At 44.2% G+C, this 72,089-nt stretch overlaps 2 protein-coding genes across 8 annotated transcripts; one reads left to right on the forward strand and one right to left on the reverse strand.

The window, feature by feature from the left end:
* Window positions 1-17,732: 17,732 nt before the first annotated feature.
* LOC125546324 (ninja-family protein MODD-like) lies at window positions 17,733-25,089 on the reverse strand. Its single transcript, XM_048710565.1, has 3 exons — window positions 24,791-25,089; window positions 24,485-24,688; window positions 17,733-18,337 (listed from the first exon to the last, which is right to left on the reverse strand). Exons 2-3 carry the CDS (start codon window positions 24,588-24,590, stop codon window positions 17,931-17,933), a joined length of 513 nt encoding a protein of 170 aa, XP_048566522.1. The 5' UTR covers window positions 24,591-24,688; window positions 24,791-25,089; the 3' UTR covers window positions 17,733-17,930.
* A 33,744-nt stretch (window positions 25,090-58,833) lies between these two features.
* LOC125546326 (disease resistance protein RGA5-like) lies at window positions 58,834-63,136 on the forward strand. 7 transcript variants are annotated; one of them, XM_048710570.1, is made up of 6 exons: window positions 58,834-59,354; window positions 60,547-60,650; window positions 60,754-61,868; window positions 62,039-62,168; window positions 62,288-62,353; window positions 62,488-63,136. In XM_048710570.1, coding segments are annotated over exons 2-3 (933 nt in total). In that variant the 5' UTR covers window positions 58,834-59,354; window positions 60,547-60,648; the 3' UTR covers window positions 61,685-61,868; window positions 62,039-62,168; window positions 62,288-62,353; window positions 62,488-63,136. The 7 variants fall into 7 exon arrangements, with proteins under 7 accessions (XP_048566527.1, XP_048566529.1, XP_048566523.1 ...); XM_048710572.1 differs by having other exon boundaries at window positions 60,547-60,613; XM_048710566.1 differs by having other exon boundaries at window positions 59,941-61,868.
* The last annotated feature ends 8,953 nt before the right edge of the window (window positions 63,137-72,089 follow it).

Here is a 72,089-nt window from a genome sequence, read left to right on the forward strand (position 1 = left end):
CCAGTCTGGGGCCTCGCCATCCTCCACCGGCCTTTGGTGCACTCAGCACGGTGTGGTTAACGTGGTTAACAACCGAGAGTCATCGGAAGATGACTGTACGTGAGAGGCTGATAGTGGGGGTGCACCATGCTACCTCTTGAGCTTGCATTAGTTTTCCCCGAAGAGGAGAGGATGATGCGGCAAAGTAGCGTAAGTATTTCCCTCAGTTTTTGAGAACCAAGGTATCAATCTAGTAGGAGGCCACGCTCAAGTCCCTCGTACCTGCACAAAACGATAGCTACTCGCAACCAACGCGATTAGGGGTTGTCAATCCCTTCACGATCATTTACGAGAGTGAGATCTGATAGAGATAATATTTTTGGTATTTTGGTATAAAGATGCAAAGTAAAAAGTAAAAGGCAAAGTAAAAAGCAAAGCAGTATTAAAGTGATGGAGATTGATATGATGAGAATAGACCCGGGGGGCATAGGTTTCACTAGTGGCTTCTCTCAAGAGCATAAGTATTCTACGGTGGGTGAACAAATTACTGTTGAGCAATTGACAGAATTGAGCATAGTTACGAGAATATCTAGGCATGATCATGTATATAGGCATCACGTCCGTGACAAGTAGATCGAAACGATTCTGCATCTACTACTATTACTCCACTCATCGACCGCTATCCAGCATGCATCTAGAGTATTAAGTTAAAAACAGAGTAACGCTTTAAGCAAGATGACATGATGTAGAGAGATAAATTCATGCAATATGAAATAAACCCCATCTTGTTATCCTCGATGGCAACGATACAATACGTGCCTTGCTGCCCCTTCTGTCACTGGAAAGGACACCGCAAGATCGAACCCAAAGCTAAGCACTTCTCCCATGGCAAGAACTACCAATCTAGTTGGCCAAACCAAACGGATAATTCTAAGAGACTTGCAAAGATAACCAATCATACATAAAAGAATTCAGAAAAGATTCAAATATTATTCATAGATAGACTTGATCATAAACCCACAATTCATCGGTCTCAACAAACACACCGCAAAAAGAAGAAGATTACATCGAATAGATCTCCAAAGGAGAGGGGGAGAACATTGTATTGAGATCCAAAAAGAGAGAAGAAGCCATCTAGCTAATAACTATGGACCCGAAGGTCTGAGGTAAACTACTCACACCTCATCGGAGAGGCTATGATGATGTAGAAGCCCTCCGTGATGACGACCCTCTCCGGCGGAGCTCCGGAACAGGCCCCAAGATGGGATCTCGTGGATACAGAAAGTTGCGGCGGTGGAATTAGGTTTTTGGCTCCATATCTATTCATTTGGGGGTATGTGGGTATATATAGGAGGAAGAAGTACGTCGGTGGAGCTTCGGTGGGCCCACGAGGGTGGGGGCGCGCCTGGGGGTGTAGGGCGCGCCCCCCTACCTCGTGCCCACCTCGAAGCTTCCTTGGCGTAGGGTCCAAGTCTCCTGGGTCATATTCGGGAAGAAAATCACGTTCCAGAAAGGATTATTCTGTTTGGACTCCGTTTGATATTCCGTTTGTTCGAAACACTGAAATAGGCAAAAAACAGCAATTCTGGGCTGGGCCTCCGGTTAATAGGTTAGTCCCAAAAATAATATAAAAGTGGAAAATAAAGCCCAATATAGTCCAAAACAATAGATAATATAGCATGGAGCAATCAAAAATTATAGATACGTTGGAGACGTATCAGGCATCCCCAAGCTTAATTCCTGCTCGTCCTCGAGTAGGTAAATGATAAAAAGAGAATTTTTGATGCGGAGTGCTACTTGGCATAATTTCAATGCAAAATTTCTTAATTGTGGTATGAATATTCAGATTCGAAAGATTCAAGACAAAAGTTCATATTGACATAAAGAATAATAATACTTCAAGCATACTAATAAAGCAATTATGTCTTCTCAAAATAACGTGGCCAAAGAAAGTTATCCCTACAAAATCATATAGTCTGGCTATGCTCTATCTTCACCACACAAAGTATTTAAATCATGCACAACCCCGATGACAAGCCAAGCAATTGTTTCATACTCTAACTTTTTCAGAACTTTTTCAATCTTCACGCAATACATGAGCGTGAGCCATGGATATAGCACTTATAGGTGGAATAGAATGGTGGTTGTGGAGAAGACCAAAAAGAGGGGAAGATAGTCTCACATCAACCAGGCGTATCAACGGGCTATGGAGATGCCCATCAATAGATATCAATGTGAGTGAGTAGGGATTGCCATGCAACGGATGCACTAGAGCTATAAGTATATGAAAGCTCATCAAAAGAAACTAAGTGGGTGTCGGTGTCAAAACCGGCGGATCTCGGGTAGGGGGTCCCGAACTGTGCGTCTAGGCCAGATGGTAACAGGAGGCAGGGGACACGAAGTTTTACCCAGGTTCAGGCCCTCTCGATGGAGGTAAAACCCTATGTCCTGCTTGATTAATATTGATGATATGGGTAGTACAAGAGTAGATCTACCACGAGATCGAAGAGGCTAAACCCTAGAAGCTAGCCTATGGTATAATTGCTGTTGTGTATGTTCCTACGGACTAAAACCCTCCGGTTTATATAGACACCGGAGAGGGTTAGGGTTACACAAAGTTGGTTACAATGGTAGGAGATCTGCATATCCGTATCGCCAAGCTTGCCTTCCACGCCAAGGAAAGTCCCTTCCGGACACGGGACGAAGTCTTCAATCTTGTATCTTCATAGTCCAGGAGTCCGGCTGAAGGTATAGTCCAGCCATCCGGACACCCCCTAATCCAGGACTCCCTCAGTAGCCCCTGAACCAGGCTTCAATGATGACGAGTCCGGCGCGCAGATTGTCTCCGGCATTGCAAGGCGGGTTCCTCCTCCAAGTACTTCATAGAAGATTTTGAACACAAAGATAGTGTCCGGCTCTGCAAAATAAGTTTCCACATATTGCCATAGAGAGAATAATATTTACACAAATCTAATCTGCTGACGTATTCCGTAGTGTGACACACCACGGCCAAGCCTTTATCCGAGTCATTTTATTATCCCACCTCAGCGCGTCATGCGAGGCGGTTTCCTTGGCACGTCTTGTTAAAGCAGAGATCGTGTCCCCTTATTCCGGGATTCTCATCAATACGGGCGTGGGTAACCCAACCACTTTTAGGACTCCTAGATTATAGGCAAGTCCAAACAGACACGGAGAGGACGCTTGATATTCGCCCTCTTTATAAAGGGGACAAGGCTTTTATTTTTCCCTCCCGTGCTCAATCGAATCCTTCCCCCACCTCAGGCTCAAACGCCCGAAGTTCAGGTCAGGTGCTCCGAACCTTCAGTCATGTCCGGATCTAGCCTTCAAGGCCGATGGGTGCCTTCCTCCGTCACGGAAGAAGACATCAAAATGTTGAGGGAGGCCAGATATCTGATCGCCGAGATTTTGCATCGGCTGCCTCCCCGAGGGCAGGCCGTCCCCACCCCTGAACCCAACGAGAACGTCGTGTTCATCTCCCACTTCCTCCGAGGTCTAGGCCTTGCTCTGGATCCTTTCGTCAGGGGTTTGATGTTTTATTACGGGCTAGACTTCCATGATCTAGCTCCGGACTCCTTTGTTCATATCACGCCATTTATTGTCATGTGCGAGGCCTTCCTCCGGGTTACCCCTCACTTTAGCCTATGGCTCAAGACCTTTGAAGTAAAGCCGAAGATGATCGAGGGGCAACATGCAGCATGTGGAGGTGCCTCAATACGCAAGATGACGGGAGCTCCGTGGCCCAAAGGTTCCATCCCAGAGGTGTCTAATTGTGGCAACAGGAGTGGTTCTACATCACGGCTCCTAGAAGTTCCAAGTGGGCAGCCGCCCCTATTTTCTGCTCGGGCCCTCCACCACAACTGGTGTCATGGATCAGCAGAGGTCTGAGCTGGGGTCCAGCCAAGGACGTGCCTATACTGCAAAGCCGCATTCGAGATCTCTTCAATGGAGATTTCAGTTTGGTTGCGTTAATACAAGTTATGCTGGTTCGTCAAGTCCAACCTTGCAAACGCCGGCCTCTTCGCCTGTGGGAGTTCAATCCCGAGGGACCGCGTGTCATTCAAAATTTTCTCGGCCTGACGCACGAGGAGATGTACAAGTTATTCTTCGGGCCTCAGGTGGAGTGTCCGAAAATCACCGAGGACGTGGGCCTGAGTAGTAACCGCGCCGCCGAACAGGTAAGGCATCTTCAGGCCGAACATACTATCTCTCCTTTGTTACGAAGTTATTTATGAGAGTTCGCTTTTTGACCAGGACTGGCTAACAAAGGCGAAGTTGATTCGGTGCTCGGCCCCCTCCCCGAGGGTTTGGAAAATCCGGTATTGGAAAAGATGCTCCAGACCGCACCTTGCCCAGAGCCCTTGAAGGAAGATACCGTGGAGGATAATACGGGCGGACGCGGGCCCCCAACGCTGCCCATTCTAACCGAGGGAGTGAGCATCTCCATGAAGGAAGACAACAAGAAGAGGAAAAGGACTGCGCCCGGGGATTCGAAAGCCGAAGCTTCCAAACGGGAGAAGAAGTCTCCCATAGAGGGTCCTACCTTGGGGGGCGCTGTTGCCGCACAAAGTCTGCGGGGGGATCAATTCTCCCGCGAGTCGTAAGTGACCCAAAATACTTTAATAGTACAGATATGCCATCTTTTTCTTCTGAGAGAATAACCACCGCATATATTTTTGCAGTTCGGGCCTTAGCCCCTCTCAAATGAGCTCGTCTTCGGGGGATCTTCTTCCAGAGATGATGGAGAGCGAAACGCCTCCTCCAGACTCCTCCGCTCCAGAAGCGGGCGACCCTGAAGTGTCGTCGCGGAGGGCCTCTCCGAGTCCGGTGAGGCCAGAAGATAATCCCATTGACCCCCGAAGCTCCCAGTGTCCGGCTCCCGAAGAGAGCAGACAAAAGAGTCTGGCACCGTCTAGTGTGCGATCGGATTTTCTGAGGGAGTTGGTGGGGCGAGCATCCATCTCAGATGAACACCGTGTGCTGATGAATACGGTGATGGAGAAAATCTCGTCCGCCGAAAGTGGATTGCATGAAGCTTTTATGAGTCTACTGACAGGCTTTGAGGTATGTAAAAGAATGTATGATAGTCCTGCACATGCTAGGTGTGCCCTGTGTAGATAGTAGCCCCTGAGACTCTGGTTGTCGTCGGAAACGACGACGAACAGAGGATCATATTCCCAGGTAATAACCATACTGCCTCTATGTGCAGGTGATGGAAGCTCCGGTGGCTAGCCGGACTAGCGAGTTTGCCCATTTAGAACGGCAGTTGGATGCGGCAGACGCCGACATCGAGCTTGTTAACAAAAGGCTTGACGAGGCACAGGGTAAGTGTTATTATCTGATAAACGCCACATAGGAAGGGCAGCATGATGCCAGTATCTTTGATATGTTGTGACTGCAGATGGAGCTGCCACTGTTGAGGCCTTGCGGGCAGAACTTGCCCGAGCCAAGGAACAAGCGAGGTTGGGTAATGCGGCTGATTTGAAGGCGGCCGAAGAGTTGCAAGCCGAGAAGGCCGCGCATGGCGAGAGCCGAGACAAGATGGCCAAGATGGCCATAGAATTAAAAGCCGCCGCTGACCGTTGCCGGGTTCTTGAAAAGGAAAACCAAGCGAAGGCATCGGACCTTGAGAAGGCTGCTGCGACGAGAAAAGACCTCCGCTCTGCTATGAGGGCAAAGAAGGAGGAGCTACGGGAAGCCGGGGATATTGTGGCTGGGAAATCCTTTATGTTGCGGAGGAAGTTCGGGGATCGACGGTATGCCCCTCTGGATCAGCTGTGGAGTTCGGAGGATGTGTATATGGATTTGGCGGCGAGCGCTGCCGATGCGGCCAAGTACTTCCAGGGTCAGACGGACCGTGAAGTAAACCAGCTGTTTTGGAGACAATTCCATTCTCCCGAGCGTCCGCTTTCATTGACTGACCAATTAGCTGAATGGGCCAAACTAAATAGGTTGTCCGGACTCTCCATGAGGTCTGTTGTGGATCAGCTATGGCCGGAAAGGTCAAAACCGAACAGCTATTTCAGCTTGGTGCAGCAGTTCCTTGACGTGGTGCCGCGCATTAATGCGATGAATTGGTCAGCGTGCGTAGAGGGCGCATGGATGGCCTTTGCCCGTGTTAAAGCATACTGGGCGGAGATGGATGCTACCACTGTTGCAGCGCGGGATTTGGCCATAGGTCGAAGGGCTGCTGAGCACTACTTTGAAGAAGTTCTTGAGGGTGCTCGTGTGATAGAGACCCAGTGCTCAAAAAATATTATGTTTGAGTGATATGTAATTTCACTGTAAGTGAAATGCTTTTATAAATTTTCATAAGGCTATTTTTATACTTTTTCCTGAAAGTAATATGATGCCTCCTGGGCGGCCGTTTATGTATACATGTGTATAACCTGAAAGATTGCAGTCGTCGGCTTCAACCCCCATGCATATAATGCAGAGGTGCTCGCAAAAACACGCGTTCACACTTAACCCAACGTCTTGGTCCTATTAAGGAGGTGATAGCGGAGCGAGCGAGGCAACCGGACTATAATGCTTTAGCACTTTCACTTAGCCATAGGAGTTTGACAGTGGGGCTACTAGATAGCCCCTGGCGGCTCCGCACTCTCCCGATCTCGGGGTGCGTGCATGTCTGGCCGGAAAACGACCCTTCGTTAAGGCGGAGTAATTCTAACATTCCCACAGGTCATCGAGTGGTTGACCAGTCTCACGCTATATCATGACAGTCAGTTTTCGGCTTTCTCTACTGAGGTGCTCGTCCGGATGAACCAGGGCACAATCGCAGTTGTTCTCCTGGTGCTACCTTAGCCGGTAAAGTGGAACGTAAGGCACCAAAACACAGGAGCCGGGCAAACCCAACATTTGACCAAAGACAATGATTCGGAGCTGATGCATATAGGGCCAAACTCGCGACGCCGAACACTCCCTAAGGTATTCGGTCTTTGTGGTATAAACCGGGCTAAATAATGGCCTTTGTAAGAAGCCCCTTGTGTCCAGGTACGTGCATTGTTCTGGAGTGGCCACATGCGAAGACGTCAGCATCCTTCTCAACGGTGGATATGTATCAACAAGAGACAGTAAAAAAAGGTTTACGCAGGGTCTTAATCTAAAAAGAATCCTTGGAGCGGGTCCCTGCTGCATGTCTGCGCCTGTGTCTCCGTTGTCCCGTATCCTGGACGGGTGTAGCACGATGATCGTCTATAAAAGAGAGGAATTTAGGTGAAAAAGTTGTCGTGCAAAAAGATAGTTTGTTAAAGAAACCATGTATAATTCAAGATCAGAAGAAATTGCCACTTGTCTGCGCGTGTTGAGCTCCTTGTATTGACAAATAGGGGTGTTACCATTTATTCGGTATAAGTAGCGGCGCCGGAGTCGATTAGTTGTGTCTGAGGTCTTGACGAGCTATTAGATGCTTTCGCTGGTCCGGGCGCCTTTAGTGTGCGGCTGCCAAGGCAGCCTCACTTTCTTCGGCGCGCAAAGATCGCTTGATATTTCCGTGCACTATAATGATGCCACGTGGACCGGGCATCTTGAGTGTGAGGGAGGCGTAGTGTGGTATTGCATTAAAGCGAGCGAAAGCTTCGCGTCTGAGCAGTGCTTGATAGCCACTTTGAAACAGAGCGATGTGGAAAGTTATATGCTCGCGACGGAAGTTATCGGGGGAGCCGAATATAACTTGTAGTAGGAGGGAGCCCGTACAATGAGCCCCTGGGCCTGGCGTTACTCCTTTAAAGGTAGTATTGCTATGGAGAATTTGTGTTGGGTCTAACCCCATCCCGCGGATTGTATCTTGATATATTAGGTTTAGGCTACTGCCGCCGTCCATCAAGACTCGTGTGAAGTGATATCCGCCAATTACTGGGTCTAATACCAGGGCAGCCCATCCTGCGTGTCGGATACTTGCTGAGTAATCGCGATGGTTGAAAGTGTTCGGTTGAGACAACCAGTGGCAGGACTTCGCGGTGACAGGCACTTGGGTATATTTTCCTGGGAGTGCCGCGCTGTTTTTTCCCTTGATCACGTGTAACACGTTTACTGTTTTGACTTCTTGTGGAAATTTCTTTTGTTCCCCCGTGTCTTGCTTGGGGGGCTTGTCCTCGTCTTCACTAGGTGTATCCTCCCCATTGTGTACGGCATTGAGCTTGCCGGACTGCTTGAAGACCCAACATTCTCTGTGGGTATGATTAGCAAGTTTACCAGGGGTACTATGGATCTGACATACTTGGTCCAGAATTTTGTTGAGGCAGGACAATTCATCCCTGGTGCCTTTAGGGGGCGGCTTTTGACCTGGCTGAGAGCTTTTGAATCCGGCATTTACTGTTGTGCCCTTCGTGCTGTCTGCTTTATTCCGGCGTTTGTTATTGCTGTTGCGCCGTGATTTCCCGTTTCCATCTCTAACTTCAGATGTACTGGGGTCACTGGTGCTGCATCTGGCTAGCCAGCTGTCCTCACCCGCGCAAAAGCGGGTCATGAGGTTTGTTAATGCGCCCATCGTTCTCGGCTTATTTTGGCCGAGGTGTCTGGCGAGCCATTCGTCACGGATGCTATGCTTGAAAGCTGCCAAGGCTTCGGTGTCCGGACAGTCGACAATCTAGTTCTTTTTAGTAAGAAACCTGTTCCAAAGCTTTCGGGCTAACTCTCCGGGCTGTTGAGTTATATGACTCAAATCGTCTGCATTCGGAGGTCGGACATAAGTCCCTTGAAAATTTGCCCGAAAGGCGTCTTCGAGATCTTCCCAACTTCCAATGGAGCTTTCGGGGAGGCCTTTGAGCCAGTGACGAGCTGGCCCTTTGAGCTTGAGGGGTAAGTACTTGATGGCGTGGAGATCATCTCCTCGAGCCATATGGATATGAAGGATGTAGTCCTCAATCCAGACCCCAGGGTCTGTTGTTCCGTCGTATGCCTCTATGTTTACGGGCTTGAATCCCTCTGGAAATTCATGGTCCAGCACCTCATCGGTGAAACATAGGGGGTGTGCGGCACCCTTGTAGCTGGGTGTACCGTGTTGTTCGGATGTTTGTTGTGTTGCATTGTATGCTGGGGCGCGCTTGCGTGGTCCATAGATGGATCTTGTTGCACCGTCCTTTGGGTGCGAGCCCTCGCATGGGTCGCGTATTGTATTGTGAGCGGCGTTGTATGCCAAAAATTCCATCGATTATATTTGGAGGTTTTGAATTTCCCCTTCCTACTGTCAAAAAGAAATATGATATACTTATTATAGGGGATGTGCATATCCCCGTTGAGGTAACTTAGTGTTATTCAAAATTTCTCCGGTTTCATGATTATCGGAATGAGTTTGTTAACGAGACTTGATCAACCTTGTTAGTGGATTCTTTTTGATGAGCATGAGATGGATGAAACTATAAGCACAACCTTCTGTACCCTCTCAATACTTTCTGTTATTTAGTAGAAATAAAGTAAAAATAGTATTTTTCTGTCTGTTTCCTGACTTATCCGTGCAATATAAAAATATCCCAAAAATATAAGTCCTCAGAATGACATGCCAATTTAATATGATTTTTTCGGGAATATTTGAGGATTTCTAGTGCAAAAATTATCGCGGGGGAGCTGCCACCTGGCCACGAGGGTGGAGGGCGCGCCCTACCCCCTAGGCGCCCCCTGCCTCGTGGGCCCACGGTGGCCCTCCTCCACTTATCCCAACACCCATCTTCTTCCTCTGCCTCACACAAACCCGAAAAACCAACTCTAGCACGAGTTCCAGCCACTTTTGCTGTGATTTTCGATCTCCTTGCTCAAAGCACCTCTCGCAAAACTGCTTGGGGAGATTGTTCTTTGGTATGTGACTCCTCCATTGGTCCAATTAGTTTTTGTTCTAGTGCTCTATTCTTTGCAAATTTGTGCTGCATAGGTGACCATGTTCTTGAGCTTGAATGTCAAATTTATATGGTTCCAAGTAGTTCTAATGCTTGATATAGGCTCTAGGCACTTGTAGGAGTAGTTGCTATCAATTTTATTGGAGTTGGTTCACTTTTGTTTGACGTTACTAAAAATTTCAGATTATTTCAGAAAAAATGGAGACTTTTGACGGGTTCATCAAGCCAAAGCTCAAAGGAGAAACAAAATGAAGAAGTTCAGAGGCCCAAATATAATTTGCCTCGTACCGCGGAAATCCGGCCGTGTGAATGGCCTTCTGATAATTTCTTGAGAGAGGCCGGGATTTATGAGGATTTCTATTCATTGATTGAGAATGCTGGCCTCACCGACTTCGTCCGCGACCAACGTCCACAATATCTCTTACTCACAACTACTTTTGTGCAAAACTTCTACTTTTTCCCTAAGGAATCACCTCCTTCAGTAGAGTTTCATTTATATGACGTGGTGAAGAAAATGCCATTGTCTGAATTTTGCGCAGTCTGCAACATACCCCCTGAGGGTATCTTAGAGGAACCACCCCGTAAAGAGTTGGGACCATTTATTAACCTTATTTTTGTGGGAGAAACCAGGAAGGTTTCTGATGCGAGAATAACTAGCATACATTTTCCTGTGTTACGCTATTTTGCTTTATTTGCTAGTCGATGCTTGATTGGTCGTGGGAACTGTGGGAACCATAGTGTTCCTGATATTATTATTCTATTCCATGGTTTATACCGCGACAACACTGTTAGTATGGGCGGAATTGTTGCTAGACGGTTAAGTCTGAACCGTACTAAGGGTCCCATCTTTGGAGGCATTTATGCTTCACGCCTCGCTGCATACTTTAACATAGCTATTAGGCATTATGAGAAAGAAGAAAAATTGTTGCCTAGTGCTTATTTAGATTATAAGAGCATGATAGCCCATGATTTTCTTGTTAAGGGCAGGGATGGAGAGCTCAAATATAAGTTATACTTTGATAAACATCATCCTGAAACTATTATGTTGCCTGCTCCTTCTTTGTTTAATTTTGTAGGACCCTATCTCATTACGTGGGCTGTCGTTCAAGCTTACAAAAACCCTGCACCAGCCCCGGAACCGGAACCACAAGATGAGCCTCCACGACAATCTGTTTATTCTTGGGATCCAGAGATGACTGTCAGCCAGTGGCAGTCAGAGTCTTCTTCATCACAGTATGATCCCAACTATTCCTCGTCGCAGTACGACCCCAGCTACACCTACGGGTATGCGCCAGGCTATCCCTGGCAATAGACCAACTTAGGGCAAAAGCCTAAGCTTGGGGGAGTACGTATTTCTCACCGACATTACATTTATGTTCACACACATTCATTGCTAGATGTCGGTGCTCATACTCTTTCACTGTAATATCCATGCTAGTTTATTTTCTTTTTCCTGCTTTCTTCTTGTGTGTTTGTTAAACCTTAAGAAAAACAAAAAAATTAGTAGTAGTTTAATTTTCTACTGTAGTAGTAGTAAGTAAAAGGAAAACCCAAAAATATTTCCCGTTCTTCTTTTGCTTGTTGGGAGCTTTCCCGTGTAAATAGTTTTTAATTCTTTTATTTTCTTTGGGGGTCAGTAGGAGAAGACCATGATTAAATTGTTGAAGTGACTCTTATATGCATTATTGTTGATTTAACCCAGAGCCCATATTGCCTTGTCTTCTCTTGTTTCTTGAATGCTCGCGGATTTCAGCTTAGTCCAATGCACGTACACTCTTATTATTATTCACACCATTCGGTCGTGCAAGTGAAAGACAATTATGATGATATATGATGGACTGACTGAGATGAGAAAAGCTGGTATGAACTCGACCTCTTTTGTTTTTGTAAATATGATGAGTTCATCGTTCTTGATTCAGCTTGTTATGAATAAACATGTTTGCAATGACAATTAGAGATCATAGTTGCTTGTGCCATGCTTGATTAGCTATGAGTTATAATGATTTACCTTGTGTGCCAACATGCTATTTAGATGATTATGATGTGGTATGATGGGGTGGTATCCTCCTTTGAATGATTTAAGCGACTTGACTTGGCACATGTTCATGCATGTAGTTGAAACAAAATCAACATAGCCTTCATGATATTCATGTTCATGGTGGATTATATCCCAATCATGCTTGCATCCAATGTTTATTAATTTTAATGCATGTACATGGCTGTTGTCGCTCTCTAGTGGTCGCTTCCCAGTCTTTTGCTAGCCTTCACTTGTACTAAGCGGGAATACTTCTTGTGCATCCAATCCCTTAAACCCAAAGTTATTCCAGATGAGTCCACCATACCTTCCTATATGCGGTATCTATCTGCTGTTCCAAGTAAATTTGTATGTGCCAAACTCTAAACCTTCAAATAAATATTCTGTTTTGTATGCTCGAATAGCTCATGTATCAACCAAGGCTGCCCTTATCTTCCATGTTAGGCGGGTTATTCTCAAGAGGAGTGGACTCTGCTCCTCACTCACGAGAAAATGGCTGGTCACCGGATGCCCAGTCCCATGCTTTATGCAAACTAAATCAAAATTAATTGCAAAAAAAACTTCCCCTGGGACCTGATGTATGTTGGAGGCACTCGTTGTTTCAAGAAAGCCATGGATTGATGCTTGTTGGTGGAGGGGGAGTATAAACTTTACCATTCTGTTTGGGAACCGCCTATAATGTGTGTGACATGGAAGATATCGCCATCTCTTAGTTGCTACGTTGACAATGAAAGTATACCGCTTAAAATACAATTTATCTCTATTTCAAAACTGAGCTCTGGCACCTCTGCAAATCCATGCTTCCCTCTGCGAAGGGCCTATCTATTTACTTTTATGTTGAGTCATCACCCTCTTATTAAAAAGCACTAGCTGGAGAGCACAACTGTCATTTGCATTCATCATTGTTAATTTATATTGGGTATGACTATGATTGGATCTCTTTTACCATGAATTACAATGTCTAATCAGTCCTTGATCTTTAAAGGTGCTCTGCATTTATGTTTTGCGGTCTCAGAAAGGGCTAGCGAGATACCATCTTGTTATATCATATTATGATTGTTTTGAGAAAGTGTTGTCATCCGAGGTTTATTATTATGGCTTGCTAGTTGATTATGCTATTGATATGAGTAATTATGAGACCTGGGAATTATTGCAAATGTGGTTAGTTATGATCTTTGCCGAAAACTTGAATGCTGGCTTTACATATTTACAACAACAAGAGCAAACAGAGTTTGTAAAAGTTTTTCTTTCTTTCTTTCAGGTTGTCAACTGAATTTCTTGAGGACAAGCAAGGGTTTAAACTTGGGGGAGTTGATACGTCTCCGTCATATCTACTTTTCCAAACACTTTTGCCCTTGTTTTGGACTCTAACTTGTATGATTTGAATGGAACTAACCCGGACTGACACTATTTTCAGCAAAATTGCCATGATGTTGTTTTATGTGCAGAAAACAAAAGTTCTCGGAATGACCTGAAACTCCAGGGGATGTCTTATAAAAAATAATAAAAAAATCCTCGCCAAAGATGAAGACCACGGGGCCCACACCCTGTCCACGAGGGTGGGGGTGCCCCCCCCCTAGGGCGCGCCCCCTACCTCGTGGGCCCCCTGGAGACCTTCCGCCGCCAACTCCAACTCTATATATTGGCTTTCGGGGAGAAAAAAATAGGAGAGAAGAAATCATCGCGTTTTACTATACGGAGCCGCCGCCAAGCCCTAAAACCTCTCGGGAGGGCTTATCTATAGTCCGTTTGGGGCTCCGGGGAGGGGGATTCGTCGTCGTCGTCATCATCAACCATCCTCCATCACCAATTTCATGATGCTCACCGCCGTGCGTGAGTAATTCCATCGTAGGCTTTCTGGACGGTGATGGGTTGGATGAGATTTATCATGTAATTGAGTTAGTTTTGTTAGGGTTTGATCCCTAGTATCCACTATGTTCTGAGATTGATGTTGCTATGACTTTGCTATGCTTAATGCTTGTCACTAGGGCCCAAGTGCCATGATTTCAGATCTGAACCTATTATGTTTTCATGAATATATGTGAGTTCTTGATCCTATCTTGCAAGTCTATAGTCACCTACTATGTGTTATGATCCGGCAACCCCGAAGTGACAATAATCGGGACCACTTCCGGTGATGACCATAGTTTGAGGAGTTCATGTATTCACTATGTGCTAATGCTTTGTTCCGGTTCTCTATTAAAAGGAGGCCTTAATATCCCTTAGTTTCCATAAGGACCCCGCTGCCATGGGAGGGTAGGACAAAAGATGTCATACAAGTTCTTTTCCATAAGCACGTATGACTATATACGGAATACATGCCTACATTATATTGATGAATTGGAGCTAGTTCTGTGTCACCCTATGTTATGACTGTTACATGATGAACCGCATCCGGCATAATTATCCATCACTGATCTGGTGCCTACGAGCTTTCCATATACTGGTTTATGCTTATTTACTTTCCCGTTGCTACTGTTACAATCACTACAAAACACCAAAAATATTACTTTGCTTTCTTTACTCTTTTGTTACCGTTACCACCACTATCATATAACTGTGCTACTAAACACTTTGTTGCAGATACTAAGTTTCTAGGTGTGGTTGAATTGACAACTCAGCTACTAATAATTGAGAATATTCTTTGGCTCCCCTTGTGTCGAATCAATAAATTTGGGTTAAATACTCTACCCTCGAAAACTGTTGCGATCCCCTATACTTGTGGGTTATCATCGAAGCGTACGTAGCATTGTCATTCTGGTCGCGAACATGTATGTACATACTAGTCGATGTAGAGGCGCGCACGTGTCGTAGTAGAGGCACGCACGTAGCATGTACATATACGTACAACGGCCAGAGTGCAAGAAAGTAAATACGGCCACATACGTACATACGGGCGGGGTCTCGAACGCCTACTCGCGCGTACGTACGGCCAGGGCTTGTATACATGGCTGGATCGGAACGGAGAAACATCGTCGTCGTCGTGTTCATGGGGAGCCAACCGGTTGGGTCGGAACGGAATGCATCGTCGTTTTCATCGGGGGGGGGGGGGGGGGGGGGGGGCTTGGACGGAACAGCCGATGGAAACGAGGCCTGGCATACCGTAGAACGGAGGAAACGGCCTTGTGTTCAACCGGCCACGGTCGAAACGGGATCTTGTTTATCGGGAGGGGTCTGGCGTACCGCAAAACGGAGGAAACGGACCGCCTGTGGTCGAAACGGGGGTCCTGTTGATATGGAGGGGTGTGGCGTACCGCAAAACGGTGGAAACGGACTTGTGTTGGAGCGCTACGGTCGAAACGGGGGTCCTGTTCATCGGGAGGGGTGTGGCGTACCGCAAAACGGGACTCCACGTGATACTGTTCATCTCCACCGTCAACCCTCTCCAGCCTCCACGGGCTACTGTTCATCCACCGTCGACCTCCTCCAGCCTCCACCTCAACTGTTCATCCACGAGCTCCTGTTCATCCAGCCTCCACCGCGCGCTACTCCACCGGCTACTGTTCAACCAGCCCTCTCCACGCGCTCCTGTTCAACCACCCCTCCACGGGCTACTGTTCATCCAGCCCTCCACCGTCTACTCTTCATCCAGCACTCCACGGGGTGGTCCTGTTCATCCTGCCCTCCACGGGGTCCTGTTCATCCAGCCCCAACCAGCTCGATCGATCGGGGTCATGTTCATCCAGAGGCAACACCACGGGGTCCTGTTCGTCCACCCCCACCGGGAACTGTTCATCCACCCCCCCCCCTCAGCAACGCTCACTGTTCATCCAGAGGCAGCATCGATCGGCTTCAGTTAGCAGCAGTAGCGAAGGAATCGCTCGATCGGGTTCAGTTCACAGCCATCGATCGATCGCTCGGGTTTAGTAACGCGTAGCCTGCAGTGCAATCGCTCGGGTTCAGTTAGAGCCCAACGCCTCGCTCGGGTTCAGTTAGAGCCCAACGCCTCGCACCCACGCGCATGCGTGTACGAGAGAAATGCGCATCGCTCGGCCCTGACTACCCACCGTAACCGGGAACACCCCAATATTTTCCTCGCCCTCGCTTCTACCACGGTTTTTCCCGTCATGGACGACCCAAAGAATGTCATGCAGCTGCGTCTCAGGCCCGCCCAGGACGAAAAGCCCATTTTCTTTCATGATTTTTTTTCATAGACGTAGGACCCCACCACATCTATAATGATACCGGGTTTTGTCACAATTATCGTCATAGAAGTGTCATAAGCATGACAGATTTTTTTTTGGTTCGGCCCAAAATGTCACAGATGTGTCTTTTTTTTGTAGTGCTACATAATATACCATGTGATTCCTATGATCTAGAATTGTAGAACCTTCCCATGTCTGATTAAGTAACTTGTGTACATGTTGTGATAAGATTAGTAATCTCCTTTTTTAATAAAAGTGCTAAACAGAAACAACCTTCGTTATCTTCACAAAGACATATTATACATATATTTCAAATGGATATTTTGAATAAAAATAAAAATACATAGGAAATAAGAGGGTGAAGAAAGTATTCGGTAAATACGAGAACTCACTCATGGAATAGGGATTGGCCTGATCACATCCAGGGTGAACCTTCACAGACAAACCTAAGCGCTTTGCAGATTCTCGCACTTCGTTTGAATCTTCTCCGCAATTTCAAGACCGCCTAACCTGCTACAATATTTGTACTGAAGGTCAAGAAGCTCCCTATAACCCTCACTCCACGCCATCTTTCGATGGACATTTTGTGAGGGCGACATCTCCATTCTGGAGCTACTTCCACTTAAGCTTGCCTACCTCAATAAATTTTGGATTCACATCATTGACATTAATACCGTAGATTTGGGTAAATCTTGAGTGACACCCGATACTATGATTATCTGTTTTTAGGTAAGCACAAGTTAGCATTGTATGATTCAGCTAAACAGGTTAGCATTGTATAATTCAGCTGAACAGGTTGGGATGTCTAGGTGTTGCAGGGTACTCAAATTCAACAGTTTGTAATGGAACAGAAGACAATGGAATCACCAAAATCTAGACTAGAAATTCAAACTACACGGGTCCTCTCCACTCTATATTTTTATTGACTACCATAATGTCATGAGACATGTCACATAAATGATAAAAAAATTAACAAGCAAGATGCACCTTGAAAGTATGACAATTTCTTACTCATCCTAGCTCATAACCTAAGGTACGAGTATCACCACACTCTCTTACCCATTCATTGCCAATTAAGAGCAATGTTCAAATTATTCAACAACCACATACGACGCATGCTACTTCTTGAGCTTGCGTTGGTTTTTCCCTTGACATTAAGAGGCTAACATGTGCCTTCTAAGTTAGGTTTTGGATTCTAAAAAAAAAAAATTCTGGGGGGAGGGGGGAGGGAGATTCTCCGTTACCACGGTTACCGAGAAATACCGAATAGATTTCAGACTAAATTTATAATTGAATTTGGAATTCAATTTTTTTAAACTTGATATAGATAAGACTTGAACAACAATTTACAGAAAAGTGCTACTAGCTCAGTGGTACGTCTAGCGCCTGCTATGTGATATGTGGTCACGAGTTACATATTATGGAAAGTAAAAAAAGGTGCAGTGAATGGGACACAAACTAGGTACCTCTCAAGGCGAGCAATAGATGGTTACCACCATGCCAAAATTATGGATATTTATATATGCGAGATGCTATGTCCATTTTAATTCAAAAATTCAGGTTTTTTGCTCGACATACTTCTTTCTCGTGGGCGGCGAGAAACGCGGATACCGCCCGGTATACAAATTTGTGTTTGTGTGTCATGCAGGATTACTTACATGATAAGTTGCTGACTGGAAGATAAAACAGTACAGGAAAACTGTACAGGAAACAAGCAATGACCAGAACAACAAGTAATGTTCATTTGGTATTATGTTGTTATTTAATTGTCTGCATGACCAAATCTCCCACCATGTCTACAGTTCTGGATAATAAGTATTGTAATGTAAAGTCTGAAACACAGATACAATCTCACAATGAGATTTCTAGTTCCAAGCTAAGCTTAACGTTGAGGCCACACGCGGAACACTTGGGCGATGCTAGTCAAAGCCAAGGCGGGGGCATGACGAAGATGCTCCTCAACGGGTTGGCGACCTGACCGCCTCTAGCATGCTCCACAAACTCCGCCGGAGTCAGGAAGCTACCATGGCACATACACAAAATCGTCACCTCATCAACTTTACTGTACTCGTACAGCAAGCCTACAATCCTCCTGCCATTAGGGAGCCCGCTGGTAGACACCAATGGAATCTCCCGCACCTTCGACATCCCTGAATCATCTTGCTGCCCTCCCCCAGAACCAAGGGTTGCCGCTCTTACCGCTGGTGCTGGAGAAGAAGCGGTTTCCATGACGGTGTTGTTAGCACCCTCGGCCTGGTGCACACCATTTGTACCCTGAGACGAGGACACAACAGCTGATGACAGGCTCCGCCCTTGAGCGCTAGGAGTTCCTGTAAGATCAAACACCAACAATACAATATGGATCAATAGAAGCAAATATGATAGAATAAGAACCAACCGCCTCTGAACAAAGGCATCTATAGAACAGTCCAACTATATCAGTAGTTGCTTTACAACAAGGATTAGTTAGCAATTTGAATTATCGATGTCTCTATAGTTCCTGTTCTAGGGCACATTCAATAGTACAAATACTGTAACTTCATGATTTTGGTCCAAAGGCCAGGACGAATCTAAGCCACAACTTAATTTGTTGGGTGTATGTTGCTTGGCTTGGTACGTAGTTCTAATGATAAATCCAAGTACCTTAAAGATATCCAGATAACTAGCTACATGATTAAACTAGCATAATTTATCAAGGAGTGACACAAGGAGCTAAGCATGAAAGTAGGAACGTGGTATTGTTGGATCAAAATACCATCCTTGTGAGTTGCACATGGAAAATATGCACCATATGGAAGCATGTTTTGGGGGTATCTGGTCGCGGAGAAGGTGCTGGGTTGCTTTGCTCACTTGCACTTTGGCAACTAATCGTGTGTGATTTGGTCGTTGGTCGACGACACGTGGTGGTGGTGGTAAAGGAGTTGCCGAAATCCACGCTGGAAATGGCTTCCTTGCTACACAAACAATCACAATATTGGTGTACTTGGCATTTCTATTGTTGCTCCGACATCAATGTCCACACTCCAAATCTATGTGGATTCGAATGCTATTTGCCGCTTCCAAGAAACTACTATTAGACTAGCTAAACCAGCACATAGGCATCACAACATAAAACATTCTTGATATGGCGTCCTTGGTGCGCCAAACAATTATGGTACTACCATACAACAAACATCTCCGGCGTTGATCAGACATCCTTGCCAAACTTTGGTTTCCAAGTAAACCAGCCCCCAAATCCATGTTTGATTTTAGTGTTGTTTTTTGTTTAAATACACATACCATATTCGACATGAAAACAAAATACTGTGTCCAAGTCCATGTTGAGCACATATGTGTACAATGTAATGTTGAGCGTCGTGGCCATGAGGCAGACGCCATTTAGCTTGTTCCTCGACGATAGACCTCTGTGGTGTCCAAATTTGTTTGTTGAGTATGACATTCTGAACCCGTGTTAGATTAGATTATTTTAACGTATCCAACAAATGCTAGATAAGGCACTGAGATCCTCTACCATGTCTTAGTAAGTGTTGGACTAGTAAGCGAGCATATGGGCATCGTAAGGTCTACTAAAATAGTGACCACCAGAGCTAGCCTGCCCAACAATGTCAAACTTGTTCCGCGGTGATTTAGACCTCTACGGTTGTCTAACTTTGATTGTTGAATCCAGTATCATATCAGAGTAAAAGTTGAGTAGGTAAACAACTCATCGGTATCACTAAGATACACCGAAATGGCGACCATCGGGACTAGGATGGTCAATGACAATCGACTTGTTTCTAAGTGACATACCTCTATGGGTTTCCCGAATATGATAGCTGAAATTCGTGTCAGATTTGAGTTTAGTGTTACTTGCAGAGTCCAACAATCATGTTGTATAAGGTAACGAAATCATGTACTATGTTTGGATAAATGTTTGACTAGGTATCATGTGCTTCGTGTTGGATTTGGATGTTATTCATCGTGTCTAAAAATATCATGTCGAATAAGTTGCTAAAGACATGTACCACATCCAGATAAATGTTTGAATGGGTATCATGTGCTTCATGAGAAAAAACGAAATGAAAACGCATTGATGCTACTTTGCAAAACTAGCAAAACGTTATACTAGGTAAACAAGCACATATGTGATACAAGGTACACCAGAATGCCGAGCATCGAGGCTAGGATTGTTTACAATGTTCGACTTGTACCTCCACAATAGACCTTGACAGGTTTCCAAGTTTGGTTGCCAAATGCGGCAACCCGAATCTTTGTCATATCTGAGTGCAATTTCCATGTCTAACAATTTCTTGTCAAATAAGGCACTGAAATCATGTACTACCTCTAGAGAAATGTTTGACCGACTATCACGTGCTTCACAAGATATGAAGAAATGGCATGTGTTTCATGCTAGTTTGTCAATAGATTAAATGTCGTACAAGGTAAACAAGCACATCAACATAGCAAGGTTTTCTAGAATGGCGAGCATCTGTACTAGAATGGACGATGGTGTCCCGACTTGTTCCTCAATGATAGACCTTTATGGGTTACTTCGGTTACCAAATAGGACCGCCTGAATTTGTTTTGACTTTATTTGCCATGTTCGACAATTTCAAGGAAAATAAGGCACTGGAACCGTGTACCACCTCCGTAGAATTGTTTGCCCATGCATCATGTTCTTCACAAGATACATAGATATGGCAAGCATTCATGATACTTCGCCAAATAAGTAAAACATCACACTAGTTAAACAAGCACATTGGAGTTGCAAGGTATGTTGAAACGGCAACCATCCGCACTAGCATGGATAATGAATTTTGACTTGTTCCTCGGTGATAGACCTCAATGGTTTTGATCTTTTGTATTCCTTATATAAACGCCATAATTTCAATTGGATTTGAGTGTTATTTGCCATGTCTAACCACCGAATATGGCACCGGAACCATGTATCACCTCCGGAGAAATGCATGACCAAGTATCATGTGCTTTGCAAGATACAGATAATTTGAAAGCATTCATGCTACTTGGCCAGGCGAGTAAAATGCTACATTAGTTATCAAGCACATCAACATTGCAAGGTATGCCAGAACTAGCAGAACGACAAACATCCACACTAGGATGTTCGACATCTTTGGAATTGTTCCTTGGTGATAGACCTCGACCGGTTTCAAGCTTTTGTTTACGAATATGACTGCCTGGATCTGTTTTGAATTTGAGTGCTATATCTCATGTTTGACAATATCATGCCAAGTAAGTAGGCAAAATCATACACCACATCCATGGGCGTCATGTGATTCACGAGATACAACGAAATGACGACCACTGATGCTACTCTACAAATGAGTAAAGTGTCACACTAGGTAAGGAACCACAATGGCATGACAAGGTATACTAGAATAGTGAGCATTAGGACTAGGATGGGCACCAACTTCGGCTTCGTTCATTATCGACAGACCTAGGCAAGTATCCAACTTTTCTTGTCGAATATGACATCTGATATTCATGTAAGTTGAGTGCTATTTGCCATGTCCAATGACATCATGTAAATAAAGCACCGGAGTTATGTGCCACATTCAAATAAATGTTGATGTAAGTGTCATGTGCATCACAATTCACAAGACACAAACAAATGGAAGGAATTGGGCCCAGTCTGTCAAAAAGGGTCCAGTTGGTTCATGGATCTTGTGTACCTCGATAGATGTCCAATTTTAATTGTTGTGTTCGACACCCAAATCCATGTCAGATTCGAGTGACTGGGGTGTTATTTTGACGTGTCAAAAAATAACATGCTGAATTGGGAACCAAAATTGGATAGCAAGTCGGATCAAATGTTAAACTTGGTTAGCAAACACACATGTGTAGCATGGGTACACCAACATGGAGAGCATCATGGCAGCTGCCCAAATGGTTCATCAATGACATAGACCTTGGTAGGTGTTCAACATCATTTATGTAGTCCGACAGTGGTATCCATTGTGCCCAAATTTCTATGCCGAAAGGCACCAAAATCCGATATCACATTCGACTAAAAATCATTCTTACATCACACATACATGCTACCGAGTTGTATTTAGGGTTTGTTTCCTTGATGAGGACAATGATGGTGGTGGCAGCGTCATGCATGATAAGAATAAAATTTCCCCGGCTTCTGGTCCACCTCGTTGGAGACTATCTTGACGCCGGTTTTGGTCGTCGCTCTCCCGGCGTGTTTTGCAGGTGGTCTTCGAAGGCGCCATCGAGTGGAATAGATGGCATGCTTCATGTCTTGGTCCTCTGGCTCCTTCTTCTACCAGCCAACCATCGAAGCGCTTCATGTCTTGGTCCTCTAGCTCCTTCTTCAACCGACGAACTCCGACCAGGTTCGGTTTCGTCATGAGCTAGTGAGGTGAGGTCTCCCCGAACCGATCCATCTTCGTCATCTTCTCTAGAGAGACAATCTGTTTTCCTCGACATCTTCTGGCACCAACCAAGAAGTTCACTGCCAGTACATCAATAATTTCCACAGGTCTAGTGTTGCTTCGAAGGTTTAGAAGCAATATTGAGTTTTGCTCATGGCATCAATTTTCTTGAAGGACATGTGTGTAATTTTCTGGTTCTTTAAGGATGGTCCTATATGGCTTGGTTCACTTGAATACATGGATTTGGCCTCTTTGCTAATAAAAACTAACACGCTAATTATTTCTTGTGAGGCTGAGGCTAGTGGCTGTTTGCCCAAGCAGCTGGCTCTCACACCTTGATTTTATCTTTACTTTCCCATCTTTCTGAAATGATACACAAAGCATGACAATGTCCTAGTAGACACTGGCATGCAAACAGTTGTAAACAGGACAACTTTATTATGATGTATAAGTTGCCAAATAAGCAAGCGAACCAAGCCGTAAGACAATTCCCAGGTGGGAAACACCAATTACGAGAGATCATATTAGGCTCTTAGCTAGCTTGCCAAATACACCTAAAATCCAGCGGTCTGGCTATACTACAGAACAAGAGAGCCTTACTCCATACAGAGTACTACTTTATTCACCGTCCCGGGCGGCCTGGTGCAAATGGCAAATTGCAACCCCCAACACCACTTACCTAATGTGCATTGCACCTATGCTCACACACAGTGGCGGATCTAGAAGTGACCAACATGAGGGCAACACTACAAAGGGTGGCATTTTTTTTTGACAAAACACGTTACAAATAGTTAATAAAATACTCAATATACATATGAATGCACTAGTAAAAGAAGCTCTGGAAAATGTTTCTGCTCCCATGACCCCCACAGTAGCCCCCCCCCCCCCCCCCCATGCTCACACACGAGTCAAATACATACAATGGGACTGCCTCAACTAGTCCCGTATGCCCTGACTATGTAGTTTGAAGAGATAAACATGATTTTTTTTTCTAAAAAATGTGTGGATGTAAAACAATTGAATGTATATTAAAAATAATTGTGTAAACTTTGTGTATCTTCATTCAGGATCACAAGCACGGACAGTTGGTATGTATCTTCATTGTATTTTATTAAAGTACATAATTACAAAAAAATTGACCGCCTTGTATTAAAATATTGTGCAATAAGAGTAAATTCAAGCAATATGTTAAAATATGTTAAAGATGTTTGTAGAAATGCAAAGTTAATTTTACGCACTACTTTTAATACACGTTGTCAATTTTTAAATGCATGACAAACATCTTTCAAAAACACATTTAGAATTTTATAATACACATGAAACTTTTCCAAAAACATGTTGAACCTTTGTTTCCAAATGCACTAGCATATTCCTTAAATCTTCTTCCATACTAGTAAATCATTTAAAAAGTAAATTGTCTCATTAAGGTATCAAGCGGCATCTTGCTAGTTGGTTGGCGCATGGCGGTGGGCCCCACCTTGTCATTTATAGTGTTCACTCATGGTGGCCCCAACCGGGCAGCATTATCTCATTAAAATTCAGGAGGTTATGTGCAAAAAAACAAAATCACACACGGGTCAGCCCGCGCCTCACCAACTCCCAGCCTCTAACATGTGGGCCACTGCCACACTGGCACGCCACATGGATAGAGCATACGCTCGGATATGGATGGAGGCACCATATTTATACGTTTGGACAAGTCATGGCACCGGTTTGGTGTATTTTACAAATTTACCAAAGTGACCGCGGCAAACTAGTTGAGGCACTCTTAATGTATTTAACTCCTCAAATATCTCAAACCAGTCTTACTACAAACAATTAACAATTCATCTAAAAGAGAAAAATTAAACAATTCATATCCACTAGCTATACCAGTAAATGAAAACAAGCATGTCCGTTATACATACACCTGACCTAACTGGCACAATTTATGTACCCCCAGTGAGATGTATGCACACGCGACGTACGAGCCCCGTGTTGTTCTCATGTACATTTATATTTACCAAAAGACAAATACACAACTAGAGATCCATGCAAAATAAAATAAAAAATACAGAAGTAGAGATAGCATTATGCATGGGAACACGAAGACAGACGCACCTTGTGCCGCGGGCTCCTCGGTCCGCGAATCCAACCGCTGCACCCTGTGCTCGCCATCGTCTCCACCGCCGGTGCCAGGCAGCAGGTCCCTCGAGTAGGCCTCCATCGCCGCGGCCAAAGCCACGAAGTGGTCACTTGGTCACAGCGTGGCTTCCACACGGACTGGTTCGTCGCTTGGTGCTCCGGCGCTCGTCAGAGAAGAACCTGCCGGAGGGAGGGACAGGAACCAAGCACAATTAAGGCCCGGCCGGTGAGCCAGCAACTCCTACATGATACACGGCACGAAGCGAGAGAGAAACGACTTACGACGATGGTGGAAGTCATTGATGTTGGGTGCTGCGCTGTTCCGCGCTGTTCCTCTCTTGCAACTGAAATAATCCGCCCTTTTGCTCTCGGAGGGAGGGGTATCTTCGGAAGCGCGGACACGGGACGCCGCCCGGTAGGACACATGTCGTGCTAGGGGGTCGCGGCGGAGCGGTAACGCTCGCGCTAGAGCTGGACGGCGCGCGGCCCCGGAGCGGCGCTTCCGTTTCACTTCACTCATTTGTCTTGCTCGACCAGTGGCAGTGGGAGGAGCTTTTTGGCCTGATCTCCCGCGAAACTGCTTGCGGGGCGTACGTGATGACGATGCAACTCGCCGTGTCTGCCTATCTATCTCTATCTCTCTATCTCTCTGTATCTCTTTTATTTGTCTGTCTAGCCTCTTAAACGGCGACCTTTTGTCTGACTCCTTTTTCGGCTACTCTACTTGTTAATGCTTCTATTTATAATTAGAATAACACATATCTTTCAATGGAGAAACTATTCTACTGCACGGCATCCACTTGTGGAGCAAGTGTCTATCTAGCGTGTTGGAGAAATGGCTTGGATTAAGATGGAAGTTCTACGACCCAGCTCCAGTTTTCAGTTTGACTGCAAATGATAAAACAGCAAAAAATGAAAACCAACATGCGAGATGTATATGCGTTGTTGCTATCCATGACCTATATCACAACCATCGTATTCCTTAAAGCAACTTTGATGCTGCGAAAATTCGAAGAGGCACGCGTTAATTTGCGTCATGATGGGAAAAGTTGTTGCAGCGGGAATTTGCTGAAAAAATGAATGCAAATTTGGAAGGCTCTCAATGCGAGGCAACATGTATGTTTATCTTCTACAAATACACCGTCCAGGTGTACTTCTATGTCCATGTTCCTGTATTGTCCTTACGCTCCATCTCCTCGTTATGTTCTAACCGTTTTCTTCAATGTTCACGTTCTTCTTCTTTGTTCCTCTTCTCCCACTCCAACTTCTCCATACCCTTGTCTTTCACATCACGTGCGCTCTTCCTTTCAATCTTGCATCCTCTCCATCGTTTTCCTTTTGTTCCATTTATTTTCCTCGCCTAATTTAAACTCATCGGTTCATGCTGTTCTGTTCCTTCGCAGCTTCATTCCATCATTTTTCCCATGAATATTCCCCACACCCATTTTGCCTACTTTGTATTGTCCTACAATACATGATGTTGTATGTGAAATATCTATCCTTCAGTTAGCCAATTCAATCCTTGTAGGACCAAATCTGAATTTCTAGGACTGTCCGATTGCTTCCTCAAAAAACAATTCCTTGCTAGATTTCGTTCTTCTAACTTCAATGAGTTTTCTAACATTTGATTTCATTTTCACTCCTATGTTTCTAGTTCTTGTCATGTCAAAGTTATTTTGTACCAAATTAGACCATTTGTTCAATTATGCCTATCAAAACTTGTATCCGTTATGTTCTCTATAAAACTTAGCTGGACCGCGCGCATCCACATAATATTATCTTCCTGTGTGCATCCAACCAGTCATGAGGTAAAAGACGCCATCACGATTGATGAAGTCTGAGGTCACAATCACGGTCTCAGATCTCCGGTTGAGGAGCCGGGAAGTCCAATGTAGTAGTCCACTGTTTCTAACCCTACTCACACACATTAAAAGGCTAATGAGGCTGTTATATACGCTACTCGACAACGAAAAGGGTTAGTTGTTAAAACATACTGCCTAGATGGGATTGTGAGAGGAGAAGCCATCGTGCAAAGGCTCCGTGATGAAATCAGCCTCTTTGCCTTTTAAACATCGATGCTAGCATTTTTGCAAGTGTCTGACGATAGTGAAACTCTCCCCGGAGAGCGCGAGTCGATTCATTGACGTTCTTGAATTCCGACATGGGATGGACATGCTGTTGTAGCGGATGAATTCCTTGGGCGAGCTCCACCTCCATAACATTGAAAAGGGCCAGCCCATGATGACGTAGACAAGCCACTTGTGGGGCCAGTCTGATTATGGGCGAGGTTGTTGGGGAACGTAGTAATTTCAAAAATTTCCTACGCACACGCAAGATCATGGTAATGCATAGCAACAAGAGGGGAGAGTGTTGTCCACGTACCCTCGTAGACCGATAGCGGAAGCGTTAGCACAATGCGGTTGATGTAGTCGTACGTCTTCACGATCCGACCGATCAAGTACCGAACGCATGGCACCTCCGAGTTCAGCACACGTTCAGCCCGATGACGTCCCTCGAACTCCGATCCAGCCGAGTGTTGAGGGAGAGTTTCGTCAGCACGACGGCGTGGTGACGATGTTGATGTTCTACCGACGCAGGGCTTCGCCTAAGCACCGCTACAGTATTATCGAGATGGACTATGGTGGAGGGGGGCACCGCACACGGCTAAAAGATCAACTTGATCAATTGTTGTGTCTATGGGGTGCCCCCTGCCCACGTATATAAAGGAGTGGAGGTGGAGGAGGGGGAGGGCCGGCCCTCTCTATGGCACGCCCTAGGGAAGTCCTACTCCCACCGGGAGTAGGATTCCCTCTTTCCTAGTAGAACTAGGAGCCCTTCCAAGTAGTAGGAGTAGGAGGGAAGGAAAGGGAAGGGAAAAGGAGAAGGAAGGAAGCCCCCCCCCCTCCCTAGTCCAATTCGGACCAGCCCATGGGGAGGGGTGCGGCCACCCTTTGAGGCCTTTCTCTCCTTTCCCGTATGGCCCATTAAGGCCCAATACGAATTCCCGTAACTCCCCGGTACTCCCGAAAATACCCGAATCACTCGGAACCTTTCCGATGTCTGAATATAGTCGTCCAATATATCGATCTTTACGTCTCGACCATTTTGGAGACTCCTCGTCATGTCCCCAATCTCATCCGGGACTCCGAACTCCTTCGGTACATCATCGTCGGTATCTCAATACCTAGTTCAATCTCGTTACCGGCAAGTCTCTTTACTCGTTCCGTAATACATCATCCCGCAACTAACTCATTAGTTGCAATGCTTGCAAGGCTTATACTGATGTGCATTACTGAGTGGGCCCAGAGATACCTCTCCGACAATCGGAGTGACAAATTCTAATCTCGAAATACTCCAACCCAACAAGTACCTTCGGAGACACCTGTAGAGCACCTTTATAATCACCCAGTTGCGTTGTGACGTTTGGTAGCACACAAAGTGTTCCTCCGGTAAACGGGAGTTGCATAATCTCATAGTCATAGAAACATGTATAAGTCATGAAGAAAGCAATAGCAACATACTAAACGATCAAGTGCTAAGCTAACGGAATGGGTCAAGTCAATCACATCATTCTCCTAATGATGTGATCCCGTTAATCAAATAACAACTCATGTCTATGGTTAGGAAGCATAACCATCTTTGATCAACGAGCTAGTCAAGTAGAGGCATACTAGTGACACTCTGTTTGTCTATGTATTCACACATGTATTATGTTTCCAGTTAATACAATTCTAGCATGAATAATAAACATTTATCATGAAATAAGGAAATAAATAATAACTTTATTATTGCCTCTACGGCATATTTCCTTCAGTCTCCCACTTGCACTAGAGTCAATAATCTAGTTTACATCACCATGTGATTTAACACCAATAGTTCACATCGTCATGTGACCAACACCCAAAGGGTTTACTAGAGTCAATAATCTAGTTCACGTCGCTATGTGATTAACACCCGAAGAGTACTACAGTGTGATCATGTTTTTCTTGTGAGAGAAGTTTAGTCAACGGGTCTGCCACATTCAGATCCGCATGTATTTTACAAATTTCTATGTCAACAATGCTCTGCATGGAGCTACTCTAGCTAATTGCTCCCACTTTTAATATGTATCCAGATTGAGACTTAGAGTCATATGGATCAATGTTAAAACTTGCATCGACGTAACCCCTTACGACGAACCTTTTGTCACCTCCGTAATCAAGAAACACATCCTTATTTCAGTAAGGATAATGTTGACCGCTGTCCATTGATCTACTCCTAGATCACTATTGTACTCCCTTGCTTAACTCAGTGTAGGGTATACAATATATCTGGTTCATAGCCTGGCATACTTTATAGAACCTATGGCTGAGGCATAGAAAATGACTTTCATTCTCTTTCTATCTTCTGCCGTGGTCGGGCTTTGAGTCTTACTCAACTTCACACCACTAGTAGAAAAATGGTCAAATGTGAAGCACAATATTGCCGGTTTGCATTTGAGCCGGCACTAATGTGTACATTAGTGCCGGTTCGTGGCGGCGATCAATAGTACCGGTTCGTGGCGAACCTTTAGTACCGGTTCATGCCACGAACCGGTACTAAAGAGGCTGTGTCAGCCTGCGGTCAGGCTATGGCCCCACCATCACCATTTAGTGCCGGTTCGTACCACGAACCGGTACTAATGAGGTTATGGCAAGCTGTTTTTAGTCCCACCTCGCTCCCCTAACAAGCCTTTTACCACCTTAAATATGTTATTTCTCAAACTATCACAAGCACTTGGTCTTCATTGAACTCTGCGTGTAGAATTTGTGGCCGCAATATGAGTCTTCATCGGTTTATAAATCGTTGAGGACTCATATTGACAATTCAGATTGTACACACAAAGATCATTGATGATCAAAGTATTTTTGATGTATAAGATCATATTAACAATTCAGACTGTAAAGAAATATAAGATCATGATCTAAATGCTCTTATATTTTTTGCGTTCAGTATGCACCCAAATATTAGACTACAAATGAACTCTGAAAAAGTTGAAACTTGGCATGGTATCATCATTTCACCCACATATCATGTTCAAAAAAGTAGAGAGGGTTACGGCAAAAACTGGATGCACTTCGTTTACAAGCTGGACAATCTCTTTCGAAGTATTCGGGTTTCTGACGAAATTAAACTCATTTGTTACAAAGGCATTTCATTTTTTAAACTTATTACAACTCCAGACTTTTTGTACATTCAGTATGCACCATTCAACTGCTAGACGGGAGGAGCTCTTTAGTACTGGTTCCAACTGCTAGGCGGGAGGAGCTCTTTAGTACCGGTTTGTGGTGAACCTTTAGCACCGGTTCGTGCCACGAACTGGTACTAATGAGGTTGTGTCAGGTAAGGCTGGGGCCCCACGAGCACCTTTAGTACCGGTTCATGGCATGAACCAGTACTACAGTTTCTTAGTAAGTTGTTTTTTAGTCCGACCTCGCGAAGAGAGAGGGACTAGGAGCGGTTTATAAGCCCTGAGTGCAGAGACGATGAAGAAGAGGCTCAATGCTCACGTTGCTTAGCTTCAAGCCTTGAGGAATGTGGTAGACTGCACGGAGCTATGTGCAGTGCAGTTTACACTATTCCGAAAGGCTTGAATCTAATTAACGAGCATTGCACCTCTTTTTTATTTTTAATAACTTATTACAACTCCGGACTTCTTCTGTTATGGCAAAAACTAGTTGCACTTCGGTACTTCATTTTTTTAAACTTTGGTTATAACTCCAGACTTTGACCATCAAGTTTTAACCATCAACTTGGCATGGTATACAAAAATAAATGAATAGAAAAAAAATATAGCAGAAAAGAAAAAATAGCAGAAAAGAAAAAACTATAGCAGAAAAGAAAAAAAACTATATAAAAAACTACTTAGAAATAAATAGAAGAAAATAAATATAGAAGAAAAGAAAAAAACTACTCAGAAATAAATAGAAGAAAAAATAAAGCAGAAAAGAAATTTTTTTTTTCTATTTTTCATTCATTTACAAAATGACCATGAAATTGAAAATCAGTACAAAATGAACTCTGAAAATGTTGAATTTTGGCAAACTAGATGAAAAACTACTCACAAATAAATAGAAGAAAATAAATATAACAGAAAAGAAAAAACTATACAAAAAACTACGTAGAAATAAATAGAAGAAAATAAAGCAGAAAAGAAAAAACTATAAAAAAAATTGGGGCGCTGCCCTGTGGGCCTGCTAGGCCACGGGCGTGCAATTACAGGCCCTAAAGGCCCAGCAGACTCACAGGGCAGCGCGCAGAAGTTAGGCCCCACAAGCCTGCTATATAGAGGAGTTCAAAGAGACAGCCGCGACTGGGTTTATAAACCAGTGCGGTTGCCCTTCGCCCGGCGAGGTGGGACTAAACTTTGTGCACCGCGGGAAGGCAGCGCAAGGCCTTTAATATCGGTTGGTGGCTCCAACCGGTACTAAAGGGTGGTCTTTAGTACCGGTTGGAGCCACCAACCAGTACTAAAGGCCTGCTCTTCCCGCCTCTTGGCCTGGCCAAAGTTGGACTTTAGTACCGGTTGGTGGCTCCAACCGGTACTAAAGGCCCAGCCTATATATATAGCACTTACGAAAATTTCAGTTACATCTTCCCACTTCGTCTCCCACCTCTCGTGAGACATCGCCGCGCGCCGCTCGATCCCGTCGTCGCCGCCCGTCGCCCGTCGTCCGTCGTCGTTGTCACTGTCCCCGCCGCCGCCCGTCGTCGTCGTCTCGCGCCGCCGCCCCGAATGCCGCCGCCGTCCATCGTCGTCGCCGCGGTCCCGTACGTCTCTCTCTCGCACCCGTACATACGCCGCCGCCCCGCCCCGTACGCCGGCGCCCCCGCTCGTACGTACGGGGCGACGGCGTATGGGGCGGCACACAGACACATACACACACATACACACATACACACACATATATACACACACATACACACACACACACATTTTTTTACTTATTTTCTGTTTTCTGTTTTTTAAAAAAGTTAATTAGACGATCGAATGTTAGATTAATGTCGAATGTTAGATGAATTGGCTAGATAGAAAAGTTAAATATATATTAATGTCAATTATTAGAGATGAACATAGCTAGATATTAATTAGCTAGGTATATGAGATTTGAACTAGTTGAATAATTAATATAACTAGTTTATTTTTAGTAAGAAAATTGTCGAACTAGTTTATTTAGGTATATGAGATTTGAACTAGTTGAATAATTAATATAACTAGTTTATTTTTAGTAAGAAATTTAGGTATATGAGATTTGATGATCTAATTAAAATATTATAGTAATGTCAATTGTTAGAGATGAATATATGAGATTTTATGTTTATTTAATTTTTTATATATTTTTAGTTTATATAAATGTTAGATTAATGTCGAATGTTAGATGAATTAGATAGAAAAGTTAAATATATAGTAATGTCAATTGTTAGAGATGAATATAGTTAGATGTATTAATGTCAAATGTTAGATGAATATATATTTGAATTGGCTAGATATTAATTAATGTTAGATAGTAATAAGTGTTTAATGTTTCACCTATATGAACATAGGAAATGTCATCTGACGACGAAAAAGATTTCATTATGTGCGAACACTGTGAAGACCAGCGCGGCCTGTGCGACAGAAATTTCCTTGTTGATGGTAGGCGCTTCAGCATCAAGCTGGATGAGACATTCGAAGTGGATACAGTAAGTCACAACGGCAATTATTATTTGAATGCAAAACTTATGTTTCATTTGCTTCAACTTATAATTTTAAAGTATGACTTATGCTTCATTTGCTTCAACTTATAATTTTAAATTTTCACTATTCTACTAGCGCATCCCCTGCCATGCAAATTTTTTTGTCTTGGATAAGATAGGTTTTAGTGCTATAGATGAGGTAAAGAGAGTTTACTTGAAGACCGAGCATGGGTATACTTTCAACGTCAAATTATATAATGGAGACACACACACCCATTTTGAATGCAAAACTTGGCAAGCACTATGCAAGGCTTATGCATTTGAGCCTGATATGGTTATCACCTTTGATATTCGTCCGGAAGATGATATTGAAGGTAATATAGACATCTGGGTCGATGTGCAAATGCCTCCAGTTCTACCATTATGTGAGTTTTTCTCAACCAAGCATGCATATGTTTATGTCTTTGATACAGTTTATTCAAAAATAGTTGACAACTAATTTGTATTGTCAGCTTATTTCGATTCAAGCAAACATGTCCGGCGCTTGGTAGACAGGACCTACTACTGCCCTGGGGCTCAACTAAACTGCGAGGAGATAAGTCATTATGTTTCATGGCTTGAGGATCTTTATATTGTCAAGACAAATTTTCTTTCTGAACTTAGAAATGTTAGTACTCAAAACGTGCGACCAATAGTGATCATATTGAACTACGGTCACATCTATAATCGAAAGATGGTAAGATTTTTACTATTTGTCCTTAGTGCATCTTTTGCATACATTATTTTTAACGCTAAACTTTCATTGCTAAGTATATTAATTACTATACGATGTTCTTCAACAGGGACTTCCGATGACAGTTGTGCCTCAGTGGATCGAGACAAAAGGTCGCATGTCAATAGTTAGCTTACGACCAAGATTTCCTACATTGCACATGAGTGCATTCAGGATTTCTGAAAGCGAAGAATGCTTAATAGTGAAAGATTGGAGCAAAATTGTTAACGATCGCAGAGAAGTACTAGGGGCAGCAAGGAGAAGCGCAACCCAAGATTAGGAGACAGATTCATCTGCATGCTCCAGTATGATGAATCAGGAGAGCTATACATGTTCTATGCTATTCTACCTGAGAGGGAGCAGCAGGAGTGATTTAGCTAGTTCATGCTCTTAGTACTTGTCCTCTCTCATGCCCATATTGTCCTGAACTTAATTAATCTCAAATAGTGATTTGCTTGTGAACGCTTATAATATCACGACCATGTTGAACTCGATGATATCTTTGCTTCTGTTACAAGTGAATGTTTCTTCTTTAAGCTAGCTAGTGTTGGTGATGATTAGATAGCGGTAATGACTATGATGATTAAATAGTGGTAATTAATGACGACTACGATGATTTTTAGCTAGCTAGTATATATATATATACTGTTGTTGGTGATGATATGATGCAAGAGTTTATTTATTTATTAATATGTGATGATGATGATGATGAGTTATTAATATTATATATATCATTTATGAAAGAAACCGCAAATTAGTTTGAACTGGATGGATTCTAGCTAAGTGATCAAGTATATATATATGCCATATCCATATCCATATCAAGTATAACAACTCATTATAACGTAAAACAATCCTAAATTAAATTGATAACACAAATTTAAATGAAAAATAAAAAATAAAACAAAAACCCACAAACATTTAGTACCGGTTGGTGTTACCAAGCGGTACTAAAGGGCTCCCGGCCCCCGGAGCTGGCTCGTGCCACGTGGTTGCCCTTTAGCACCGGTTCGTGCTGAACCGGTACTAAAGGGGGGGGGGCCTTTAGTGCCCACACTTTAGTGCCGGTTACCGAACCGACACTAAAGGGCCTTACGAACTGGTGCTATTGCCCTGTTCTGCACTAGTGCACCTTGTAACACAGGCAAGAACTCTTTCTTTGACTGTTCCATTTTGAACTACTTCAAAATCTTGTCAAGGTACGTACTTATTGAAAAAACTTATCAAGCGTCTTGATCTATCTCTATAGATCTTGATGCTCAATATGTAAGCAGCTTCACCGAGGTCTTTCTTTGAAGAATTCCTTTCAAACACTCCTTTATGCTTTGCAGAATAATTTTGCATTATTTCCGATCAACAGTATGTCATTCACATATACTTATCAGAAATGTTGTAGTGCTCCCACTCACTTTCTTGTAAATACAGGCTTCACTGCAAGTCTGTATAAAACTATATGCTTTGATCAACTTATCAAAGCGTATATTCCAACTCCGAGATGCTTGCACCAGTCCATAGATGGATCGCTGGAGCTTGCATATTTTGTTAGCACCTTTAGGATTGACAAAACCTTCTGGTTACATCATATACAAATCTTCTTTAAATCCATTAAGGAATGTAGTTTTGTTTATCCATTTGCCAGATTTCATAAAATGCGGCAATTGCTAACATGATTTGGACAGACTTAAGCATTGCTACGAGTGAGAAAATTTCATCGTAGTCAACACCTTGAACTTTGTCAAAAACCTGTTTCGACAAGTCTAGCTTTGTAGATAGTAACACTACTATCAGCGTCCGTCTTCCTCTTGAAGATCCATTTATTTTCTATGGCTTGCCGATCATCGGGCAAGTCAACCAAAGTCTACACTTGTTCTCATACATGGATCCCATCTCAGATTTCATGGCCTCAAACCATATTGCGAAATCTGGGCTCATCATCGCTTCCTCATAGTTCGTAGGTTCGTCATGGTCAAGTAACATGACCTCCAGAACAGGATTACCGTACCACTCTGGTGCGGATCTTACTATGGTTGACCTACGAGGTTCAGTAGTAACTTGATTTAAAGTTTCGTGATCATCATCATTAGCTTCCTCACTAATTGGTGTAGGAGTCATAGGAATAGATTTATGTGATGAACTACTTTCCAATAAGGGAGCAGGTACAGTTACCTCATCAAGTTCTACTTTCCTCCCACTCACTTATTTCGAGAGAAACTCCTTCTCTAGAAAGGATCCATTCTCAGCAACGAATATCTTTCCTTCGGATCTGTGATAGAAGGTGTACCCAATATTTTCTTTTGGGTATCCTATGAAGACGCACTTCTGCGATTTGGGTTTGAGCTTATCAGGTTGAAACTTTTTCACATAAGCATTGCACACTCAAACTTTAAGAAACGACAGCTTAGGTTTCTTGCCAAACCATAGTTCATACGGAGTCGTCTCAACGGATTTAGATGGTGCCCTATTTAACGTGAATGCAGCTGTCTCTAATGCATAACCCCAAAACGATAGTGGTAGATCGGTAAGAGACATCATAGATTGCACTATATCCAATAAAGTATGGTTATGACGTTCGGATACACCATTATGATGTGGTGTTCCAGGTGGCACGAATTTGTGAAACTATTCCACATTGTTTTAATTGAAGACCAAACTCGTAACTCAAATATTTGTCTCTGTGATCAGATCATAGAAACTTTATTTTCTTGTCACGATGATTTTCCACTTCACTCTGAAATTCTTTGAACTTTTCAAATGTTTCAGACTTATGTTTCATCAAGTAGATATATCCATATCTGCTTAAATCATCTGTGAAGGTGAGAAAATAGCAATACCCGCCGCGAGCCTCAACACTCACCGGATCGCATACATCGGTATGTATTATTTCCAATAAGTTAGTTGCTCGCTCCATTGTTCCGGAGAACGGAGTCTTAGTCATCTTGCCCATAAGGCATGGTTCGCAAGCATCAAGTGATTCATAATCAAGTGATTCCAAAATCCCATCAGCATGGAGTTTCTTCATGCGCCTTACACCAATATGACCTAAATGGCAGTGCCACAAATAAGTTGCACTATCATTATTAACTTTGCATCTTTTGGTTTCAATATTATGAATATGTGTATCACTACGATCGAGATCCATCAAACCATTTTATTGGGTGTATGACCATATAAGGTTTTATTCATGTAAACAGAACAACAATTATTCTCTAATTTAAATGAATAACCGTATTGCAACAAACATGATCAAATCATATTCATGCTCAACGCAAATACCAAATAACACTTATTTAGTTTCAACACTAATCCTGAAAGTATAGGGAGTGTGCAATGATGATCATATCAATCTTGGAACTACTTCCAACGCACATCGTCACCTCGCCCTTTACTAGTTTCTGTTTATTCTGCAACTCCTGTTTCGAGTTACTACTCTTAGCAACTGAACCAGTATCAAATGCCGAGGGGTTGCTATAAACACTAGTAAAGTACACATCAATAACATGTATATCCAATATACCTTTGTTCACTTTGCCATCCTTCTTATCCGCCAAATACTTGGGGCAATTCCACTTGCAGTGACCAGTCCCTTTGCAGTAGAAGCTCTCAGTCTCAGGCTTAGGTCCAGACTTGGGCTTCTTTACTTGAGCAGCAACTTGCTTGCCGTTCGTCTTGAACTTCCCCTTCTTCCCTTTGCCCTTTTCTTGAAACTAGTGGTCTTGTTAACCATCAACACTTGATGTTTTTCTTGATTTCTACCTTCGTCGATTTCAACATCACGAAGAGCTTGGGAATTACTTTCGTCATCCCTTGCATATTATAGTTCATCATGAAGTTCTACTAACTTGGTGATGGTGACTAGAGAATTCTTTCAATCACTATTTTATCTGGAAGATTTAACTCCCACTTGATTCAAGCGATTGTAGTACCCAGACAATCTGAGCACATGCTCACTGCTTGAGCTATTCTCCTCCATCTTTTAGCTATAGAACTTGTTGGAGACTTCATATCTCTCAACTCGGGTATTTGTTTGAAATATTTACTTCAACTCCTGTAACATCTCATATGGTACATGACGTTCAAAACGTCTTTGAAGTCCCGATTCTAAGCCGTTAAGCATGGTGCACTAAACTATCAAGTAGTCATCATATTGAGCTAGCCAAACATTCATAACATCTGCATCTGCTCCTGCAATAGGTTTGTCACCTAGCGGTGCATTAAGGACATAATTCTTCTGTGCACCAATGAGGATAAACCTCAGATCACGGATCCAATCTGCATCATTGCTACTAATATCTTTCAACTTAGTTTTCTGTAGGAACATATCAAAAATAAAACAGGGGAGCTAAACGCGAGCTATTGATCAACAACATAGATATGCTAATACTACCAGGACTAAGTTGATGATAAATTAAAGTTCAATTAATCATATTACTTAAGAACTCCCACTTAGATAGACATCCCTCTAATCATCTATGTGATCATGTGATCCAAATCAACTAAACCATAACCGATCATCACGTGAAATGGAGTAGTTTTCAATGGTGAACATCACTATGTTGATCATATGTACTATATGATTCACGCTCGACCTTTCGGTCTCAGTGTTCCGAGGCCATATCTTCATATGCTAGGCTCGTCAAGTTTAACCTGAGTATTCTGCGTGTGCAAAACTGGCTTGCGCCCGTTGTAGATGGACGTAAAGCTTATCACACCCAATCATCACCTGGTGTCTGGGCACGACGAACTTTGGCAACGATGCATACTCAGGGAGAACACTTTTATCTTGAAATTTAGTGAGAGATCATCTTATAATGCTACCGTCAATCAAAGCAAGATAAGATGCATAAAAGATAAACATCACATGCAATCAAAAAAAATGTGACATGATATGGCCATCATCATCTTGTGCCTTTGATCTCCATCTCTAAAGCATCGTCATGATTTCCATCGTCACCGGCATGACACCATGATCTCCATCATCTTGATCTATATCAATGTGTCGTCACATGGTCGTCTCGCCAACTACTGCTCTTGCAACTATTACTATCGCATAGCGATAAAGTAAAGCAATTATTGGCGCTTGCATCTTATGCAATAGAGAGACAACCATAAGGCTTTTGCCAGTTGCCGATAACTTCAACAAAACATGATCATCATATACAAAAACTTATATCTCATCACGTCTTGACCATATCACATCACAACATGCCCTGCAAAAACAAGTTAGACGTCCTCTACTTTGTTGTTGCAAGTTTTACGTGGCTGCTATTGGGCTTAGCAAGAACCGTTCTTACCTACGCATCAAAACGACAACGATAGTTTGTCAAGTTGGTGTTGTTTTAACCTTCGCAAGGACCGGGCGTAGCCACACTCGGTTCAACTAAAGTTGGAGAAACTGACATCCGCCAGCCACCTGTGTGCAAAGCACGTCCGTAGAACCAGTCTCGCGTAAGCGTATGCGTAATGTCGGTCCAGGCCGCTTCATCCAACAATACCGCCGAACCAAAGTATGACATGCTAGTAAGCAGTATGACTTATATCACCCACAACTCACTTGTGTTCTACTTGTGCATATAACATCAACGCATAAAACCAGGCTCGGATGCCACTGTTGGGGAACGTAGTAATTTCAAAAATTTCCTACGTACACGCAAGATCATGGTGATGCATAGCAACGAGAGGGGAGAGTGTTGTCCACGTACCCTCGTAGACCGATAGAGGAAGCGTTAGCACAACGCGGTTGATGTAGTCGTACGTCTTCACGATCCGACCGATCAAGTACCGAACGCACGACACCTCCGAGTTCAGCACACGTTCAGCCCGATGACGTCCCTCGAACTCCGAACCAGCCGAGTGTTGAGGGAGAGTTTCGTCAGCACGACGGCGTGGTGACGATGTTGATGTTCTACCGACGCAGGGCTTCGCCTAAGCACCACTATAGTATTATCGAGGTGGACTATGGTGGAGGGGGGCACCGCACACGGCTAAAAGATCAACTTGATCAATTGTTTTGTCTATGGGGTGCCTCCTGCCCCCGTATATAAAGGAGTGGAGGAGGGGGAGGGCCGGCCCTCTCTATGGCGCGCCCTAGGGGAGTCCTACTCCCACCGGGAGTAGGATTCCCTCTTTCCTAATAGAAATAGGAGCCCTTCCAAGTAGTAGGAGTAGGAGGGAAGGAAAGGGAAGGGAAAAGGAGAAGAAAGGAAGGCCCCCCCTCCCTAGTCCAATTCGGACCAGCCCATGGGGAGGGGTGCGGCCACCCTTTGAGGCCTTTCTCTCCTTTCCCGTATGGCCCATTAAGGCCCAATACGAATTCCCGTAACTCCCCGGTACTCCCGAAAATACCCGAATCACTCGGAACCTTTCCGATGTCTGAATACAGTCGTCCAATATATCGATCTTTACGTATCGACTATTTCGAGACTCCTCGTCATGTCCCTGATCTCATCTGGGACTCCGAACTCCTTCGGTACATGAAAACACATAAACTCATAATATAACTGTCATCGAAACGCTAAGCGTGCGGACCCTACGGGTTCGAGAACTATGTAGACATGACCGAGACACGTCTCCGGTCAATAACCAATAGCGGAACCTGGATGCTCATATTGGCTCCCACATATTCTACGAAGATCTTTATCGGTCAGACCGCATAACAACATACATTGTTCCCTTTATCATTGGTATGTTACTTGCCCGAGATTCGAACGTCGGTATCTCAATACCTAGTTCAATCTCGTTACCGGCAAGTCTCTTTACTCGTTCCGTAATACATCATCCCGCAACTAACTCATTAGTTGCAATGCTTGCAAGGCTTATAGTGATGTGCATTACTGAGTGGGCCCAGAGATACCTCTCCGATAATCGGAGTGACAAATCCTAATCTCGAAATACGCCAACCCAACAAGTACCTTCGGAGACACCTGTAGAGCACCTTTATAATCACCCAGTTACGTTGTGAAGTTTGGTAGCACACAAAGTGTTCCTCCGGTAAACGGGATTTGCATAATCTCATAGTCATAGGAACATGTATAAGTCATGAAGAAAGCAATAGCAACATACTAAACGATCAAGTGCTAAGCTAACGGAATGGGTCAAGTCAATCACATCATTCTCCTAATGGTGTGATCCTGTTAATCAAATGACAACTCATGTCTATGGTTAGGAAACATAACCATCTTTGATCAACAAGCTAGTCAAGTAGAGGCATACTAGTGACACTTTGTTTGTCTATGTATTCACACATGTATTATGTTTCTGGTTAATACAATTCTAGCATGAATAATAAACATTTATCATGAAATAAGGAAATAAATAATAACTTTATTATTGCCTCTAGGGCATATTTCCTTCAGAGGTCCCCTCCCGAGCCTGTCTCCTCGGATTCTAACTCTACCATTTCCGTGGAGATGCAAGCGAGAAGGTGGTAAGGCCCTGCCAAAGAGGATATTCGGGGAGTGCGCCGGGAGGGTAGAATCATTCCTCCTGCCAGTTCTCGCTTTCCTCCGGGGCACCGGTGAGATAGCTGAACCCGGCCACCCTGCAAACCTTGGCTCCGCCGCACTCAAATAAGGAATCACCTCTGGCCTATGGGACTATGCATAAGTATTTGCACCACAATTCATAGTGTGGCTGTCATCCGAGGAAGGCTTCACATAAAGTGAAGAAGCAAGCAATGTGGAGAACCAAATTGGGTGATAGGTGGTGGAGCTGAAGGCCATAAAAGTGTAATAGACCCCTTAAGAAAGGATTGACTGGAAATTCTAAGCCCCTGAGAAGGAATGGAATGAAGCATACCCACTCAAGCACATGGAACTTGGGGCAAGGATCTTGAGGAAATTTGCCACCAAGAGCGAACAATCCAGAGCGAGTGAACACAATCTCTGGCTGACGAAAATATCCTAATGCGGTGAGCCGGTCAAATTGACCTTTGGTCATGGAGCATTTTCTCCAGTCTCCCTTGGGGAGGCCGGTGAGAGCGAATATGAGGCAGTGGCAGAATCCATGGCGGTAGGCTCTCTCGCATGGTGGCGAACTGGGAGTGCGGCTCGAGATAGACAAAGAAAGAGGAGAACGCGCGAGACCAAAGCAGGACAGGTAGTGGGGGATGTGAAACCTGTCTGCCCTACAAATGTGTGATGCCCGGATAATTAAGCTACAGTGAACCTCCGCTAATGATGCCACGTCACCTTAGTTACTGCTGCTAATCCCTCGTTAGTTCAAAAACCGGTTCAAAATTCAAATTCCAAATATGGCATACAATAAAAGTTTTCAAACATTGAAACAAAAATGTTCGGGGTGAACCAAATATTGCATAGATAATTGTGGTGGAGAAACCAAACCTTGATAAAATGTTTAAGGGCTCTAAAATAATTAAAACAGTAGTGAAAACAATTAAACAAATGCCTATTGAATTTTATAAAAATATTAAAACTATTTTATTATGGGTTAAGATTTAATCTAACAGTAGATTGTTTATAAATACAAATTTAGGTACTAGTTATAATTTTTATAAATCTAAAAATAAAAGAAACTAGAAATAAAACAGTACAAGAAAATAAATAAAAGAAAAGATAAAAACAGAAAACAAAATAGAAAAAAGGAGAACTAACCCCCCCCCCACCGGGCTCGGGCCCAGCAGGCCACAGCCCCACTGGGCCAACCCACCCGGCCCCCCCATTATCCCTCCATCCCCGGAACCCTAGCCCACTACTCCACCACTCGCACCCCCACTCCCCACGATCCCCTTTCCCCCATCTCGAACGAGATCGAGATCGGGCCAACGCCCGGTCGCCGCCGCCCCCAACACCGCCCCCCCCCCCCCCGCGACAGGACGCCGCCCGGTGCCCGCGCCCTCGCCCTGTGCCCCGCCGCCGCCCTGGCTCCGCAGGGCGTCGTGTTCGGGCCCCACGTCGCCCGACGACCCTGCTGCGATGGACGAGCCGCCCGCCGGCGATGACCCCCCGCCCTCGCGCCTGTGCCACGGCCTCCTCCTCGCCTCGACGCCGCCGCCGCACACCTTCGCTGCTTCGTCCCGCCACTGCTTCGCCGGAGCCGCCCACAGCCGTCGTCGCCTCCTCGTCCTCCTCCTCGAGCACGCTGCCGATTCCCTGCACCACAAGTGAGGCACTGCCTCTCCTCCTCTCTCCCCTGCTGTCGCTCGAGCTCGCTGGAGCCCGTAACCCCACGGCGCTGCACGCGTTCTGCCGTGCCACCGCGCGCGGCCCCTCCTCCCAACCGTGCCCGCGTCGCCCTGCTCCCGCTCACGACCACCGTCGCCCTGTGTCGTCCCACTGCGCCCCGCCACCGCCATCCTTCGCCGTCCGTGCCCACCACTGCTGCAGCTCGCCGGACTCGCGGCTCCGCCCCTATTCCAGTCGCCCGCTGCTTCTCCTCGCGCGTGCACGTCACCCCGCTCGCCGTCTCTACTTGAGGTCGCCCGCGGCGACCCCGTCGGCCACCGCGGCCATCTACGACGGCCTCCCGCTCCAGTTCCATCCCTCCGCCGCCTTCCCTTGCCCTGGCTGCCGGCGTCGGCGTGCGCCGTGCGCGCCCAGCCCCCTCGGGCTCGCGCCGTTCGGGCGCCCCGCCCGTTTGCTCGCCCGTAACCGCTAAGCCCAGGGGGCCACAGACAACTGGGCCCGCCCCCCTATATCTATGACAAGGGGGCCCCATCCCCCAGAACTTTATTAAAAAAAGAGAGAATTAAAAATAAATAAGTAAATAAATAAATAATAATTACATTAATTAATTAATCAATAACTGAATTAATTAAGTTAATTAATCATGTTTAATTAATCTAATTAACTAGTTAGTTTAATTAAATAGTACTTAGTTTATCTAAGACCTAATTAACCTAAACAGAGTATGACAGGTGGGTCCCACTGGACCCACATGTCAGTTTGACCCAGTCAACTCTGTTGACTGCTGACGTCAACATGACATCATGTTGATGTCATTAATTCATTTTCGAATTAATTTAAATAATTAATTAAATACCAGAAATTAATAAAATCTTTAGAAAATCATATCTTTTAATCCGTAATTCGGATGAAAATACTTTGTACATAAAAGTTGCTCAGAACGGCGAGACAAACCCATATACGCAGCCCGTTCATCCACCACGCATCCCTAGCATAGCAAACACGCAACTTCCCCCCCTCCGGCTCATCTGTCCAAAAATGTGATACACCGGGGATATTTTCCCGGATGTTTCCCCCTTCACCGGTACCACCTCATACCGCGTTATGTCACCCCTAGCACCGCGTATTGTCTTGTTATGCTTTGTGATACTTTGATTGCTCTATTATTTATTGTATTCCCCCTCCGTTACCTATTTCTGGTAGACCCCGAGACTGCCGGCGCCCCCAGTTCGACTACGATGTCGGCGACCTCTCTCTCTTGCCAGAGCAACCAGGCAAGCCCCCCCTTGATCACCAGATATCGCCTACTCTCCTCTATACTTCTTGCATTAGAGTAGTGTAGCATGTTACTGCTTTCCGTTAATCCTATTCTGATGCATAGCCTGTCATTGTTGCTACAGTTGTTACCCTTACCTGCTATCCTACTGCTTAGTATAGGATGCTAGAGTTCCATCAGTGGCCCTACACTCTTGTCCGTCTGCCATGCTATACTACTGGGCCGTGATCACTTCGGGAGGTGATCACGGGCATATACGATATACTTTACACAGTTACATTACCTGTGATACTGTTCGGAGATGGGGGCTGAAGGGGCAGGTGGCTCCATCCCGGTAGAGGTGGGCCTGGGTTCCCGACGGCCCCCGACAGTTACTTTGAGGCGGAGCGACAGGGCAGGTTGAGACCACCTAGGAGAGGGGTGGGCCTGGCCCTGGTCGGCGTTCGCAGATACTTAACACGTTTAACGAGATCTTGGTATTTGATCTGAGTCTGGCTACTGGCCTATACGCACTAACCATCTACGCGGGGACAGTTATGGGCACTCGACGTCGTGGTATCAGCTGAAGCACTTCGTGACGCCAGCGACTGAGCGGCGCGCGCCGGGTTGGACCGCGTAACGTGACTTCCTTTGTAATGGAGGTTGCTAGGTCTGCTCTCCGGCCGCGTACGCAACGTGCAGGTGTGCTATGGGCGATGGGCCCAGACCCCTGTGCGCTTAGGTTTAGACCGGCGTGCTGGCTCTCTGTTGTGCCTAGGTGGGGCTGCGACGTGTTGATCTTCCGAGGCCGGGCATGACCCAGGAAAGTGTGTCCGGCCAAATGGGATCGAGCGTGTTGGGTTATGTGGTGCACCCCTGCAGGGAAGTCAATCTATTCGAATAGCCGTGATCTTCGGTAACAGGACGACTTGGAGTTGTACCTTGACCTTATGACAACTAGTACTGGATACTTAATAAAACACACCCTTCCAAGTGCCAGATACAACCGGTGGTCGCTCTCTCACAGGGCGACGAGGGGAGGATCATCGGTTAGGGTTATGCTATGCGATGCTACTTGGAGGACTTCAGTCTACTCTCTTCTACATGCTGCAAGACGGAGGCTGCCAGAAGCGTAGTCTTCGAAAGGACTAGCTATCCCCCTCTTATTCCGGCATTCTGCAGTTCAGTCCACATATGATAGCCTTATTCCCATTGATACCAATGCATACATATGTTGTGTAGCTCCTTGCTTGCGAGTACTTTGGATGAGTACTCACGGTTGCTTTCTCCTTTTCCCTCTATCCCTTCTACCTGGTTGTCGCAACCAGATGATGGAGGCCAGGAGCCAGACGCCACCGTCGACGACGACTCCTACTACACCGGAGGTGCCTACTACTACGTGCTGCCCGCTGACGACGACCAGGAGTAGTTAGGAGGATCCCAGGCAGGAGGCCTGCGCCTCTTTCGATCTGTATCCCAGTTTGTGCTAGCCTTCTTAAGGCAAACTTGTTTAACTTATGTCTGTACTCAGATATTGTTGCTTCCGCTGACTCTTGTACCTTCGAGCATTTGAATTCGAGCCTTCGAGGCCCCTGGCTTGTAATATAAAGCTTGTATTATTTTAATTTGTGTCTAGAGTTGTGTTGTGATATCTTCCCGTGAGTTCTTAATCTTGGTCGTACACATTTGCGTGCATGATTAGTGTACGGTCAAATCGGGGGCGTCACAAAATGCACCTTTTTATGATGATTCCTTGCCATGCAATGATGGGATACTTGAGTCCTATAGCGGTAAATCTGCATGTTCCCTAGGCGTCGTGCAATGAGCGTGCGCGGAGATCGAGGGGACGGTTAATAATGCCCCTTTATATGTCTTGAAGCGTGTTACGTCCTGTTTGATTGAATGTCTCGATGGTGGGGCCCTAAATCACAAGTAGATGCCACGAAGACCCCTGATATGACAACACGCCTAGAGAAATAGAGACGTTTAATGTTGTCAGGGTGGGGCGGACCATCGTCCAGTCCCCAGCGGGAAATCTTCGCCCTTAAGGCAGTGATACACCGAGGCTCGAAAACGGTAAAGGCTCCTGGTAAGGTGTCCTTGAAATTTCAGAAGTCTCCTTGGTTACCTAAGGTACAAAACTTACCGGTTATAGCTTGAGCATTTCGGAGAAGCAAATGAGAGACTCGTTGAACCAGCTTGCAAGACAGGTGACTGATGACCGAAAACAAGTGGGAAGGACCTAGGAGAGTCCTTGACTTGGAGACCTATTCGGAGGTTACTAATGGTGTCCTTGACTAAGGGGTGCTCGCCATGTTCGGTTCCCAACCATATGGACCGGACCAAGGACCCCAAGACGATCAACTAGCGGGCCATGCTCGTTAGGCTAAGGAGCGCCAGTTTTGGGAAGGTTCTAGAACTTTCCCAGAACCTATTTTTTCATCTTTCCTTTTATTTCTTCTAGGTTTTTTTTGTTTATTCGTTAACGTCCTTTTCTAGTTTATTTACTATTCTGTCTTTTTCTCTGTTCCTTTTTTTGTTGCAATCTTCAAAATTTGCGAAAATATTTTCTGAAATTGTGAATAATTTTTTTAAACCATTAATATTTTTGAACTTCCGAACATTTTTTGTAATTGCGGACAACTTTTCAAATACGTTAAATTGTTTCACAAATTTGTACGTGTTTTATTTATAAATTTTACTTTTTTTAATGACAAACATTGTTTATAGAATGTCAAATATTTTTCAGAAAAAAGCGACATCTTTTTTGAATTGTTGAACATTTGTTTTCAATTGCCGTACATTTTTTGAATCGATGATTCTTTTCTTCTAAAAATTGAGGGAACATCGTTTATAATTCATGAACATTTTTCTAAAATACGATTTTTTATCAGAGAATAGCTGTTGAACCGATGACCTGTCTTTGTAATCCCTGAACATTTTTGAATTTTCTGATTTCTTTACAAACTAATGACAAATTTAAATTTAAAAACATTTTTTCAATTTCATAACAAAATTTGAATACACGAACATTCTTTTCAAAATCATGAACAGTTTTTTGAAGTGCTGAACTTGTTTTGCAAAATTGTGAACATTTTTTTTAACACAAACATATTCTGAATACGCTAACATTTTATGATTTCTTGAACATTTGTTTTTCCAAATGCACATTTTATAAGATTTCAGAAATTTTTGTAATGCCAAATTATTTAGAATATAGAAGAACATACACAGAAAAGAAAAAAAGTAAAAAAAAACTTGAATTGAAAAAATAGAGGGTCATGCATACGGGCCATGTTATCTGCCAATCCTATTCAGTGCGCTCGGCCGAACCGCAGGTGATCGAAATCACTAGTTTAGTTGAGTGGTACTCGTTGCAAAGATCATCCCAACCTCCCAGGTTGTGACAAGTGGCGCGTTGCATGTGCCCACTTGTTGCAACGTGGGAGTTTCCCCTTTTTTTCATAGATCCGTTTATTCAAATCGTTCTATCTTTTAAACCATGCGTCCAAATCTCGAACCGCTTTCACGGCAGGATTTCTCACGTCGATATCTTCAAAACTAGATCCCATGTTGATAGGTTTTGACGAACTTTTTTTCACGAAAAAAACGTACGAAAAAACCGAACCGGAGGCACGGGTTTTTTCCCTTTTCGAAAGAGGCACGCCCGTGCCTCTCACGAAATCACAACCGTGCATCTCGTGGAAGCAAAACCATTACTCTTCTGGAAGGAAAAAACAAAGAAGAGGAAACGCGTTTTTTCCGTTTCTGAGGAGGCACGGCCGTGACTCGCGAAAGCACAACCGTGCCTCTTCGGAAGCAAAACCGTGACTCTCGCGAAAGAGAAAAAAAACAAAAAATGTGTTTTTTTTCATTTCCGAGAGGCACGGCCATGACTCTCGTGAAAGCACAACCGTGCCTCTCGCGGACGCAAAACCGTGACTCTCGCGAAACGAAAAAACAAAAAATGCATTTTTTGTTCGTTTCCGAGAGGCACGGCCGTGACTCTCGCTAAAGCACAACCGTGCCTCTCGCGGAAGCAAAACCGTGACTCTCGCTATAGGAAAAAAAACAGAAACATGTTTTTTTCGTTTCCAATAGGCACGGCTGTCACTCTCGCGAAAGCAAAACCGTGAGTCTCGTGAAAGCAAAAAAAACGCATTTTTCGCGTAATTTTTTTGATCGAAAAGCAAAGAAAGACCGGTGAAAAACCAAAACGTCGAAAAAACCCGGAAAAAAACATTTAACAAGCCCAAAACGTGTGCGGCAAAAAAATTTGGAGGGAGTGCTCTGAGCGCGACATGTGGCAAATGGCTGAGAGCGCGCCAAATGGCGTTGATTGTTGCGACGCTCCCAAAGGAGCGCTCATTAACTAGTTGCTCTCGCAAGTGATTTGGAGCTTGACACGCGGTTGGGCTTATATGGGCTGTAACCACTGCATCCCATTTTGGATACGTTTGATTTTTTTCCTTTTTTTGCTAAACTATGTAAAAGAATATGTAAATTATATTCATAGTAAAATAAATTAATTAAAATATAAGTGTTTCATAAATAATATACATATAATACTTTTTTTAGAAATATTCAGGTATGATTTTATAAAATATAGATCTCCATAAAGTAATACTGACAAACTATAAGAAGAAGTTCATAATTTTAAAACCACCAGTTATTTAAAAAAATATTATTATTATTTGTCAAAACATATATAATTGAATAAATGTTCATGTAATTTAAAAAATATATGTTTATAATAAAATATTCTTTAACTATGTGAAAGAAGTTTGTATTGTTTTAGAAAGTTTTCACGTGTTTTAGTAAAATTTATGTGCTTGCCAAAAAATGTTTATATAAATTTTGAAAAAAATATATATAGAAAAAGATGTATGCAGAAATATATATGAGCCTAGTAACCCCCCTAACTTCAATATCTCAAATTAATATTCTTAAGTATTATATTAATTTATACTAACTTCTTAAAATTGTCAAATATTATTTTAGTTATATGAATACTTTTAAAAATAATGTATGTATATATTTTATCAAATGTATTGAAAATAGTTTTTATAAAATATATGAACGCGAATATTTTTTTGCAAATTTTAGAAATAGGAAAAAAAATTAACAGATGAAAATGATTAAGCATATTCATCTTTTACATATATCAAAAAGGATCATGCGGATTCGACCCCTGAAGTGTACTATTTTTGTATGAATTATCCCTTTATATTGTTTGCTGACATCATGCTACGCAAGCGGCGTATAGGGCTGCAGACTAGAATTAAACCGTACATGCACGTTTGGACAAGTTCTGGCATCAGTTTTCCATATTTATAAATTTTTAGCACAAAAGTGCATATGCTATGCAATTTCATGTACCACAAGTAATTTTACCACTTAAATCATGTCCAGATTTTCATGTGATTTAGGCCCTGTTTGGTTCGGCTGTGGATTTCTAAAAGTAGCTGTGAAAAATCTGTTGTGGAAAAACAGCTGTGGAAAATCTGATGTGAAAAAGATGTAGGTCATTTGACAAACTAGCTGATACAGCATTTTCAGATTTTGGCCCGCAACGGAATCAGATTTTGGAAAGCACGTCCCGGGCTGCTTCCGCTTTTGGTTCAGATTTTGACAGCGGATTTCTGGAATCGGATTTTGCTGAGTTCGTCCTTTGGTTCAGATTCTGCTACGCGGCAGTGGAATCTATCAATAAAAGCTGAACCAAACAGGGCCTTAGTCTGCTGATCACACAATTATGCCTGCTATTGAGAGCCAACTTCAGTATGCACTTGTAGAAAACAGGGCTTTGGTTCAGGCCTAGCCAGCCCATTAGTCTCGGTTCAATCACGAACCGAGACCCATGAAGGCATACGTCCCGGTTCGTCTGCCCAGGGGGCCGGCCGGGCCTCGTGAGGCATTGGTCCTGGTTCGTCTGGACCCTTTTGTCCCAGTTCCAGACACAAACCAGGACCAATGCGCCTCGCTCCTGGCCCACATCCATTGGTCCCGGTTCGTGGCTGGAACCGGGACTAAAGGCCCCCCTTTGGTCCCAGTTCCAGCCACGAAGCGGGACCAATGAGGTGGCTATATGTACCCACTCGCCCGCGAGCAGAGCACTCTATTGCTTTGTTTTTTCTAGCCGACGAGAGGAGGGCTTTGTGGTGCTCTAGCTCACCTCCTATGCACATGTGGTGTTCGATGAAATGCCCGAGGCACACTACTTAAACTTTCTCCGAATGACGCTGAGGGACGCGCACCCATGTGGAAGAAGAAATCTATATTTTGGGACCTATCCTACTGGAAATACCTAGAGCTCCGCTCTTCAATCGACGCGATGCACGTGACGAAGAACCTTTGAGTGAACCTGCTAGGCTTCTTAGGCGTGTATAGGAAGACATAAGATACACCGGAGGCACGGGAGAACCTGCAACGTTTGCACGAAAAAGACGCCATGCTTCCAAAGCAGTATGAAGGTCCTGCCAGCTACGCTCTTACCAAAGAAGAGAAGGAAATCTTCTTTAAATGCCTGCTCAGTATGAAGGCCCCGTCTGGCTTCTCGTCGAATATAAAGGGAATAATAAATATGGCCAAGAAAAAGTTTCAGAACCTGAAGTCTCATGACCGCCACGTGATTATGACGCAACTGCTTCCGGTTGCATTGAGGGGGCTTCTACCAGAAAACGTTCGATTAGCCATTGTGAAGTTATGTGCATTCCTCAATGCAATCTCTCAGAAGGTGATCGATCCAGAAATCCTACCAAGGCTAAGGAGTGATGTGACTCAATGTCTTGTCAGTTTCGAGTTGGTGTTCCCACCATCCTTCTTCAATATCATGACGCACATCCTAGTTCATCTAGTCGACGAGATTGTCATTTTGGGCCCTGTATTTCTACACAATATGTTCCCCTTTGAGAGGTTCATGGGAGTCCTAAAGAAATATGTCCGTAATCGCGCTAGGCCAGAAGGAAGCATCTCCATGGGCCATCAAACAGAGGATGTCAAGATGGAGACAGACACCCGCCAGCCACCTATGTGCGAAGCACGTTGGTAGAACCAGTGTCATGAACGCGGTCATGTAATGTCGGTCCGGGCCGATTCATCCAACAATACCGCCGAATCAAAGTAAGACGTTGGTGGTAAGCAGTATGACTATTATCGCCCACAACTCATTGTGTTCTACACGTGCATATAACATCTACGCATAGACCTGGCTCGGATGCATAAATACAAGCAGGGAGAGTGTGTCCACGTACCCTCGTAGACGGAAAGCGTAAGCATTTAGTAACGCGGTTGATGTAGTCGAACGTCTTCGCGATCCAACCGATCCAAGCACCAAACGTACGGCACCTCCGTGTTCAGCACACGTTCAGCACGATGACATCCCTTGAGCTCTTGATTCAGTTGAGGACGAGGGAGGGTTCCATCAGCACGACGGCGTGGCGATGGTGATGATGAAGTTACCGACGTAGGGCTTCGCCTAAGCACTATGACGATATGATCGAGGTGTGTAACTATGAAGGGGGCACCGCACACAGCTAAGAGAAGACTTGGTGTCCCTTTGGGGTGCCCCCTCCCACATATATAAAGGAGTGGGGAGGAGGAGGCCGGCCCAAGGGGGGCGCGCCAAAGGGGGAGTCCTACTTGGACTCCTAGTCCAAGTAGGATTCGGCCCCCCTTCCTTCCTTCCACTGGAGAGGGAAAAGGGGAAGGGAGAGAGAGGGAGAAGGAAAGAGGGGGCCGGCCCCCTCCCCTAGTCCAATTCGGTTTGGGCAAGGGGGGAGCCCCTCTCACATGGCCTCTCTTCTCTCCTCCAATAAGGCCCAATAGGCCCAATACTTCTCCCTTTGAGTTCCGGTAACCTCCCGGCACTCCGAAAAATGCCCGAATCACTCGAAACCATTCCGATGTCCGAATGCAACCTCCCAATATATGAATCTTTACCTCTCGACCATTTTGGGACTCCTTGTCACGTCTGTGATCTCATCCGGGACTCCGAACAAACTTCGGTCATCAAATCACATAACTCATAATATAAATCGTCATCGAACATTAAGCGTGCGGACCCTACGGGTTCGAGGACTATGTAGACATGACCAAGACACATCTCCGGTCAATAACCAATAGCGGAACATGGAGGCTCATATTGGCTCCTACATATTCTACGAAGATCTTTATCGGTCAAACCGCATAACAACATACGTTATTCCCTTTGTCATCAGTATGTTACTTGCCCGAGATTCGATCATTAGTATCATCATACCTAGTTCAATCTCGTTACTGGCAAGTCTCTTTACTCGTTCTGTAACTAACTCATTAGTCACATTGCTTGCAAGGCTCATAGTGATGTGCATTACCGAGAGGGCCCAAAGATATCTCTCCGATACTCCGAGTGACAAATCCTAATCTCGATCTATGCCAACCTAACAAACACCTTCGGAGACACCTGTAGAGCATCTTTATAATCACCCAGTTACGTTGTGACGTTTGATAGCACTCAAGGTGTTCCTTCGGTATTCGGGAGTTGCATAATCTCATAGTCAGAGGAATGTGTATAAGTCATGAAGAAAGCACTACTAGGAAAAGGCTAATTAGTGGCGCATCTGTTTTGGCCATTAATGATGCACTATACGTGCTCCACTATTATCACGCCATTAGTAACAAAAATAGTAATGGCGCAGGTCAATATGCTTAATCCAAGTCAAATCGCTCTCCGTGGTCAAACTTCCCGGAAGGTCACCCATCCTCACACTACTCCAGCCCGAGCATGCTTAACTTCACAGTTCTATCCAACCCTAACACAAGCTCACTTCATAGCCACTTGTTGATATATCTATCATATCAATCCTATTAAACCTTATTGATGTCTAGGACTTTATTCATGTTCATGAGTGTGATGAAATTTTGAAAAAATATTTCAAACTTCCCGGTCATATTACGTATCATATTTTGGAAAAAAATTCCAAAAAAAATTGAAACCAATTTTTTTCTGTTACTAGTGGCGCACCTAGCAAATGGTGTGCCACTAGTAAGTTTGATTTTTTTTCATTCCCCCCCTCTAGATCTTAAAAGCCCCATATCTTTCGTTCTGTTAGGTTTTGGGGGATTTTGAAAATGTTCAAATGGGTTGCCCCGATTGAATTCGGATGTAACTTTTCGAGTAGATGATTTTTCATATAAAAAACTTTTTAATCTGAGTTCGTATGCAAAAGTTATGCTCATTTTACTAAATTCCAGAGAGATTTTGCAAATAAAGTTGAAATTTATATTTGTAAATTTTCTCAACAACTAGACCACATGTCACATGGGAAACTTATTTTCTCTTATTTTTGGACACATTCATCATTTTCTTTTATTTTTTTTAAACTGACAAGGCGGTCCAGGGGGGGTGTGCAAAGAAAGTTAGTAATGGCGCACCAGGGAATAGTGCGCCATTACTAGTTGACATAATAATGTCGCACCTTCACAAAGTGCGCCATTACTATGTGTATGACTTGGTCAAACCTTGGTCAAAGTTAGTAATGGCGCACTTTGTGTAGGTGCGTCATTACTAAGTTTGACATAGTAATGACGCACCTATGCAAAGTACACCATTACTAAGTTTGACCAAGGTTTGACCAAGTCATATACATAGTAATGGCGCACTTTGATGGAGGTGCGCTATTACTATGTCAATTAGTAATGGTGCACTATCCCCTAGTGCGCCACTGCTAACAATTTTTTTATTTTCTTTTCCTAAACTAGTAATGGCGCACCACACATCAAGTGCGCCATTAGTAATATGTCAATAATGGCGCACCTGTATATGGTGCGCCATTGCTATATAGCAGTGGTGCACCACATACATGGTGCGTCATTAATGTCCATATTAGCTATAGCCATTTTCCTAGTAGTGAAGCAATAACAATAAAATTAAACGATCATTATGCTAAGCTAACGGATGGGTCTTGTCCATCACATCATTCTCTAATGATGTCATCTCGTTCATCCAATGACAACACATGTCTATGGTTAGGAAACTTAACCATCTTTGATTAACGAGCTAGTCAAGTTGAGGCATACTAGGGACACTCTGTTTGTCTATGTATTCACACATGTACTAAGTTTCCGGTTAATACAATTCTAGCATGAATAATAAACATTTATCATGACATAAGGAAATATAAATAACACTTTTATTATTGCCTCTAGGGCATATTTCCTTCAAGCATGTCGCGTCGAACAAAGAACAAAAGAAAAGAAAGAGAACTCATGACTCATCAAAGTTATGGCACTGTCGCTTGGGCCATATTTCCAGGGGGAATAAAAAGATTAGTCAAAAGTGAAATTCTTCCTCCGTTAGAGTTCTCAGACTTAGAACAATGCATAGATTGCATTAAAGGAAAGTATATAAAACAAATTAATAACGGTGCAATCCATAGCACAGGCACACTAGAAATCATTCACATTGACATTTGTGGACTATTTCCGGTGAAAAGTGTGGATGGATATGACTCGTTCATAACACTCACAGATGACTACTCTCACTATGGATATATTTATCCAATCAAAGAAAGATCTGAAGCGTTGGATAAATTTAAGATATTCAAAGCTGAAGTTGAAAATCAGCATGATAAAAGAATAATAAGAGTACTATGTTCGGCACACTCCATATGGCCAAGTCCCCGGACCTTTTGCAAAGTTCTTGCAGGAGACTTGCATAGTAGCCCAGTATTCAATGCCTCAGCAAAATGGAGTAGCTGAAAGGTGCAATGGTACGTACACTTACGGATATGGTGCGCAGCATGATGAGTTATTCCACCTTGCCATTGGGATTATGGATGGAGGCACGTAAAACCGTCATTCACATTCTCAACAGAGTACCAAGCAAGTCAGTGCCCAAAACACTATACGAGCCGTGGACAGGAAGAGTGCCCTTCCTACAACACTTCAGGGTGTGGGGGTGCCCTGCTGAGGCCAAAATGTTTAATTCAAACATTGCAAAGTTAGATCCCAAAACATTGAGTTGCCACTTCATTGGCTATCCAGACAGATCAAAGGGTTTTCGTTTCTACTGTCCAGACAGATATACAAAGTTTGTAGAAACAAGACATGCAGTCTTCTTGGAGGACGAAATGATGAGGGGGAGCATGGTATCTCGGAAAACTGATCTTGAGGAGAACAGGGTGCATGCACCTAATCTGATGATTCAGGAGGCATTTTTCTCACTACCAGTTGCAACTCCACCCATGACAACTATGGGAGTAGACCCAGAACCTGTCCCTCAGGAGCCGACTGAACCCATTGTTGAGCATGAAAGGGAGGTGCAACAGCAAATTTTAGAAGAAGTGCCAGAAGTTGAGGCATAGAATGTGCCAGAAACTGAGGCCCTTAGAAGGCCTCCATGACACAAAAAGTCAGCTATTTCTACTGATTATAAAGTTTATAACATGGAAATAGTTCATACAGAAAAAGATCCCACCTCATATGAAGAAGCCATGAGAAGCCCTCATTCATTGAAGTGGATGAAGGCAATGGAAGACGAGATGAAATCGATGAGTTCCAAAGATGTTTGGGACTTAGAGGAAATTCCTAAAGGAGCCAAAACAGTAGGCTACAAATGGGTCTACAAAACAAAGTATGACCCTAACGAGAATGTAGAAAAGTATAAAGCCTGACTTTGGGCAAAAGGATTTACACAAAGAGAAGGGATAGACTACAATAATACTTTTTCCCCAGTCTCATGTAAGGATTCCTTCATAATCATAATGGCATTAGTTGCGCATTTTGATTTAGAGTTACATCAAATGGATGTAAAGACGACATTCCTGAATGGTGATTTAAAAGAAAAGGTCTACATGAAACAACCCAAGGGTTTTATCATGGAAGGCAAGGAAGATATGGAATGCCGCCTGAAAAAATCCATTTATGGATTAAAGCAAGCCTCTAGACAGTGGTATCTAAAGTTTAATCAAACGACTAAAAGTTTTGGATTTAAAGAAAATATTGAGGATAACTGCGTTTAGGCAAGGTTTAAAAATGGGAAATATATTTTCCTAATCTTGTATGTGGATGATATCATGCTTGCTAACAGTGATGTTAGTCTACTATAAGAAACAAAGAAGTTCTTATCCTTAAATTTTGACATAACATATCTTGGTGAAGCATCATATATTTTGGGCATAGATACTCACCGAGATAGGAAAAATGGAGTGTTAGGACTATCGCAGAAAGCATATTTAGAAAAGGTTCTTCGAAAGTATAATATGCATGCGAGTAAAGCCACATCTTCTCCTATAGTCAAGGGCGGTAGTTTTGGGAAATTCCGATGTCCCAAGAACCAGTACGAGCTCGATCAAATGAAAGCAGTACCATATGCTTCGGGTATTGGAAGCTTACAGTATGCATAAGTGTGCACTCGCCCAGACTTAGCTTTTATCACCGAGATACTCGGTAGATATCAATAGAATCCAGGCATAGAGCACTGGAAGATGGTAAAGAAAGCATTGCGTTATGCGCAAGGTACGAAGGACTACATGCTAACATACAGGAGATGTGATTCCCTGGAGATAAAAGGGTATTCAGATGTAGATTTTGCGGTGGACAGAGACGATAGACAATCCACGTCAGGATACATATTCACTCTCGCTGGAGGAGCTATTTCGTGGAAAAGATCCAAACAGTCAATAGTTGCATCATCCACGGTGTATGCAGAATTCATAGCATGCTTCGAGGCCACGGGGCAGGCGATATGGCTAAAGAAATTTATACCCGACTTGAAGTGGTAGATTGTATTCACAAACCACTAAGCACGTACTATGACAACCAGCCCGCGGTATTTTATGCTCACAACAACAAGGCGAGTAATGCTGTCAAAACAATAAAGATAAAGTATTATGTTGTGAAAGATAAAATCCAGGATCACACTATAAATCTTGAGCATATAAGGACAATGGATATGCTTGCGGATCCGCTTACGAAAGGTTTACCACCCAATGTGTTCAAGGAACACTTAGCCAACATGGGTTTAAGGGAAAGCCTTATGATTCCTGGATCATAAGAGGCCCAAAAGGAACAGAATTTGTTTCTGAACAAAACATATGTTGCAGCTGTATGATTCTATCGGCAATTAAGCTGTGACGATGAAATATGCTCTATGTACCAATATGTGATGAAACAAATAAACTAGAAAGTATAAGGTTAAAAGTAAAGTTGAGATAAGGGGGAGAATGTTAGGTTGATTTCCTCCCGTTCGAACCCAACGGGTTGAACGGGCCCCTGACTCGCGCGCTGATCGGGGGTGCCCAACCCTCATATGGTTGGTGGGCCCCTGTGATCCGCACTATATTAACAGAGGTGGGGGGGCCGGGGCACGCGACACGAAGTTCACCGCCGCCACAAACCCCACCGATATTCCCTACCGATCTAGAGTTAGCGCGGTGCTCACGGGAAGCTCCACCACCGCCGCCATCCATTGTCTACCATCTCCGCCGTGACCATCTCACCACGATGGCCTCCGGCTCGAGCTCGACAGGCCAGGCAGAAGGTAGGAGTACCTACCCGATCCAAAGCAGTCTAGCACTATCAAGGATGAAGCGCCCGCCTGGTCCAAGGCCAGCACCAAAGGGCTCAAGATGTTATTTGATTTAAAGTAAACACTTCTACTTGAGGCTGAGCACCAGGGCCGGCCCTAAGCCATGGCGAGGAGTGCAGCCGCCTAGGGCCCAGCATGTCCAGGGGCCCACCATACTCTCTGTGCACATGTATTGATACATTTGAAGGGAAAAAATAAACTAAGGTAGCACTCGCAGCCCATTAAGGACGGTGGAGCCAGCCATGAGAATTAATCCTAATTGCTTCGTTTTGTGTGAGACAGCGCCGCCGGTTCGTTCTTCTTCCCGTCCAATCTTCTCCCTCTCCCAATTAATTGCACCAAGTTCCGAGGAGCTGGGCCCCAAGCGACGCTCATGAATAGATTTTCAGTTATATCATCTCCTTAATTTATTTTCCAGTGAGTTTTATACTAGTAGTAGATCGAATAGTAGATAGGTTCTTCTGTAAGTACCCACAGCGACAAGGCCCTCGTGGTGACCTCCTTGGCACCGGCGACGAGCTGAAGATGCACCACATTCGGCTTGCCGCTAAGGCGTTGACACCAGCACCGGTCCACAGGTAAATTGTTCATCCTATGGATTGTCCTTCTTTTCTTGTTTATTGCAAATTATGTGACGATTCTCTTCCATGAAATTCTCACACAAGTAATTGTTTCATGTTAAAGATGATCGACCATCACCACATTACCACATGACGATGACGATTAGATGTTGCTGGGATTTATCTTGTGACATTTCTCCACTGTTCTTGTATGGAAGGTGTTTGTGTTTTTGTTCGAATTTCAAATTGCTACTTCTAGATAGATCATAAAATATTTGTTTAAAATTACTGTTGTGTCATATGGATAGTTTGAATGGACTTGCGACTGCGACGTGCATTAGCGAAGCGAACATGGAGACGTAAGGTGTGACCGTAGGGCCCATTGTACCATCTTCGCACTAGGGCCTCCGAGATGCTAGGGCCGGCCCTGCTGAGCACCCCCTCTCTCTTTCTGCTCTTGGGGTTCACCTTCTCGCATCCTAGTGTACGTGGCTTGGCGAACTCTATTCTTGTACTCTGCTCTCCCAATGCAATGATACACACCACGCGTCTTAGCGAAAAGAAAAGAAAAACATTTTGCCGCTCTGATATTTGTTTGTCTAGTCTAGTCGTAGTCAGAACACATGGATCATCTAGAATGCAAGTGCCAGAGTCAACAACGGATTTATGGTGAATACTGAGCTTGCCGATCCATGCAGAGCAGTCAACAAAGTATACGTGTATAAATTTTCATAAACATATGTATTCATATGTGATGTATACAAAAAAGACAAATACACATACTGAAATAGGCTTTTTCTTTGTTGTATTTGTGTCAGATTTTTGTCTTTTTTGTGTAGCATGCAAATGATCAAATTAGTTACTGAAAATTTATACATACTTAAAGAATATGCATATGTATTTGTATAAAAAAATTGGCATTTTTTGAAACTTTTAAATATACTTTGATTTTTTTTGGTAAAACAGGCTCCCTGGAGCCCGGTGTCTGCGACGCCTCACTCCCTTCTCACGGGAGCTTTCATTATCAGGAAGACCAGCGACACCAACCGGAAGAGCAAAGGGTCCCTGCATCTAATGTGTAACAGAAAGACTCAAGGACGGCTTTGAATGCACAGCCGAGAAGTTTGGTGGTGGTTCATAGTCCCTATCCGTTGCCATGCCGTAGTGAATGCTGGGTCCTCGTAAAATTAATGTCATGCTGGATCCACACGCAAACTCCTCTGCGCCAACGCGGGAACATTATTGGAGGTATCTTTTTTCTACTCGAAAGGAATATCATTTGAGGGTCGAGGGGGCTCTTTTGTACTACTCCTATATATACTGCTGCTTTGCTGTGACCGGCATCTCTGCTCAAACCACTTTACACTTCTTCTTCCTCTTTGAAACCTCATACATATACACTAGTCTCATCACCGCCGGACACAAGATCCTTGCTCGAACCGATGGAGGGAAGATATGAAATTCTGGGTGAGCCCACGGGTCGGCCACGACTCGTGCCATTGTGGCCGTTGACCCACGTCTATGGGCGCTCTATCCAGACGCCTCTGGACTTGTGGGCATAGATGGCTCCAAGGAGAAGCTCGCCGAGCTGCTGGGAAAGGGGAACACACAGCAGCTTAAAGTGGTATCTCTTGTTGGGTTTGGAGGCATGGGTAAGCCTACCCTTGCCAACCAAGTTCGTCATAAGATCAAGAGTCAATTTGACTGCACGGCTTTTGTATCGGTGTCCCAAATTCCCAATATGGCCACGATTTTATCAAGAATGCTCCTACAAGTTGGGGGCACGCTACCTTCAGACTCGAATGATGACCGCTGACTCATTGATTTCCTAAGGGAACATCTCAAGAACAAAAGGTATGCTACCTATATATATGTATGCTCACCTAAGTGGAGTATCAAGTATGTCTCTATGTGCTTCATTTTTATTTTCATTTTCGACATAGGTCTACACACTGCAGTTCAAAATTAATCACATAAAACTTTAGACTGAACTACAACAACAATTGTTTCTTATAAGTTCCCTAAAATATCCCTTACTATTGGTGTATATAGATCATGTATTCCTCGAATAAAAAATGCAATAAACACCAAACTTGCTGAAATAATTCAAAGATCTAACGGACACCACATAATGTTCTTAAAATTAAGCATATAGGTCGCAACTAACACTAAAATTTATACTCACTCTGGAAACACGAACTGTTCCTATTGTATAATTTCAACTTAAGAGAAACAGTGAGTGAGGATCCACCAGTGTTTATGTACCACGTTTTTGGAAGGGGCCATTGGGCCAGGGGTGGGTTTGGATTGATGATCTATGGACAACAGAAGCATGGAACACTATTAGATGTTCTCTTGTGGAGAATGATTGTGGTAGTAGAGTTATAACAACAACACGTATTGAAGCTGTAGCTCAGGCATGTTGTTCTTCCCATGGCAGTGTCTACAAGATCAAGCCTCTTAATGACATTGACTCAAGGACTCTGTTTCATAGAAGGATTTTTCACCCCGAAGATGCTTGTCCAGAGGAACTTAAGAATGTTTCTGATGAAATTTTAATGAAATGTGCCGGGGTGCCATTAGCCATACTTAGTGTAGCCAGCATTTTGGCTAGCCCTGAAGGGGTAAAATCAAAGGAAACATGGGAAAAGGTTAAAAATTATTTAGGTTTCCAGTTAGAAGGAAACCCTGCTTTAGGGTTGATGAAACATGTGCTCAATCTTAGCTACAGTGAATTATCTCCAGACCTTAAGACCTGTATGCTATATCTTGGTATATTTCCTGAAGATGGGGAAATAAGCAAGGATGATTTGGTGAAGAGATGGGTAGTTGAGGGTTTTCTTACTGAAGATTATGGGCCTTATGGACGAGAGGAGATTGCAGAAAGTCATTTTAATGAGCTTATCAATAGGAACATGATCCAAATAGGCAAGTTGGATTACTGCGGGCATGTCTTATCTTGTCGGGTGCATGATCTAATGCTTAACTTTATCATAGTAAAGTCAACAGATGAAAATTTCATCACTATAATTAATGATGTTCACAGTACGAAGAAGGGCCATCTGGAAGCTCATCGGTTATCCCTCCAAGTCAAGAATTCTGAATATAGTCAGGTGCTGGCAGACATGGATCTCGCAAAAGCTCGGTCATGTAACTTCTGGGGGCCTTGTGAATTGGTGCCTCCTCTCTCGAGGTTTCAGCTTTTGCGAGTTCTATCTCTATATATTGATCATCGTCGTCATTATTGTTCCAGGGGCAACCAGCAACAGTGTGATTTGTCTCCGTTACGCGGCCTTTTGCAACTGCGATATCTGAGTTTGATGAGCAGACACTATTTTATGCTAGATGCTGGTGACTTACCCTCAACGCTGTGGCATCTGATTGTTCCGCCAAATGTGAGGGTGAGTGATATTCGCAGGATGAAAGCCCTCCAAACATTGGATATGTACGAGATATTTCTCCATGATACACAAAGGTACGAGCAGCGTATCCATGGTACCACTATCACATATGTATGCAGGGAGATAAAACATGAGGCGAACATCAAGGGTCTTGGCGAGCTGACCGATCTAAGGGAGTTAACGCTTTGTCGAGGTTCATATGGCGTAGGGGACACTCATGATCTTCTACTCTCTACCCTCTGCAAGCTCCATAGCCTCCAGTGCCTAACCATCCATGGGCATGGTATACATGAAGACGCCTTGACTTGGTCCTTATGGTCCTCACCGCCACGCCATCTTCGTAGATTGCATGTGCTACCCTGGCCGTTCTCCAGTGTCCCAGATTGGATCTCCCAACTGGACAAGCTCACAAGTTTGGAAGCTGAACTTGACTCGCTTTCAAGGAATGGTGCCGAGATTCTTGGCAAGCTGACCTCGTTGGTGCACCTCAGGTTACATGTCAGGGAGGAGCGTGCTCCCGATGAAGGCGTTGTCATCCGCAGAGCAATGTTCCCAAACCTTGAGAGTTTTTGGTTCAGACATCAGGTGCCTTGCCTCGTGTTTGAGGCAGGGGCCATACCCCTGCTTCAGAGACTCACTGTAGACTGCTACATGAAAGCTGTGCGGCAATCTGATGGTGTACTTGATGGCATCGAGCACCTGGGCAGATTAAAGTCATGCAAGGTGGATATTTACAGTCAACATCGGTTCATTCCTTTCTATGCAGACAGGACACAGGAGTAGGAAAATCTTTACTGGGGTTTTGCACCGACAGCCACATCTGTCGGAGGTTCCAAGGTGGGACTTCCTGTCTCTGAAGGGTGCGTTCAGGGAGGCCATCAACAATCACTCTGGATGTCCTGATGTTAGCATTCAGGATGCATAAAAGCATCGGCTGACCAAGTGTAGGAACTGCATGGTCAAAATGGTACAGTAAAAATGAACTTTCATTCTCTTTGTATATGTTTCTCTTATTTCCATAGTGAAAAATCTCAGCATGTTACTAGCATGACATTAATTTGCTTTGGTCACCAACTGTTTAGTTCTAGTCTTTCACATCCCTATACCTGAAAGGCTGAAAACTTATCTGATCTGCAGGGTGTAGAGTGCTGTTTCTATGGTGACAAGAAATGCAGACACCGATGTGGAGAGTGTGGTTCAGTTATACCAATCTACGCATTGACACCGATGTCTGTAATCTAAATTCTTCCAACTTGCCTGCTCTTTGGTATGTCTCTGTACTCACTCTCTCCCTCCCTCTCCCTCTCTCCATCTCATTTCAATCTCACACCATCTCGCGTGGTGTTGTACGTCTAATACATGATGTGCTTTGTGTCCTTTTTTCAGACCTCCAAGACACGCTCTACCCTGTGGCCTCTAGCATCTGCCTTGACGTCATGAAGGATATCCAAGGTAGGTGCTTAAACCAAGCCGTCGTGGTTCTATTAAAAATCTGCACTAGTATCAGTTTGCACCAGGAGATGCTTGGTTGTTTATGTGTGCTGTTAATGAGCTAATGCTGCTGTCTAACTCATTGGCTGTCGCAGCCGGCCATGGCGGGTACTACCAGCAGCAGCACAGCAGCCAAGTCGTCTACACCGGACACGGCGGCCACTGGCCACGGCGGCGGCGTCTCCTCCTACGCGCACTATCACCACAACGAGCAGTAGGTAAAGATAAAGATCAATCGAGGTCGCCAGATTCAATCGATGACAGATGCTCTGCTCTCTGTTCTCTGTTCTCTGCTTGTGTGTGTCTTGCTCCTGCTCATCAGGTCAGCTCCTGCACTAATCGTAACCTGTAATCAGTCATTCAGTCCATGATCCATCATCAGTGTAGCGTAGGCGTGTGTGGCGATCAGTCTATCAGTTCACAGATGCGGCTGGGCATAATTGTTGAGAGGAAGAAGAAGATTAACAAGGGGGGCTGAAGTGAAGCTCCAGGGGTGCTCCATTAATTAGCAATAAGAAAACAGAGTTACAGAGTGCGCACTCTTTTTATGTATGTATTAGATCATTGGTGGCGCGCGTTGCCGCGCCTGTCCCTTTTAATATATAGTGTTTGGGTTTGACGCATATGTGGAGGTGTTTTACTTAAAGTTGATGTAGTGGCAGTATTATATACTTCTGAGTAATTTCAACTTTAAGACATGTATTATAATTTACCAGTAGTTACTGGGCCTTTTATTGTATTGAACTGGTTGTGGCCCTTCTTCGTGCTAGTGTAGTTCTATACGATAAGAGTGATAAGACATTCCTTGTATATATATATGGAGACATGAAACATAGATCTTATATTTGCCTAGGTGTTGTACAAATTTCTAAGAAAATATACACAGTTCAAAGTATAGAGCGTCGATAGATGCATTCTACAGCGAAACATCACATGATTCAAAATGAACTTCAAACCAGGCAATAGAGTACATGGAAAGATGAATTATTATTATTATGCCAAACCAACCATTACATAGTACACATGTCCTAACCATAGCCTGACATCCTTCACCGTTAAATCATATTGCCCCGTATTTATGTCAATCCAAAGAGAAAAGTCCATCAACACCAATACTGAATTGCTTGACAGCGAATAGAAGGGTGTCAACATAAATAATCACTACCCCAATAGTTACTGTAATTCCATGACCATTGTGAAGTGCTCTGGTCACATTTGTGGTGCGCTTTGCTGAGAAACTTAACAGATGGACCATTTTACGGAAAAGTTATTATGACTTGTAAGGTGAATGCTTACCTGATTCCTTAAATTAGTCCAAAAAATATCACCCAAGAGGCCAACTGAGAGCAGGAAGAAAACCTCATAAGCTCTCCTTAACTGGAAGAACCACTGAAGATTTCAAACCTCATACATCATCTACAAGCTATAGGTCCACATTTCAATGTAAAATCTGAAGATTCTTATGTAAAAAATATGAGCGTAGCATCATTACATGTGGAAATCATCACTCTAATAATTAGGCCATCTGGCACCTCGGCCTCGCAGCAGCCCTAGTTCGTCCGCCCCTATCTTATCTTATCCACTGTATATAAGACATTCTTCATTAAAAATAATGAATTGTTGACAGTCCATGCAAATGCCTGAAGTGGGAAAGGACGCAAAGGATGTGCAAAATCCAAGAGACTATTACTCATTTGATCATGGTGAAGTCACATGTCCAGCAATGTTGTATGAACAGAAATATCCATACACCTTGCCCATCAGATGGGCAGAGGAGAATGGCCTAAATATCGCCCAGAATGCAAACTTTTATGTGGGACCAAATTCAGTAATCAGTACACGCACCTAGTGCCCGTTTTCACACTTTCAAATTGCACAATTCGTTCTGCAGAAGAATGATAGCACATTGCAAGTGTGCGACCAACATTTCAAACATTGACCAAACCAAAAAATAAATCATCGAATCATGAACAACTAACAAGTCGATTTAGAAAACTTCCCATTGAGCAACAACAAATTCTGGAATCGACACCTGAATGGTAAGCAGATAACTGACAAATTCTGGAAACTAACCTTTAGATGCTGCTCAGGTACACTAAGACACCGACCTTACGCCCCTGACCAAAGAAAATACCAGAACAACATCAGCATGCACCACAAGGAATGACATCAAGAGTACCAAGCATGCGACCGGACAAGACAAATGGAAAATCATACTTAAACCAAACTCACAATGGCCTCTACCGGCAGGTTGGAGATGAACTTGGCGTGGACTATGTTGATGTTGCCATGGGGGCAGGTGTTGATTAGCTCAGCCCAGCTTACATAGTTCTCAGGACCCTCTAACTTCACATGTGGCATCTGTAAGGGATGTATCTCCTCCTTTATTTCAGCCTCTGATTTGGAGCTGCTAGCTTGCTTGCTGATTGCATCAAACAGAGCCCTGTATTTCTCATCCATCGCTCGCAATACAGCCGCAAGCTCACCGGAAGTAACTGCTGGGGCATCACTGATTTCAGCCATCTCCTCTACACGCCGCACTTCCACTTCTTAGATTCAAGCCTCTGCACCCTGCACTAGCTAGCCGTCGGCTCCTTTCTCCTCCCTAATCACACCACCAGCCTGGCCAACCTCCACACGCAACCACACAAACAGCCAACTCACCCATGGTAAATCAGACCACTGCTCCTCGCCGCCTTGTTCCTCCCAGCACCTCCTTCACCGCCGCAGCACTCTGCTCAGTTCCGCCACTGCACTGAGTCGCCTCACGGGCCCAGGTCGCCCTCCTTCACAACGCCGTTGACCACCAGCACCACCACCAACTTCCGCCGCCTCCGAACCCACTCAACGCCGTTCCACGGCCGCCGCTGCCTCGCCGGAGACGGGTGGCTCTGATGCCATGTTGATTAGCTCAAGAAGGGGAGAGAAGTCTGGAACATTGAGGATTGACCTTATCCTTCCATCCCTCCACGGGAGTAGTATATACAAGGTGGGTTTTACATTTTCGTCCCTCTATTCTTGTTCATGTCACTAGTAGGTCCTCTCAACAGCAGGAGACCTTGCCCCAGATGCAGAGGTGGTGCGGGCCGTTGCTCTAGTCCTTGGCCTACTAAACGTATGCCATCCTCTTGCGGCCGTATCACGCCACGTCCTCTGTGGTGTTTACCAGTGTATTGGATCTTCCACATCTTCTGCCCTGTCAATACATATGTGCACATCATTAAAATTACAGAGAACACTAATTTCTAATTTCTTCCTGCTACGTATGGCCATCTGAAATTACAAAAAACAATATAGCTTCTATATGTACAACATAAATAAAAATGCACCCAATAACACAACACTGAACTGAAATATCAGGTTTTTTCAGTGAACACTAATTTCTTCCTTGTAAGTATGGCTACTTAAAATTACAGAAAACAATAAACTTCTATGTGTACACATTAATGGAAATGCACCCACTAACACAACACTGAACTGGAATATCAGCTTTTTTCATCTTTCGTGAGTACCAAGCTTCTCCAAGTAAAACAAGATTTCAGTGGTACTGCATAGCATCAGAAGGCGGCAACATGAGCGAGGACAATCAAGCGGAAAACTGGATGGAACAGAGAGGAGATCATCAACCAGAAACCCGTTTCAGATTATCTTCGCTGTTACAGATAAAATAAAAGATAAGAGAGATGGATTGTCAAGGTTCCAACCATGAATATATAGTACCACTCGACATAGGAAAGGATTCAGAAACCACGTGAAGGACCTGCACCAACTTGGACCTCCACATCCACGGAGGATTCAGAAACCACGCGAAGAAGAACCGACATATATTGCTAGTAGGCATAGGAAAGGATTGCCACATTACCAGCCATGAATACGCCATGATTGTCCGCTTCAAGAGTGAGCGGAGCAGTTTCTAGCACACGAGGCGTTGACCATTATTGCCGCATGACGCGCCTCCGCTGATCCCCTCGCGCATGTCGCCTCGGCTTGATTCCCTCGGGCGACCCGCATCCCGCGATTCTGCTCGATCTAGAATCCCGCACCTCCGCTCAATCCCAGCGCGAGCCTGGGCCCTGGCCTTGGCTCGATCTCGCCTCGCATCGGGGCTGGATGAACCCAGACCGGTCGCTCCTTTGTGCGTGTGTCGCTGGATCCCCTTGGAGGGTTTTTTTTTCACGAGTGCAGCACCCTTGGTTCGTTAGTTATATGGGCCGGCAGCTGGCAGAAAAGGCCCAGTTTACCGCAATGCTTCGTTTCGGCCTGTGGAGCAGCAGCCCATAGGACAGCTGGGCCAGTAGTTAACAAATGCGAAACAGATTACTGTAGACACCAGATCGGACGGCCAAAAACGTCCAGATCGTCGAAACAGACAGCCAAAAACACAAATCGCTGTGAGGGCAAGGATTAAATGCGGTTATACTGTCCTTAATATGTAAAAATACTGCTGTTGTAACTGTAGAATCTCATGCCCCCATTTTGGGCAGTGGCAATATCCCAATCCTAAACCCAACAAGGGAAATTAGGATTGTGCTCTTGTACCACCGAATGTGTCCTGTCCGGTCACGTTGGGACCTTCATCTCGAGTACTTCTCGCCCACGTTGCCGTGGCGAGGCAGGCTTTGCTTGGCTCAAATTCTCTTAGGCCATAGGTGGTCTGATGGTTTTGTTTTGGAGAGGTGGGTTCGTTCCCCATTGACGGTGGCGGAGCCGTCTGCTTACAGGGGCGCGCCCAGGATTTGGAGATTGTGTATTCAAAATTTCAAATGCTAATTTCTTTTGAAAGCCTAAAGCTGTTGTTTTTGGCTTGTATAACCTGATTAACATCATATTGCTCTATACTATTCAATAATATTACTACTGGAAATCACATCACAAATTGCAAATAATATTATTGCATCATAGTACTACTTAATAACCCTAAACAATCTCATGTCTTGACAATTCATTCTCGGAAACACTAACGTCCACACGTGTGGGCGTTCCTCAACTCGTCCACACGTCTGAATCGTCGTTCACTGTCTTCTGCATGTATCTTGACATAAAAAGGTAGATTTAGTGTGCCACGTAGGACGGGGCTGATGTGTGGGCGTTGGAGAGTTTGCCCACATGCTCGCATCACGCTGTTTGCCAACTGCGCTGTGTGGGCGAACTATTTTCTGCCCACGCAGCCACCACCTGATTCATGCGCGTGTGGGCGAACTGTTTTTCGCCCACACGACACTCCTACGTTGTGGATGACAATTGTAGTTACGCGAACATGGCAACTAGGTAAACACACATGGCAAATGTAATTCTTTGCTAGACGGCAACTGCAGTTGCGCGTACGTGGCAACCAGATAAACACACATGGCAACTGTGATTAACAATACATGAAAACTATGATTGGATCACACGTGGCAACTAGGTAAACATACATGGCAACTACTGTTTGACCATATGTGGCAAGTAGTTAATCACACAGGGCAACTATGGTTTGATTACACGCCGCAACTACCATAAATTAGACATGGCAACTATAGTTAACCAAAACAGATAGAGTTGCCATGCTTTTATAACTACACTTGCCATCCCGTATAACTACATCTGCCAATCAGGATGGCAACTAAATCGTCATCCCACAGGATACCTAACGTAGCTGCGCCAGGACGTGTGGGCATTTTTTGCTTCGTGCTACACGCGCGGGATGAAGATGAGTAGTACTTGTTGGGCGTGTGGCACGAAGTAGTCGCGCCCACACATGTGAGCAATTCTAATATCTGCTCACACACAGCCCGTGTAGACTGCCTCCTACTCACATCACACACGATGTGTGGGCGCATGTCGAATATACCACCCATGTAATGGATATCGGCGTCCTTCATTCTTGTGAATCTACAAACAAGTCTCAAATTTTAATATCTTATACTTCACTGAAATAGAAAGTCTCAAATCTCAAGCAAGTCTCAGATTTCATCAGTATATGAATACAATAATGTAAAGCCAATCAGGCAGTTAACTCACTCTTTTACAGCAGAACAAGTACTAAAGTCTAAAGAACAACCGAAGAAACGATGCAGGACATTTTCTCGTACACTGAGGAGCCATGACGGCGGACGCACGCATCAACTGCGCAGCCGCCCACCGTGCTCCCCTGCCTGCCGCAGCCGCCGTGCACAGGTGCCAGCGTGTTGATCAACCCTACCTCGAGTCTGCGGCCGCGTGCGAGATTGGAATTTAGGGAGGCGACGCGCCGGTTAACATGCAACCTCTTCCTGCGAGCGAGCAGGACATATGGTTGGGATGTAGCCATTCTCGTATTGGGCTTGATGAAGAAAAAAATAATGGGCTATATATAAATAGTTTTGGGCCAAAAATAATGGGTATTCAATTGAATACCCTTGAATTGAAGTGAGCCCGCCCCTGTCTGCTTATTTTTTGGTAAATCCCGTGCTCATGCCCGGCAACGAGGTTGCGCTGCTGTGTAGTGCATATCACGTGTGCTATGGTTTTCGTTGATCTGCTTCGACAATGACGTTGTGGTGTTTTGTAGTGCATATTGGGGACACATATTTTTTGAGCAACTGGACCCCGGCCCAGCTATCCTGACCCTTCAATCTCGCTTTAAGATTTGTACTACATAACTAACTTTCTACGTGAAATTTTCTCTTTTTTGTTTCTCTCAGATAGAACATATCTTGTAGTTCCAACCTTTCCAGTATGGCAAAGCTTTCTAACTAGAATCTAGGATAAATATTTCAGAATTTTTTGTCCGACATAAATAATAAAAATAAGTTTTTTTAATCAAACAAAACTTATTTTGTATATTTGTGTTTGACGAAAAATATCCAAAAGTTTTATCCTAAATTTTAGTTAGAAACCTTTGCTGTTCTGCAATGGTTTGAACTTCAAGACATGTTCTATATGAGAGAAACATAAAAGAGAAATGTACTTGCATGAATCGCGATGCATGAACTGAATGGCTAGATAAGAAGGGTCCGAGTGCAGGTGCTCTAAAACATGTTTTCATTCATATTGGGCATATGACTTATGGAGTATAAAGGCAAATCATTATCAAGGCAAGGTGCATGTGAAGAATGACTGCACATATATCAAGTTCATGGGTTGAGATTGCTAGCCGGACATGCCACCCGGTCATGTTGGCCTTATGACTATTTTTTTTAGGGTGCCATATGAATATATTTAGAAAGTAGGACAAAAGCTTATTTTAAGAGATATTTCTTGAGAGGAAGTCAACCAACACGACACGATAAACCAAATAACTTAGTTGACCCGCCGCCATACAGCACTTCACCACCACCGCCAGACAAACTTTGGAATGTGATCTTGTACTGAAAGGCACTCTTATCACGAATTTGGGATCATACAAGGAACAAACTCAAAACCGAACTCGGAACCATTGTATGTGCTCGGTGTCCCATTTTAAGCAAATAAACCGGCTACTCTAAGCATATGCTGCCCAACCAACCATTTTGGAATCTGAAATTCAGACAGGGAACGAATTGGTATCTGACTGTGATCTACTCCCTTTGTAAAAAATTAATAGAGTGATCTAAAACGTTTTATATTCCTTTAGAGAGGGAATACGTCCTAATCTAAGGACATGCATATCTCTACCTCAGCAGGTTGTTGCACCAATCCATATCTCCAGTTGCTTGCTGCGTGCTGAAGCGATGGCGCAACTGCTGCAATTTTGTACAAAATATGTGTTGTTGCTGTAAATTTAGGATATGATGGGCCTGTTTAGGACTGCTCCGCTTCACAAAAATCGGTTTCGCTGCACTAAATTCACTTTGGAGTAGTTTCATCTAGAAGTTGTAGTACTACCAAAGAGAATGTTTGGCTGCCATCTAGCTCCAGCTTTAAGAATGAGAAATTTGATGAAAGGGATCTATTTAATTGGTTGAGGGGGAAGAAACGAAGGGGTATACACTTACTGGTGGCAGTGGTGGGTAATTTCCACCTAACTCCAGTTTCTAGAGTTTTTTGAAGCACCTCCTGAAGAGCTTCATAAAAAATTAGGAGTTGTATCCCAAATTTTAGTTTTTTTGTGGAACGGTATATCGTGGAGCTATCCCGTTTGGCTTGTGTTTTCTGGAGAGGAGATAAATTTTAAGGAGCAGAGCAGTCCTAGACAGGCTCGAAATTCAAACTTAGGGCTGACTGTGATCTATGTCCTAACCTACCTGGGCACGTATTCCAGCTCGGCTCTACTTCGTGCTGAAGCGACGACGAAATCTAAGTTAGCTACCACACACCATTCATTTAGGCATTCAGCAACATGCATACGTAGCAAATGCGTAACTACTTCAACTATTACTAGTAGCTGCTCTGGAATCGTAGATAAATATTGCGGACGATATTGAGAGTGATAGCACATAGGGCCATATGGGTTTGCATGAAAGTGGGGCGACGGACCGGCTGACAGAGACCGGGGCCTGTGGTACTCCAGAGACCACTCTAGCCGCCTAGTCGACTAGCTACTCCCTAATATATGCTACATGCATTACGAAAGCAAACTATGATTAAGATTAAGTCTAACATTCACAGGGGATCCTCTAATTTTGATTCTCTTATCATCAACGCAGGTCACCCACAACCACTTGACAACGTCATAGCAGCGCGGCGCACCTTGCCATGGACGACGCCGTCGCAGTGCCATTTTGTCGTGGACGACGCCATCGCGACGTTGGTCACCACGTCGTCACAACGACCCATCCTATAGATGACATCGCACCACCCAGACACCACGGTTGACGAGCTTGATATTGATCCTCATAACGGCTTCGCGCCGCTGTACCTCGCAACGGTATCATACCGTTGTCTTCTTGTGGCAGCTTCATACCGCCATCTTCATCTAGCGGCATCGCACCACAACCGGCCACTGGCGACATCGCGCCGCCGACAGCCTCCACCACGCGCCGCCGACCTCCTCTCATGGAGTCTGCCGCGCCTTGCCATCGCCTCGGATCGACTAGGCTCTGATGCCAATTGTTGCCGCCGCCCTCTCGCAGCGCCTGCCGCCTCCTCAAGCTGCCTCCCACAACTCTCCTTGGGTTCCCCTCTTCTTCTTTTCTATGATTTCTCTCAAGAACGCATACACACAAGGTGAAACTACACACACATACACACGCATGTATATCAAGGAAGAAAAACAACTAGCTTTGCCGAGAAGTACTCTTCCTTGGCAACCACGAGTGCTACATCTTTTCACTGCTCAGCCCTCTCTGCCTTTTTCTCATTTACTCAATGCAGGTATATATATACACCAGGGGTCGGACACGCCCACTAACCCGGGCACCATGCTTGGCCACTAACCAACTAATTTGCTCCATGCACTAACTACCCACTACATGCACGCCTATGTCCCAGTGCGTGTGCAGCATTGACTCAACGCTCACACGACCCGGCCAAACACGCTAACCAACTAACTCTCTGAATCTCTCAGCTCTAACCATCTCGTCTAGCCAATCAAGCTCCAGCCTCTCATGTACTTGCCGCATCACACAGCCGTGCCGTCTGGCGCAGCTTCACAGCATCTCACCGTATCACACGGCGCTCTGGCATCTCGCCTTCTCCGCACATCTCCGCTGAAGCTTCGTCGACTAGCTACTCCCTAATATATACTACATGCATTATGAAAGCAAATTATGCAGATACATAATCAAGATTAAAAATCCTAACAATCTCCACCGCAAGT

This window comes from Triticum urartu, chromosome 3 (genome assembly GCF_003073215.2).
Source record: "Triticum urartu cultivar G1812 chromosome 3, Tu2.1, whole genome shotgun sequence".
Taxonomy (NCBI): Eukaryota; Viridiplantae; Streptophyta; class Magnoliopsida; order Poales; family Poaceae; genus Triticum; species Triticum urartu.

Bases quoted from the DNA above. Each gene is read 5' to 3' on its own strand.
- LOC125546326 (XM_048710566.1), top strand. From the start codon at position 60,059: ATGAAATGTGCCGGGGTGCCATTAGCCATACTTAGTGTAGCCAGCATT.
- LOC125546324 (XM_048710565.1), bottom strand. From the start codon at position 24,590: ATGGAGGCCTACTCGAGGGACCTGCTGCCTGGCACCGGCGGTGGAGAC. The intron at 18,338-24,484 runs GTGCGTCTGTCT...TTGATCTTACAG, and splicing joins CGAGGAGCCCGCGGCACAAG to GAACTCCTAGCGCTCAAGGG.